Source organism: Rhinatrema bivittatum, chromosome 3 (genome assembly GCF_901001135.1).
Source record: "Rhinatrema bivittatum chromosome 3, aRhiBiv1.1, whole genome shotgun sequence".
NCBI classification, from domain to species: Eukaryota; Metazoa; Chordata; class Amphibia; order Gymnophiona; family Rhinatrematidae; genus Rhinatrema; species Rhinatrema bivittatum.
In genome coordinates, this window is record NC_042617.1 from 184,014,416 (window position 1) to 184,086,504 (window position 72,089).

Consider the following 72,089-nt stretch of genomic DNA (forward strand, 5'->3'; position numbering starts at 1 on the left):
GGTAGGCTGATTGACAAACTGAAGAGTAGTAAATCACCTGGACCAGATGGTATACACCCCAGGGTTCTGAAGGAACTAAAAAGTGAAATTTCAGATCTATTAGTAAAAATTTGTAATCTATCATTAAAATCATCCATTGTACCTGAAGACTGGAGGGTAGCTAATGTAACTCCAATATTTAAAAAGGGCTCCAGGGGTGATCTGGGAAACTACAGACCAGTTATTTCTGACTTCAGTGCCAGGAAAAATAGTGGAAAGTGTTCTAAAGATCAAAATCACAGAACATATAGAAAGGCATGATTTAATGGAACAAAGTCAGCATGGCTTTACCCAAGGCAAGTCTTGCCTCACAAATCTGCTTCACTTTTTTGAAGAGGTTAATAAACATATAGATAAAGGTGAACCGGTAGATGTAGTGTATTTTGATTTTCAGGCGGCATTTGACAAAGTAGAAAGGCTTCTAGGAAAAGTCAAAAGTCATGGGATAGGTGGTGATGTCCTTTCGTCGATTACAAACTGGTTAAAAGACAGGAAACAGAGAGTAGGATAAAATGGACAATTCTCTCAGTGGAGGGGGTGAGGAGGGCCGAGGAGGGCTGTGGAGTAGGGATGTGAATCGTTTTTCAACGATTAAAATTATCGTCCGATAATGTTTATATCGTCTTAAATCGTTATAGAACACGATACAATAGAAATTCTAACGATTTATCGTTAAAAAATCGTTAAATCGTGTTAGTGCGCACTAACTCGAGTTAGTGCGCACTAACTCCCCGTTAGTGCGCACTAACTCGATTTAGTGCGCACTAACTGAAAATGATACAAATAAACACTTTCCAGGTCACTGAAGGTCAGTTAGGAATGAATATGTGTTCCTATTGGCTGGCTGCCCTCTTATCTATTGATGTTACCAAGGTTACCACTGAGGTGATGGTTGGGGGGATGGGAAATGGAACTGGAAACTAACGAACACCAACAGAAAATGAAACAAAGTGTTCACACTTCCCAGGTCAGTAAAGGTCACTTAGGAATGAATATGTATGTATGTATTCCTATTGGCTGGCTGTGCTCTTATCTAATGATGTTACCAATATGGTTGGGGGGATGTGAAATGGAAACAGTTGGAAGCTTGACAAAAAAAGTAATGTAATGATCAGCACTCACCTGACTAGAACTTGTTTGTTTATTATTTTTGTTAGCAGGCACCTGAAATGCTAGTGCATGTTGAATTTGCCAATCACTGTGCATTTTAGAAAGGTGGTCCTGGCTGGAACTGTACACAGTTCAAATATATGTAATTGATTGTTGGTAAGTGTATTTTTTAAGTAGCCACACTGGCACCAGTATGTTTACTTTTCCTCCTACTTAACTCACTAGCTCAGCTTTGTAAGAAGGGCTTCTCTGCTTGTGTGTTGTTTTTGTTTGGTGTGAGGAGAGCAGAAACATCAGATCTTTATTCAATCTACTACAGTCATCTCTTACAGTGCCCTATCCCTATTAATACCAGGAGTGTTGTGATCTTCCTGCACACAGTGCCCTAACCCTGATACCAGTCTGAGACAGCTCCCTCCCTGCATTACTAGTGAGAGGCTGGCTTCACAGACAGGGGGGAGCTGCCTGACCCTCACTCCTGACTTCCCCCATGTCCCAGCTAGTGAATGGTGTGTGGGTGAGGGGGGGGGGGAGGATGGTGAAGTCTGAGACAGCTCCCTCCCTGCATTACTAGTGAGAGGCTGGCTTCACAGACAGGGGGGGAGCTGCCTGACCCTCACTCCTGACTTCCCCCATGTCCCAGCTAGTGAATGGTGTGTGGGGGAGGGGGGGGGGGGGAGGATGGTGAAGTCTGAGACAGCTCCCTCCCTGCATTACTAGTGAGAGGCTGGCTTCACAGACAGGGGGGAGCTGCCTGACCCTCACTCCTGACTTCCCCCATGTCCCAGCTAGTGAATGGTGTGTGGGTGAGGGGGGGGGGGAGGATGGTGAAGTCTGAGACAGCTCCCTCCCTGCATTACTAGTGAGAGGCTGGCTTCGCAGACAGGGGGGAGCTGCCTGACCCTCACTCCTGACTTCCCCCATGTCCCAGCTAGTGAATGGTGTGTGGGTGAGGGGGGGGGGGGGGGAGGATGGTGAAGTCTGAGACAGCTCCCTCCCTGCATTACTAGTGAGAGGCTGGCTTCGCAGACAGGGGGGAGCTGCCTGACCCTCACTCCTGACTTCCCCCATGTCCCAGCTAGTGAATGGTGTGTGGGTGAGGGGGGGGGGAGGATGGTGAAGTCTGAGACAGCTCCCTCCCTGCATTACTAGTGAGAGGCTGGCTTCACAGACAGGGGGGAGCTGCCTGACCCTCACTCCTCCGGGGTATTGTGATCTTCCTGCATGCAATGCCCTATCCCTGATACCGGGATGTGTGCAAGAAGATCACAACACCCCCGGTATCAGGAATAGGGCACTGTGTGCAGGAAGATCACAACACCCCCAGTATCAGGAATAGGGCACTGTCTGCAGGAAGATCACAACACCCCTGGTATTAGGGATAGGGCACTGTGTGCAGGAAGATCACAACACTCCTGGTATTAATAGGGATAGGGCACTGTGTGCAGGAAGATCACAATACCCCTGGTATCAGGGTTAGGGCACAAGTTCTAGTCACATTGACTGATCACATTACTTGTTTTGTCAAGCTACCAACTGTTTCCATTTCCCATCCCCCATATACTGTCAGTAGGAAACTTGGTAACATGAATAAATAAGAGGGCAGCCAATAGGAATACATATTCATTCCTAAACTGACCTTAACTGACCTGAAAAGTGTCAAATTGTATCATTTTCAGTTAGTGCGCACTAACTCCCAGGTAGTGCGCACTAACTCCCGTTAGTGCGCACTAACTCGAGTTAGTGCGCACTAATCGGAAAAAACGATTTTTAACGATTTTTTAACTAAAAAATCGTGCCTAAGACGATTTTCTTGCCCTGCCACACGATTTCTATCGTTAAGACGATATGGAAAACGATTCACATCCCTACCGTGGAGTGCCTCAGGGATCTGTACTGGGACCAGTGCTTTTCAATATATTTATAAATAATCTGGAAAGGAATAAGACGAGTGAGGTAATCAAATTTGCAGATGATACAAAATTATTCAGAGTAGTTAAATCACAAGCGGATTGTGATAAATTGCAGGAGGACCTTGTAAGACTGGACAATTGGACATCCAAATGGCAGTTGAAATTTAATTTGGATAAGTGCAAGGTGATGCATATAGGGAAAATAACCCATGCTATTGTTATATGATGTTAGGTTCCATATTAGGAGCTACCACCCAGGAAAGAGATCTAGGCATCATAGTGGATAATACATTGAAATTATTTGCTCAGTGTGCTGCGGCAGTCAAAAAAAGCAAACAGAATGTTAGGAATTATTAGGAAGGGAATGGTGAATAAAACAGAAAATGTCATAATGCCTCTGTATCGCTCATTGGTGAGACCACACCTTGAATACTGTGTACAATTTTGGTCGCTGCATCTCAAAAAAGATATAGTTGTGATGGAGAAGGTACGGAGAAGGGCGACCAAAATGATAAATGGGATAGAACAGCTCCCCTATGAGGAAAGACTAAAGAGGTTAGGACTGTTCAGCTTGGAGAAGAGACGGCTGAGGGGGGATATGATAGAGGTATTTAAAATCATGAGAGGTCTAGAATGGGTAAATGTGAATTGGTTATTTACTCTTTATGATAATGGAAGGACTTAGGGGGCACTCCATGAAGTTAGCATGTAGCACTTTTAAAATGAATCGGAGAAGGTTCTTTTTCACTCAACGCACAATTAAACTTTGGAATTTGTTGCCAGGGTATATCGTTAGTGCAGTTCGTGCAACTGGGTTTAAAAAAAGGTTTGGATAAGTTCTTGGAGGAGAAGTCCATTACCTGATATTAATCAAGTTGACTTAGAAAATAGCCAGTGCCACTGCTATTACTAAGATCAGTAGTATGGGATAGACTTAGTTTTTGGGTACTTGCCAGATACTTGTAGACTGAATTGGCCACTGTTGGAAACAGGATGCTGGGTTTGATGGACCCTTGGTCTGACCCAGTATGGCAAGTTCTTATGTTCTTAGGGATATGCATTCATTAGAAACAAAATAGGAAATGACAACAACATTTCCTATTTCATGTAATTCTCAAAACAAAATGATTGAAAATCTGATTAAATTTAGTTGTTTTTCTATTCAAAACAAAAAAAGTCTCCCGTGGAGCCTAGGCGCAGGCCCAAGGCCTCGTCTAAGGAATAGGCTGAGGCCCAAAGCAGGAGCCATGGCCTATGCCCGAGCATGACTCCAGTACCTTGGCCTAGTCCTAGACCCAAGGCCAGGTTCTTGCCTAGGCATAGGATGCTGCTTGATGCAAAGATCATGCTCTATACCCAAGCATGATGCTGAGATCTCGACCTAGGCCCAGGCCCAAAGCCTGGGCCTTGGCTGAGTCATGTGTAGAGGTCCAGGCCAGAAAACTTTTGCCAGGGACAGGAAACTTTCCAGCCTTCACTTACCTTATGCATCAGGAATACAACACCATAGCCCAGGCCCAGGCTTGATTCTGGGGCCAGGTCTTGACATCTAGGCTGAAGCCAGGGCCCAGTCCAGAGTCCAGGTCCTGATATTTGGGTCTCAGCCCAGGCCCAATGCTGGTGCCTGGCCTAGAAGCTGAGGCCTGATACATCAGCCTAGGCCTAGGCCAAGGCCCAATATTGGATCCAGGCCTGATAGTGGGGCAAAGCCCAAGCTTGATTCCAGGGTAAGGCTTGGAAGCAGAGTCCCGATGCTTGGGCTTCAGTCCAGACCCAGGCTCAGACCAGAGCCCAGGCCTCATTCATCAATGTCCTCTTCTTTCTTCTTCAAAATGACAGCATCCACTAGAGATGCACTGGAGTAAATTAACTCTGGTGTCTCCCTCCTCAGAGGAGGGTCCCTTTTGGTGAACAGCAGTTTAAATGAACTGTCATATACCAAAATGGTGTTTTCCACTGAGGAGGACGGTACTACAGTTAATCAATCCAGTGTATCCTCAATGGATGCTGTCATTTTGAAGAAGAAAGAAGAGGATATCGACGTATGAGGCCTGGACCCTGGCCTTGGCTTGACCCTAGACTGAGGCATAGGCATTGGGACCCAGCCTCTGGGCCAAGCCCCAGGGTTAGGCATGGGCCGAGGCCCTGGCATTGGGACCCGGCCTCTGTGCCTAGCTTGGCTAACTTAGCCTTGGCTAAGTTCCAGGCCTCAGACTCTAACCTCCAGACTATGCCCCAGCAACAGGCCTGGGCCTTGGCTAAAGCCTAGGCATTGGGACTCGGCCTTCAAGTCTGACCTTTGCTTAGGGCTTAGGCAGAGATCACAGCGACCTACCATTGCCTAGGAATACACATGGGTGAGGCTTCAGCCCGGGCCTAGGCCTCATCAGTGGATCTCATCCAGACCAGTTAAGTGGGAGACGGAGATGATCCTTGGCTCTGCGATTTTTCTAGGTGGAAGGGATGGGTGGTGGGGATAGGAGGCCTCGGGAGGCCCCATTTCATTTTTTAATTCATTTTGATGTTTATATTGTTTTTGTAGAGAAAACAAAATAAACATTAAATGAAATGAAATTCATGGAAATAAATTAGCTCAATAATGAAATTAAAAAAAGAAAATTATTTTTTCCTGCATATCCCTTCTGTCAGTACAAAAGGAAAATAACCATAGAGAGAGCCCATAGGGCTAGATTTTAAAAGCCTAGGCCGCCGGCATGCGCAAAGCCCCGGGATGCGCGCAAGTCCCGGGGTTTCGTAAAGGGGCGGGAGGGGGTGTGTCCGGGGGCGTGTCCAGGGTCAGGGGCGGTCCGGGGTGTGTCTGGGGGCGTGGTGACGATTCGGGGGCAGGCCGGGAAGGCGGTCCTGAGTCTCCCAGCACTGCGGCCTGTGCTGGGGGATGCGAGGCGGTACGCGCAAGTTACGCCTGCTTCAAGCAGGTGTAACTTGCCCAACAAAGGTGCGGGGGGGGGGGGGGGGATTTAGGTAAGGCCAGGGGGTGGGTTAGGTAGGGGAAGGGAGGGGAAGGTGAGGGGACGCAGAAGGAAAGTTCCCTCCGAGGCAGGCTGCGTGGCTCGGCGCGCGCAGGCTGCTGATTTTGCGCAGCCTTGCGTGCGCGTATCTTATAAAATCTGGTGTACTTTTGCTCGCGCCAGTTGCGCGAACAAAAGTACATGTGTGCGTACTTTTTAAAGATCTACCTTACTATTTGTAAGCATCTGTAAGTTCAATTGCTCTGTGAGAGGGAGCTCAATATCACAATCCACAGGAAAACAAAATATATATATATGTAATGCAATTCTGAGGAAAAAATAAAGACAGAAAACCACACACCCAAAGTGCCATGTGGCATGATAAAGACCCACCCTGCATTTCCATCCCCTTCTCCCTATGGCACCATGCCCCCTCTCCATCATGAGCCCTTTCTCCTGCAAGATCTAGTCATCAACATACCATATCACATACTAGATCTCCCCCTCTTAATATCACTCAAACCCCCATCCAGATAAGATGTATGTATGTATGGGTATGTGTGTGCACAAAAGCTCTGAACCCCACGCACACACAATTAAACAGAGCATGCACAAGCTCTCCCGTGTTGCGCATTGGTGCAGACAAACGATGTGCTGGTGAGGTGTTCACTCACCACCAGCATTAGAAAGGAAGGCCATGCAGCGGAACAAACAAAAAACATGCTGGTGAGGTGCCCATTCCCCACCAGCATGAAGAATGATGGCCCTGCAATGGCTCAGATAAAAGAAGTGCTGGTAGAGTGCTGACTCCCTGCCAGGATTAGAAGGGCCCCGTGGCGGTTCACCTAAAAGACATGCTCATGGGGTACAGACTCCCCAAGAGCATTAGGGAAAGGACAATGCCAGAGGAAGAGGCCCTGCTGGGTCATTAGTGGCATTTCCCCTGCAGCCCAAGAAGATGACCTGTTGAGCCACCAGCATTTCCCAGAACCCTAAGCGGAAGGAGTTGAGAGAGGTTCAGACTCTGTGTGTGTGTACAATGTGTATGTGAGTGAGTGTGCCTCTCTGTATGTATGTGTGAATGACAGTGCTTCTGTTTGAGAGTATGCCTGTATGTGTGAAAGAGTGCTGGTGTATATGTTTATGTGAGAGTGCCTGTGTTTGTGGGAGTGTGTCTGAGAGTGCCTGTGTGTATGTGAAAGAGTGAGAGAGAGTGTGTGTGTGAGTGCCTGAGTGATAGTGTGCTTGTGTGTGTGCGTGAGAGAGAGAATGCCTGTATGTGTGTGAGAGAAAGAGTGCCTGTATATGTGTGAGAGAAAGTGAGAGACTATTTAAGCTGTTGGATACTGCCCTTAAGAGATTGCTTGTGTGTCTGTGTGTTTATGTCTGTGTGGGTGCTTGTCTGCCTGTGTGTGCGTGAGACTGTATGAGAGAGAAAGGTTAAAGTCTGGGTGCCTTTCTCCAATTTATGACACTCTCAGGGTGATTGGATAATTAAAATTCCCAGGTATAGATAACTGGGGATATTGTTTTTTATCCTTATTAGTTTTAATTATTGGATATGATGTGTCTGTAGTTTTGAAATTTTATTGATAATTTCTTAAACATTTTTGTATATATTTTTAATTATTGGATGTTCTATTCATCTAGTGATTTGACATTTTTTTTGTTATGGTTGATGTTTTATATTTCATGATTGTATTTGATGTTTGTACTGCATACAGAGTCTGGCTTCTTGTGATTTCCAGTTCAGTTTTTGCCTGCACGTTTCTATTTATATTTTATGGTATTTTTATTCTGTATTTGGTGAAAGTCTATCTGTGTTCTGCATTGTGTGATTGAGGTGAGGTATTCTGCTGGCATATAGTTTCTGTATAGGGCTCTTTAGCAGACTGGTTTATTCTGTTTTCCTAATAGGCAGGCTGATGCAATAAGATGTGAGCAAAAAACAAACACTGATATTGAGCACCTGTTTTCTTAATGCGTGCACATCCATATTCACTGTGCACCCGATGCACTATTTAAATGAGAAAGAAAGAAGAACGGTGTACAAAAAGGATGCACTAAGGAGAAATATTTATTGCATCGGGTACACGGACGTCTAAATTGTGTGTCCCTAACAAAAGTGCATTGATTACATGAAATGACAGAAATCTGCAATGCGTGTTGTTTACTAAAAGGAGAACAATCACCCACCATTTTTTAAGGTGTCTTTTAGCTAATCATCATGCTCCACTCCACAACTCCCTATATACATTTTTTAATTTTTGTTTTAACCCCAAATAACTAATTCTTATACTAATGTCGCTAATTTACTCTACTCCACAAGGGGCACATTTATCGCAACACAGAGGACCAAATGTTTAATATTTATCATAAGCCCCTGACTATGAGTAAACTTTACTCCACCTCCAGAGCTGGAGTTAAATTTCCAGGGTAAAAAAATGTGTGTTGGGTGCCGAGCCTTTGGGTGCACTTTCCCGCATTGGGCAGTAATACCTAATATCTTCATTTACATAGAATTTAAATGCCATAGGTGCTATCCAGTACACTTTTGTTACGGCGCTCATTTTAGACGCACTAATCTCTTTGCTGCATTGGACTCTATTATTGCGTGCCCAAAACGTACACCCGACAGCGAGTAAAACCTTGTACTAGGCTGGGCACACCTTATTTCATCAGCCTGAGGATGCGTATTGGTGCCTAGGGCCTGGTGTATTATTGGCAGTGTTGTATTTTCATAGGGAGGGTTCTTACTGTTTGAGTGCTGGCAGTTACAGTATGGAAGATTTACTCTATTGTAATTGTAGTTCATTCTATTCCTGGCTTTCTGTGGGCCAAGCCCACACCCAGTGCAGTTTATGATAGGTCTAATGCTATATGGGATCCAGGTGTCTTTTTTGCAGGGCATGTTAATATAATATACATACATGCTGTTGTAGATGATATTTTTACTTCAGAAGATTGTATTTTGGATATTCCTTTTCCATATAAAATCTCCTATTTAAAGTTGAGGAAGCAGTTAATAGGAAATTTTTAAAATAGAAAAAAACATGCATAATTTTTAATTGTGTGAGGAGGAAAGGGGAGACGGAAAGCTGTAAAGTTCATCTGAGAGTGCCCAATACCATTGTCCTGGCCCTAAGAGAGTGTGCCACATGCAAATTCCCACAATTCACCAGTCTCCCACAGTCCTGGAGTCAGAAGCTGGGGAAGTGTGAGAGGCAGGAGACAGGGTTTCCCAGGAGAATGGCAGGGTTGCCAGCTTCCTAGAAATATTATCACTGACACTGTATCTGCCACTTCTCTAGGATCCCTGACTTCTGACCCCCACTCGCCCTTCCGCAGCATTACAAATCATGAAAAGTGCCTCCCTCCCCCACCCCCAGCCTGTTAAATAAAGTATTTGTAATCTGATATGATTTGCACTATTCTTGCTCGGGCACACTTGGCTCGTGATACACAAATTTTAGCTCAGCTTATAAAATGTTGCACCAGGGAAAATGTTTGTGCACAAAGCCTGTCAAAAATTAGAGGAAACATTGGTTCCCATGCTCCTGTCAGTTCTCTTTAAAATCTGCATGCAAGCCCAGAGGTACATGCGACTACAAGCACTGTGGACAGTCTGACATTATCCTCTTAACTGAGCAAAGGTTCAGAAACAGAAATACCTGCCTTCATCATTTAGGGAACTGTATATAAGAAAAGAAGAAATTTTGGGTGACTGAATTTGAGAATAAGATAAGTGAGGCTATAAACCAAAAAGGAGCCAAGTAAGAACTTGCTGTTTTATTCTCTTATTGAAACAATCTTTAATTGTTAGGTCTCCAACTAGGAAGCTAGCACAGAGGAATAAAAGATTTACCTAGCACCTTACTTCCAGCTACCAGTCCCAGAGCCAACATTAAGCACACAGGGGCTCGGGGCAGAAAATACTGGGCTCAGACAGTTCTAGGAGCCCTGAAGATCTGCCTGGATTTCAACTTCAAATGAAGACGTAACTTTACTTCTGCTCTGGAGGATGTGTAAATAATAAAAGATAAATAATTACATCAGCGGGGTTTTAAGAGTCAGGGTTTACAGGGGAGAAGGGAGGTTATCAAACTAGGGGGGATTTGGAAGTCCTATCACTTACCTCGGAGAACTGAGAACAAACTGGAAAAACTGATAATGGCATTGGCTCGCGTGTCTATTACAATCCCCCCATTTACACGGTAGAAGCGGCATTTGCATGCATAGGCATGCATCCACTTAAAATTGTGTGCACATGTGTGTGCGTTCAGGCTATCTTTTAACATGTGCACATGTACATGCGTATGTTATAAAATGGCTGCATTCCTGGGCCGACGAATGCACGCAATGTGCATCCACACACCTGTTTAAAAGTTATCATCCCTACCTGGCACATGCAGAGAATCACACCAAAAAATAATAATAAATAAATAAAGGGTGGAACTTTTTTAAAATTCTTCTCCCTTTTCCTGGGGCCTTGCTACAGAGATGGTCAAGCATTTTTCATCCCAAACCTCTACCCTTTCACACACTGTATTCCAGCGTACCTTATATGTGAACCCACAAAACCAAAAACAATTGTTACACTGGTAATTAATTCATATGAATTAATCTCGCCAAATATATGTAGGCCCCTCACTCTAAGGGTCTGTCAAAGTCATACAGACTCCTAATTAGGTATAGGGCCACCTTGCTTTAATTGTAAACTATTTAAATTTTTGAACTTTTTTGCAGTTTTTTCTTTTTTTAAAATGTCAAGCAAAATGATCACTACTGGGCATTAAATCACCGCTGTTCATAGCACAAAAGTATCAAAAGATACGAGAGGAACCGCAATACTCATCTGTTGCCAATTTTGGCTGGTCTCCCTCTCCCCGACACGCGCGTGTTTCGAACCCGAAGTTCTGCCTCAGGGGGATGTCCTTCTGTATCTGGTACTCAAAGAATTACCCGGCTTTCAAATCGTGATTTGCCTCCTTCACTCAATTTCTTGGCTTCTTTAGAGCTATCTTCATTTTCCAGCGGCCGCATCTCGCCGCTCTTGTATTTTAAATGGCGTCCCATTGAAGTGAAACTTTTATACCCTGGACCGGAACTAACGTCACCGTGCACGGTTTTCCTTCACGTCGGAAGTCCCTGGTACGTCCCTATCATCTCCAGACAATGATGTCGTTTAAACCACGATTTCACAATACTCAGAGGTTTCACAGTGTTCAAAGAAGCATATGCTTATATATCCAAACGGGCATTTCTAGGCTTCACAGTCCGCGTCTGCCATAACTCAACAATAGGTCTACCCAGAACGGGGGAGTCCTCTATCACGTCCGCTTTTGACGTCACCGGGGGTGTGAGAGTCCAAGACAATCAATGTCAGTAACTGATCAGAGATTTCTGCAAACAATTGAATCTTATATTGTAGTATACTATTGATAGTCATCTCGCATTCGGGAGCTTGATACCAAGGCTCTCTTTATGCAAAATTCTTGAGGAAGAACGCAAGCATAAGATTCACTATATTTTATCGGTAGCAAGCATACCAGTAGAAAAGAGAACAGCGGGAACTAGATCAAAGAGTACCAGTTTATCTTTTCATTCAGACCCGCCGGGTCTATTGTATTGAGCCAATAGATCCAGAACTGTTCCCGCATGTTTAGACGGGCTTGGATATCTCCACCCCGTGGGCCACAATACACCTGTTCCACAACTAGCCACTTCAAATCAACAAACTTGTGTTGGGCATTGATACAGTGTTGTACCAATGGTGCCGTAATCTTTCCCGTCTTAATACGGGAAGGATATGTCACTTCCAGAGAAGCCCGGGCACTGAGGGTCCAACAACCGGTGATGCCGGTATTATATACCCTCCCAAAAATCCATAAGGACGTTAGATCTCCGCCCGGACGCCCTATAGTCTCTAGTAAAGGTTCTATATTAGAACCCCTATCGATGTACCTTGATTTCTTTTTGAAGCCTTATGTGAAAGAGGCTCGGTCATTTCTACAAGATACATCCCATATGCTTCGAATTTTGGAAGAAGTCTCAGATCTACCTGAAGAATATTGGTTGGTTACCCTTGACGTGACCGCTTTATATACCAACATCCCACAACGGGAAGCTTTGAATTGTTGGAAAAAATTTTCCATTCTCGCCCCCGCCCTCACTCGGTCCCGTCGGGCTTCCTGCTTAGACTCTTGGAGTTAGTAGTATTTAAAAACTTTTTCAAATTTGATGATACCATGTACCTCCAAACAAAAGGGGTAGCAATGGGGGCTACAGTAGCCCCTGACATTGCCAATCTATACATGGTGGAGTTTGAGGTCGAGAAATTGTACACATCACATTGGTTCGCAGATATTGTAATTTACAAAAGATACATAGATGATATATTCTTCATCTGGGGGGCATCTGAAGCTAAACTGCAATCGTTCCTTTCATGGATTAATACAATTGATAACAATTTACAATTTACTGCACATATAGACCGACAATCCATTGCATTTTTGGATATTTTGATCCAACGTGATAAGGATCGTATAAAAACCACCCTATATAGGAAGACAATTGATCGTAACAATTATCTTAGATACTCGAGTGATCACCCCTTGGGCTTGAAGAAGGGACTTCCCATTTCGCAATTCTTACGTTTAAGACGCATTTGCTCTACAGTAGCTGAATTCAAGGTACAAGCTCCAGAACTAACAGCGAGATTTGTTCAGCGTGGATACCCGAATATAGTTGTGAAGAAAGCTTACAAGAGGGCGCTATATGCAAATAGATCCCTATTGCTACAATACCAGCAGCGTCCCTTCTCACAGAAGACCACATGCACTCTGCAATATTGCAAACAAGCCAATATAGTAATGAGCATTATCAAGTCACACTGGAACATTTTGTCTCTACATTCTATCTTTCACAAGGGACCAAGATTCGCATTTTTCAGGGGTCAGAATATAAGAGACATGGTAGTTAAATCCACCTTTACATCCACTAATATACCCCCGTCAACTGGTGGCCACCGGGAGTGTGGCCACTGCGATATGTGCAGTCTGGCTTGGAAAGGTAGTCAGTGGAAAGTACCAAATTCAGACAGGGTTCTGAAATTGAACACACTTACAGATTGTGATTCTGAGAAAGTCATATATGCTATTCAGTGTCCATGCAATTTGCTATATATTGGCCGCACAAAACGGAAGATCAGAACCAGGCTCATCGAGCATAGAAGCTGTATTAAGACGGGAAAGATTACGGCACCATTGGTACAACACTGTATCAATGCCCAACACAAGTTTGTTGATTTGAAGTGGCTAGTTGTGGAACAGGTGTATTGTGGCCCACGGGGTGGAGATATCCAAGCCCGTCTAAACATGCGGGAACAGTTCTGGATCTATTGGCTCAATACAATAGACCCGGCGGGTCTGAATGAAAAGATAAACTGGTACTCTTTGATCTAGTTCCCGCTGTTCTCTTTTCTACTGGTATGCTTGCTACCGATAAAATATAGTGAATCTTATGCTTGCGTTCTTCCTCAAGAATTTTGCATAAAGAGAGCCTTGGTATCAAGCTCCCGAATGCGAGATGACTATCAATAGTATACTACAATATAAGATTCAATTGTTTGCAGAAATCTCTGATCAGTTACTGACATTGATTGTCTTGGACTCTCACACCCCCGGTGATGTCAAAAGCGGACGTGATAGAGGACTCCCCCGTTCTGGGTAGACCTATTGTTGAGTTATGGCAGACGCGGACTGTGAAGCCTAGAAATGCCCGTTTGGATATATAAGCATATGCTTCTTTGAACACTGTGAAACCTCTGAGTATTGTGAAATCGTGGTTTAAACGACATCATTGTCTGGAGATGATAGTCCCTATCATCTCCAGACAATGATGTCGTTTAAACCACGGAAGTACCAGGGACTACCGACGGAAGTACCACGTCGGAAGTACCAGGGACTTCCGACGTGAAGGAAAACCGTGCACGGTGACGTTAGTTCCGGTCCAGGGTATAAAAGTTTCACTTCAATGGGACGCCATTTAAAATACAAGAGCGGCGAGATGCGGCCGCTGGAAAATGAAGATAGCTCTAAAGAAGCCAAGAAATTGAGTGAAGGAGGCAAATCGCGATTTGAAAGCCGGGTAATTCTTTGAGTACCAGATACAGAAGGACATCCCCCTGAGGCAGAACTTCGGGTTCGAAACACGCGCGTGTCGGGGAGAGGGAGACCAGCCAAAATTTGGCAACAGATGAGTATTGCGGTTCCTCTCGTATCTTTTGATACTTTTGTGCTATGAACAGCGGTGATTTAATGCCCAGTAGTGATCATTTTGCTTGACATTTTAAAAAAAAGAAAAAACTGCAAAAAAGTTCAAAAATTTAAATAGTTTACAATTAAAGCAAGGTGGCCCTATACCTAATTAGGAGTCTGTATGACTTTGACAGACCCTTAGAGTGAGGGGCCTACATATATTTGGCGAGATTAATTCATATGAATTAATTACCAGTGTAACAATTGTTTTTGGTTTTGTGGGCAAGCATTTTTCATAACAGGCTAAGGGGGGTAGTTCTTTCTGGAGTAAGGGATATATATATATATAAATATATATATAGAGAGAGTGAGTCACAGCCGAACAGGCAGAGTATTTTTGTGTTTTTTGGTTGCACCTAAGGAAAGGTTTGATTTCTGGGTGGTCCAAAACAAGCCAGAGCTTCCCAAGAAAACCCTATGTTGTTGGAGTCCAATAAGTTAACATGAAGTGGTTAGTACAGACCCTCGTAGAAGCGCAGCAGAAGATTCTAAGATGGGTTCAAATCCTACATGAATAGTGTACTCAGCAGCTAGGAGTGATGAACCAGCAGTGATACAGATGGCCCAAGCAATACAAACTGCCACAACATGGACAATCCCAGTACCTCCAGTATTGTTTAAAATGAAGGCCAGTAAAGACCCAGATGCATTCTTAAAAAATGTTGCAAGAAACGCCCACAAGACTGGTTGGCCAGAAGCTGCTTGGACCATGTACCTGGCAAATTTACTTAAAGGAAAAAACCAAGCTGCCTTTCAAGCTACCAATCTGGATAGGAGATCCAATTATTCTGATGTCAAAATCACATTCCTGGAAAGAGCGGGTTATAAGTTGGAAATCTATCAGCAACATTTATAAAGGAGAGCCATACATCCTAGGAAAACTTCACACAGCCTTTTCCATCAACTAAAAGAAGATGGATGGAAGTAGCTACAGCCAGAGGCAAAGACAGGCCTCAAGGAGGTCAACCAGGTCCTTCTGGAGCAGTTCTTGGAAGAGCTGTACTGGTCCATGCAGAATTGGGTGTGTTGGCACTCAGGTCTTACCCTGGAGAAAGTGGACATGGAGGATGCCTTTCATCAGGCTTAATTGATGCCAGAATTGGTGCAGAGGCTGGAAAGTCAACTTGTACAGCTTCCCTATTATGGCAGTGAGAGTACAGAACCACAGCAACAGTTCCTAGAGGAGGACAGTTCTGTTTCTGTATTCAGGGCACAGCCACCAGGCTCCTCAGCTTGCTTCAATTGCGGGAGGAGAGGGCATTTAGCCAGAGGTTGCCAATATGCCAAGGAAATGAGGCCTTGGACATCAACCTGTTAACTCAGCCAGCACTAAAATGTATAGCATACACTTACAAGGGAGGACTTTCAAAACAGGGATGACCACAGATGAAAAAAAGTCCCTGAGGTACCTGCCCACCTGATTAGCAAGGATCTGAATACTTTTTCCTTTTATTCACTATGGAGGTAATTTCGAAAGGAGTTATGCACGTAAATGTAACATACTATTGTAGACATTTTCAAAAGCTTGAGTAAAGTGCACTTCCATGAGTAAATCCTATGGACAATTCAATAGCACATATTGTAGTAATTTTCATAAGCCTACTTACTCGAGTAATGTGCATTTACACATGTAAAACCCAATTTTAAACATGTAAATGCTTTTTAAAATCAGGCCCTTTGTGCTAGGAATAGACATGATGAAGTATGTTGCCCCTATGACAGAGAAGAAAACGAAGAACCCTTTGTAAGAAGAGGTAAAGTTAAAGCAGAGCAAGCCCCACGGTTATGCTCCTATGGTAAGACAGAAGACCATGCTGATGAGGACTGCATATAGCTTGAGGATCTAGAAAATGAGTGCAAGCTGATGAAGCAGCACAAGGAAAAGCGCAGTCAAATGAAGGAAGGGAATGACAAATCCTTTGTAGGACCTGTTGAAATGAAAGCAGAGCAAGACTCACAGGCGTGCTCTCCTATTGTGGAGCGAAAGAGCATATTATCAAGGACTATCTTCAATGTGAGAATGAAGAGTGGGACTGCAAGCGGGAACTTTCAAATTTTGTGATCCCAGTTGAATTGGATGACTGTCCTACGTGAGCCTTGATAGATTCAGGATGTGGCAAGACACTCATTAGGAAGGAGTTAGCTCAGAGACTATATGTCAACTATGAGAAGAGGGAGACACCCGCTTGTATTGGGATCAGCAGAAATTCCCTACCTGCCAATTCGTACTGACAACAAGCCAGGGTAGATGTGGGAGTGCTTCCCAAACTTCTCTACACAGTGGTTTTAGGGCACAATTATCCCCACTTGAAGACTCTGTGGACCCGGTTTATCGTGGGGTTAACCAATGCTAAAGAAGACAAAGTAGAAGAACTTACTGAGGCAAGTGGGGGAACAGTGGACAATCTATGAACCCTTAATGGACTCCCCAGTTTGGGTTGGGAAGGGGAAACTCAGGATATTTACTGTTCCAGCATAGGATGGGGAAGGAATATAGGAAGATCTGTTTTCTCAGGAGTATACCTTTAGTAAAGGCAAGCGCTCAACCTGACAGGTTTGAGTTGAGGGGGAGGTTATATGAAGGGATATATGGGAGAACCCCCAGAATACCTTAAAAGACCCAGCTCCGAAGATTTGGCCTGGTCTACCTTATTCTTAATACAGCAGGGAATGCTGGTCCTGAGTGGAGGCCCCTAAGAAAGGAATAAAACCAGCCAGGCCAAGGAGGGCCCAGGCGAGAGTCGGAGAAGGTTGGCACTTTACTAAACGACTTGTGTGCGAACTGCTGATTTTCTATATCTAGCACTACTGAAATAAGCAGGCTTATGTTTTGTTTTATTTGCTTATAATAAATAAAGAATTGCAAAAGGATAGCCAAAAGTCCAGACTGATTCTGTCCTCTGGCAAAACCAAAGACTGCTCACAGTAAGAAAATTAGCAGCTTGGATTGGTCACAGAAATATTTTCAGGAAGAGAGACTGACTTTTTAGACCTCTGCAGTTATAACCAGCTTGCTTTGGAAATGGCTGCAGGAAGGAGAGTGAGTAAATTTGTCATAGTGTTTGAAAGGAAAGTCTATATTCTCCTCTGGCTGCTGTCAAGCATTCCTTCCAAGAATGCACGCCAGTGACACAGACTGCATTAGAAGTTTAATTTTTCCTATTTCCTATGCTCTTGTACAAGCCTTGTTTAACTTTTCACCTAAAATAGTTTCATTTGAAAACCAATGCTCTTCAAGTAGTTTGTAATTTATTTAAAATGCTGGGACATCAAACTCATGGCAAAAGCCCTATCGGCAGAAGATGGGAAACCACAGAAACTGTTGTTTATTTTCTAAAGCAGTCTCCTTTTAAAACTAAATGTGCTCAAAATTGATAATAAAGAACAAATAAAGGAGTGGATGGTCCCTCATTCCCCTTCTTCCTCCTCTCCTTTTTATCAGCCAAAAAATGATAAGAAGGACAGAGTAGACTGGTACCTCCATTTCATCTTTGGATATATACTGCAGCTAAGGATAAACAATAACCTAGCTGCCACTATAAGCATGACTGTCTGTGGGACATCATTCCTTATCCAAGACAGTTTTTGTTAGATTTATCCGATGTATATTTTTATTTATTTAGCCACTTTTATATATCGAACATTTGTGTTAGCTTCATGTCGGTTTACAATACAATACAACTTTATCATAAAATAATTCTTCAAGAAACAATAAAATAAAATAAAACAAAATAAAACAGATATAAAAGCATTACCCTCCTGGGTAGCTGAGCACGGAAGATCCCCTTTTTAGTTTATCTCTAGCACCTCTCTACTCCCATGTCCAACCACAAGGCCCACAGTAATCCAAACAGCTACCAACACCAACTTGGCTGTTACTCAGGCACCCAGGCTCCTAGGTCATACATAGTAACATAGTAAATAAACGCAGATAAAAATCAATTGGCTCATCCAGTCTGCCCAACTGAGATTCTTCCTTTGGTTTTCTAATATCCTGGACAGAGGAGCACACAAATTTCTATACATAAACAAACACCAGCTTCCACTCTGCCATAACTTCCACCTGATAACCCAACTCCCTCCCCCCCCCCCCCCCCCCCCTTTCTAAAACCACCCTCTACAGCAGACCCAAGCATGTCCACAATTTGCCAAAGGAATGGCCCCCACCACCCCCACTAGCACAGCAATTCAGGTCCTTCTTCTCTTCCTCTTTGATTCTTACAAGACCAATGCATAATCCAATACCCAGGTGGCCTTCCACACCTTCTTACCTAGTTTTGTAATAATCCACATAACTAACAAAATTAGTGATGCTGTTGTCAAAGCATCTGGCCTCTCCATGCTCCTTTGCATTCAGGTTTTAATCCTGGTCATGCCAAGCAGGTTAGGGGTGTGCACAGAAAAAATAACAACATTCATTTTGCTTCATTATTTCATTTTGTTTCACAAGTGATGTGTTGTTTTTTGATATTTTGTGTTGTTTTGTTCATTTTGTTTCACAAGTAATGCCATTTATAGCATAGGTGTTGTTTATTTCTTTTTTCTTTTTATCCTGCATGTTTATCACTTTAATTTAACATTCCAAGCAAATCTTGAAGAACATAACAGTGACTAAACAACTAAAATTAGGAAACATCATTCAAGTGAATTATTAGTCAGTACACTTATACAAGTACTATATATGGGGAGAATTATAGTGGAAAAAAGAAAAACAAGGAAGAAATAATAACCATTTTCATAGGAAGGTCACTGTATTAATTACTTGCAATTAACCAACATCAGATGATTTATCCTGCAAACATCTTTCCAATTGGGTTGGATTATAAAAGATAAAATGAGATCCTTTCCACTTCATTAGGCAATGGCATTTGCAGGGAAACTGCAATGGGAAAGAAGCCCCAAGAGTCCGTGACCTCTGTTTAAAGGAATGGAACTTCTTCTGGCGTATTTGAGTCTCCTTGACAACATCAGGGAAGATAGAAATTCTCTGTCCCAATAAAGAAGAATCTCTTATTTGAAAAAATAGCCTCAAAGTCAGTTGTACATCACTCTCACAAGCAAAATCAGCCAATAAGGTAGCTCTCTTGGTAATAGGGGTATCAGAAGTTTACAGAAATCCTATCTTGAGCATTACTTGTAGCTAACTGAACATCAGTAACAGGAAAATAGAAAGCTTTAGTCATTTCAGGTATAGACTCTCTGGAGACTCTGAGAAAGTCTAAATATAACTTCCTCAGGATCTCCAGAGGAGGCATAAGAGAACAATAAGGAAAATTAAAAAAAAACAAAAAACACAAATTAAATCTCCTCAAATAATTACCAACATCTTCAATTTTTCTAGAAATAAACTTACTCTTGAACTAAGAAAACAATATCAGAAATGGCAGAATACTGAGATTTAAGAGATTCCATCTGATTACTATGATTAGAAAGTAAAATGAAATGTTCATTAACCTGGGCAGAAGTACTTGCAATGGTTCCCAAAACAGAGTCTATCCTAGTGGACAGCATTGACTCAGAGGGGTGGATTTATCAAAATGCGGTAAGTACCGCATGCGATAGCAAAAGGGGTGTGTTTTATGCTAATATAGCATTTATCGCAATTTGTGCTAATTACCTGTGCAGGGGGAGGGAGAGAAAGAGAGAGAGAGCGAGAGAGCGCCTGGCCATAATATCATGGCCCATAGGTAGGTATTTGTATCCCTATGGTAGGCCCACCTAGTAACTCGAGGTGGGGTTTAGGTAAGAGTGTAAGGGGTTAGGGGCCACTTTGACATTCTACGTGACACCTACGAACAGAACAGTGGTCTCTTGTGAAGATTTGCTGGCCTTCAGAGTGAGGAAACTCACTCCAAGATGAGATTTGTGCAAGGTTCTCTCAACCTAGCTTAATGGACTCTCTACCTGGGTAATATCAAGCTAGGTTGAGAGAACCTTGCCCGGAGACCCGGATCGCGATGAAGCAAAACTCAAGTTCGCGAGGCTAAATTGAAGTGTAACCGAAGACACTCTGGCACATGCAAATACAGTCAGAGGAGTTCCTGAAGCAGCACAGGACGCGAAACGTGCACGTCGAACTGCACTCTGAACTGCAATGTGAATCTCCCGGAAGGGTTGTACCCTCCATGGACAGTGATCCCCGAAAGGGAAGTATCTCTGCTTAAAATTTTACTTAAAAGAAAAACAAACAAAAAGCGAAAAATTAAAAAGCATATGGGTGAAACAGTGACCAATGATTAAAGATGATCCCTAATGCGGCTTGAGAGCAGATATGCCAAAAAAGCTCGCGGGATGGTATGAGAGTCACTTAATCACTTATATGAAATTAGGGTTGGGGGCAAGATGGCGTCCTGATCGGGTGTACGGAAGAGAGCTGCTCCAACTTGTTAGAAATTTCCCAAAAAAATGCCACCAAAAAGAAAAGGAAAGGTGAGGGTTTTCCCCTCAATACCTACCCAGTTAACCGAGCAAGCTCTGATAACGTCCTTCCTCGCCCAGGGAGCTGTACAACTCGAGGTGGCGAATCCCGTTGTGGAAATGCCTGGAGGAGAGGCGATTTCACCTGGGACCAAGGTTTCCCTCAGCCCCCCCGAAATACGTCCACCGGCAGCCAGAGGAACTTCGACCCCGGACGCACAGCAACCGACGCGGACCGATGAGGTCACTGCTGTAGGAGTGCTGGGAGAAGCGACGGAGAGCTTCGAAGAATCAGGAAATGGAGAAATTTCAGCGAGGGGAGAGATTTCAACCCAAGCTGAACCTGCAATATCACCTGCAATCTCTGAATCGACCCCCACAACAACCTGGACACGACCTGAACCCCTGGTAAGGCCAACGGTCGTTACCCTTGAAAATTTGTGGGAACTCTCTGTGGGGTTAACACTGGCAGTACGTGACTGTAATGCTAAACTGGATACGTTTGCTTCTCAAATTAACAATAGAATTTTGGCTCAGGATAATACTTTGACACAGCTTCAGTCTGCGGTGGGAAAAGTAGATACCGAAATCTCAAAAATTAAAGAATTCAACTTGGCTACCATCCAAGATAGAGCTGCCCTCTCTAGAAGACTAGAACTGTTGGAAAACTGGAATCGTCTCTTAAATTTAAGACTTATTAACTTTCCTAGAGTTATGGGGGAAATGCCTATTTCTACTTTAAAAAGATATTTTGCTGAGGTTCTCTTATTACCTGAAAATCAATTTCCTTTAATAAATAAAGCACATTTCCTTTTACAGAACCGTTCAAATCAACAGGCAGTACCCCCCATGGACATACAAAATCTTACTAATTTTCTTGAATCTTCTGCCATTGAGATTATAGATTTTTCGACTTTATTAGTTTCTTTGATAATGGAACAAGATGTTAGCAGGTTAATGGTAGCATATTTTAAGAATTTAAATACATTGTTTCATGGCAAGAAGGTTCGTATGTTTCCGGACATTTCAAAGATAACCCAGGAACGACGGAAAGGCTTCTTGAGTATGAGACAGGATGTGATTTCCTTAGGGGCTACTTTTCTGCTCAGATACCCTTGTAAGTGCATCATAAAAAAAGAAGCAGATACTTTTATTTTTTTCTCTCCAGAACAGCTAAGGCTTTACTTAGATTCCCATACCCCCTTAGGGAATACTGTATTTTCAGGGGAATAAAGGAGAAACAGCCCCCTTTTCAGGTTAAGTCCTATTAAATTTATGTGGTATTATTTCCTATGTACTCCTTGTAAGTTGTCCCCCCAACCATGTATAAGATGAGATTTGGTTACTACATTAGAATTTAATTTTTGGGAATTGTTTAAACCACTGTGATATTATTTCATGCTAATGTAAAGTAACATGTTTCCTTTATACTTTATGATACATTGTATTAGAAAAGTGATAAATAAAGAATTTAAAAAAAAAAAAAAACTTATATGAAATTAGAATCCAGAATCATGATAAACTTGTGAATTGGTACTGATTATGATTATTTGAAAAATCCTAATAACCTAACGTATTATATAATATTATTGTCGAGTTTGTTGGTTTAAAAATAAGGACTGAGTCTAGTGAATATTAAAAGGGACTGCATGCCATAGTTAAGTACTCACCGGCCTTAGTGATTCAGTCAGGTGGGTGGTGCTTCCACGTTTAGCAGGCCGGTGTCTGGGCTTCTCATGGGCTCTCCTGCGCGTACTGTTGCACGCTGCAGTTAAGTAATCCCCGGCCTCAGTGATTCAGTCAGGGGGAACTCTCACTCTCAGCTGGTCATTGTCCAGGCTTCTCATGGACTCTCCTGCTGTTATTTCAATTCCATTAAAGACAAAGAGAGAAGCAATGGATCCTAATTCTGACTTTAATGTCATTGTATCTGAAGAATGAAAGGTGGCTAATATACCGCTGATCTTTAGAAAGAGTTCCAAGGGTGATCCTGGAAACTATAGAACTGAGAGTCTGACTTCAATGCCAGGAAAAATTGTAGAAACTATTCTAATGAATAAAGTCCCAGAACATATAGAAAGATATGGTTTATTGGGACGCAGCCAGTATAGTTTTACACAAGGGAAGTTTTGTATCACTAAGATGCTACATATTTTTGAAAGGTTAATAAAAATACGCATAATGGTGAGCCAGTGGATACAGTGAATTTGAATTTTCAGAAGGCGTTTGACGAAGTCCCCCATGAGAGACTCCTGAGAAAATCAGAAAGTCACAGAATAGAAGGCAATGCCCTGTTGTGGATTGCAAACTGGTTAAAAGACAGGAAACACAGAGTAGGACGAAGTGGTCAGTTTTCTTAGTGGAGGAAAATAAACAATGGTGTGTCTCAGGGATCTGTACTGGGACCAGTACTTTTAAATACATTTATAAATGATTTGGAAAAGGGAATGACAAGTAAGGTGATCAAATTTGCAGACAACAAAAAATTATTCCAATTTGTTAAATTACAAGCATATTGTAAGGAGTACTTTGCAAGACTGGGAGACTGGGCTTCCAAATGCCAGATGAAATTTAATGTGGACAAATGCAAAGTGATGCACATAGGGAAACATAACTCATACTGAACTTACATGATGTTAGGCATTTCCACCCAGAAAAGGATCTGAGTGCCATCATGAAGAATGCTTTGAAATCCTTGGCTCAATGTGCAGCAGCTGTCAAAAAAGAAAACAGACTGTTAGGAATTATTAGGAAAGGAATGGAGAATAAAGCAGAGTATGTCAAAAAAGCTTTGTATCACTCCATTGTGAGATCTCACCTAGAGTACTGTGTGCAAGTCTGGCCACCGCACAGGTACAGGTAGAGAAGGGTGACCAAAATGATAAAGGGGATGGAATAACTCCCTATGAGGAAAAGCTAAAGAGATTAGGGCTCTTCAGCTTGGGGAAGATGCGGCTGAACGGGAATATGATAGAGGTCAATAAAATCACGAGTGGAATAGAACGTGTAAATGTGAACTGGTTATTTACTTGCTCAAAAATAGGGAGATCAATGTTCAAAGCCATTTAGCCAGATAATATATGAGTTATCTGTCTAAATTACTAGTTTTTAATATTCCTCTTTCTTCTTATCTGGCTAAAAGTTAGGCAGATAAGTCTTTATCCAGCTGAGATTTAGCCGAATAAGAAAGGGGCAGGGAAGACTTAGGCAAGAAAATGATCTGGCTAACTTCGATATTAGGAGTTAGCTGGATATATTTTTTGCTTAACTCTTGATGTGCCCTAAAACAGGTTCTCGGATAACTTTAGTCTTAATTATTCCCAATCTCAACCCCTTCCCCCACCTGCTCCTGGGCCCAGTCGAAACAATAAAAATGTGCAAGTTTTAGGCTCCTCCACCTCCCCCCCACCTGACCCGTATTCTCCTATCCTTTCATTACCCGAATCGCCTTCAATCCTCAGCCCAGATCATGGTAGTAGACTACTGCGACCCAGGCCCAGCGCTTCTGGCCTCACTAAAGGGTAGATTTTAAAACGTGCACGCGCACATGGACATGTCAATTTTATAACATGCGAGCACCAGCACACGTAATAAAATACATGGGGCGCGCGCACATACGACCCGGATTTTTTATAATCCTCGCGCGTATGTGCGGGCAGTGCATGCAAGGGGGGGAGGGGTAAAATTTAGCAAATTTGTGTGGCGATGAGATCGGGGCTTCCCCAGGTCCCTCCCAGTCTGCTCCAGCAGACTGGCTATATTCCAGAGAGACCAAGGTTCAAATCCCACTGTTGTTCCTTGTGACCTTGTGCAAGTCACTTTACCCTCCATTACCTCAGGTACAAACTTAGATTACATACAGGTAATGGGCCCTGGGTTCAATTTCCATTCAGGGATTGCTAAAGGCAAATTCCCTCTCCCTCTGGCAAAAATAAATGTAGTGAATAACTTTTGGAAAGAGGATAGAGGATAGAAGCTGCCCACCCTATACGCTTCAATGAAAATGGCCTGCTATTTTCCTGTATAGCTCTATCAGGACCTTCAGGACTAAAATACCATCCGTGGTCCTTGGGCCCCAGCCCCAGGCCATCCCTCACTGCTAAATGTGTCAAGTATGCAAAGTAACAGATCCCCCGAAAACTCCCATCTTCTATTGTCCTTATTAGTTTTGCACTACATTCTGTCACAAAAAACCTTGCTTGAAGACAACTGCCTCTCCAGTCTAGCTGCAAATAATCTAGCATCTGTCTTATAGCTGACAAGATATTGCATGAGTTATAAAGTCTATCCATCACCCAAGTGTGCTACAGTCCACCTGCACCCTGATGATTGGTCCTTGGTAGAGCTGCTATCAGTCCCTGCCTTGGCCAGCTCTTACCGGTTGTTGCGCCAGAGGTGGACCCTTGGACCGCGGTGGGGTTGACATAACCTGTAGGTAGGGACCTACGGGTCCCCACCGTCAGCAGGCAGAGTGGGCTGATGAACAGAGGCCAGCTGGAGCTTCACCAATACCAGCCCTCGTTCCCCGTGGGTTGAGCCTTTGGGTGCCGGGGCCGGCTGGACTTAGGTGGGCCTCTGTATGTGGTCGATGAGAAGATCATGATCAGCCCAGAGACAGCAGAAGGAAGATGGTACAGTCTTACACTGGACAAGGTAGTGTCCTGGAGGCTCAGGCGCCAAAGGAACGTAGGCAGAAAGGGGGCGCCCGAGCCAGAGCAGACTGAAGCCTGAATAGACCAAGTCCAGGAAGTAGGCTGAAGAGGCATTGATGTACAGGCTTGAATCAGGGCTGGCAGCAATCTGGAAGCAGTAGCAAGCAAGGCTGAGGTCTGATCATGGAGTTAGTCAAGTGTAGTCAAACGATGCAGAGGTCTGGGTCTGGAGAGAGGCAACGGCATGGTCAGGCAAAGCAGAGGTCTGGGCTTGGAAAGAGTAAACGGTATGGTCAGGCAAAGCAGAGGTCTGGGCTTGGAGAGAGTCAATGGCGTGGTCAGGCGAAGCAGAGGTCCGGGCTTGGAGAGAGTCGATGGCGTGGTCAGGCGAAGCAGAGGTCCGGGCTTGGAGAGAGTCGATGGCGTAGTCAGGCAAAGCAAAATCAAAGTCCATGTAGGAAATCCGAGGAAGGGTGAAGAGCAGGAATGTAGGAGCAAGGAGTCAGGAACCAGGATCAGCAAAGAACAGGAACACAGGAGTGAGACGAACCACTCAGGAGGCAAAGAGTACTCTAACACGAGGAGACCTGTTGCAAAGGCAAAGCTAGAGAGCGGAGCCTGGGCTTAAGTACCGGTGCTCTGCTGATGTCATCATCCGGGGCCGTGGCTCAGTTCCCGCCACTGGCCCTACTTAAGCATTAGTGATGCGCGTGCGCCTAAGGAGGGGCATGGCGCCGAGTAGCAGCGTCTCTCTGCGGGCCACGTGGAGAGTCCCAACATGAAGCAATGGAAGTGGTGGCTGTACCGGAGTGCCAGGGACTGTAGCTGAGTCAGAGGCACCAGGGGAGGCCCAAGGACGGAGCTGGCAGCCCACTGCCACCAGGGACGAGGAACCAGGAGCTGGAGTTACTGCAGAGAGGTGAGAGGGCTGTGCCGTGGGTCTGCCGCGGATGGCACATTTAACAGTAACCCCCTCCCTTGGAGGTTGAGGTTTGCCCGGATGGGTACAATGAAAATGCAGGAAGAGGGTTTTGTCCAGGATGTTTCGAGCTGGTTCCCACAACTTTTCTTTGGGACCTTATCCCTCCCAGGAAAGGAGGTATTCCCACCGGTGGCCCCTACGGCCGACATCGAGGACTTCATGTACCTTGTAGGTCGTATCAGTCTCAGCCACCAATGGAAATGGCTTAGGAGCCTTTCGGGAAGGCCAGGACAAGACCATTGGTTTTAGAAGAGATACGTGGAACGTATTGTGTATTCCCAGCGTAGGTGGCAGCTGAAGCTGGTATGTAACTGGTCCAATGCATTGGGTGCCCGAAAAAGGTCCAATGTACCTTGGAGCAAACCTTGAGAAGGTATCCCAAGTCGGATATACTGAGTGCTCAACCAGACTTTCTGGCTGGAAAGGAATTCAGGGGCCAAGCGTCTGTGACTGTCAGCAGATCTCTTGGCTTGGGAAGTGGCTTGACGTAGGCGAAGGTTCGTCTGTTCCCATAAAGCCTTGAGGGCATCAGCTGTAGCCTGCACATAGGGGAAGGTACTGATAATGGTATGGGTAACGGTGGTCGTGGTTGATTCCCATAGACGATGGAAAATGGTGACATGCCTGTAGCAGTAGCGATGTGGGAGTTGTGAGAAAACTCTGCCCAAGGAAGGAGTTCAGACCAATTTTCTTGGAGATCATTTATGCAAGTGCGTAGAAAAGCCTTTAAAGAGTGGTTCATACGCTCAGCTTGTCCATTGGCTTGAGGGTGGTAAGTGGTTGTTAGACTGATGTTAATGCTGAATTTTCGGCAAAGGGCGCGCCAATATCTAGCAACAAATTGTGGACCTCTATCAGAGACAATGTCTTTGGGTAGGCCATGTAAACTGAAGATGTGACAAAAGAATAGATGTGCCAACTCAGGAGCAGATGGTAGGCCCAGTAGATGGACAAAATGGGCCATCTTTGAAAATCGATCTATGGTTACCCATATAACGGTATGGCCCTTAGATGGAGGCAAGTCCATGATGAAATCCATAGACAGGTGGGTCCACGGTTCCTCGGGAACTGAAAGTGCTTGAAACAAACCCCAGGGTCGACTGACCGGGGGTTTTTCTTGCGCACAAATGTTACAGGATTCAACGTATGCTTTAGCATCAGAGACCATAATGGGCCACCAGAAGAACCGCTGGAGCAATGCTAAGGTTCGTGCTCACCCTGGGTGACCAGCAAAGTTTGAGTCATGTGCCCACTGGAGGACTCTTTCACGGAGTTGTTGGGGCACAACAATCTTCTCAGTAGGGACTGGGTGAGTAGTGGATAAGCAAATAGAAGTTGGATCTATTATATGGCCAGGTTCTTCCGGAGTATCTTCAGGCTCGAAAGAGCGCGATAGGGCATCTGCCTGGAGGTTTTTCTCAGCTGGACAGTAACGAAGTTCATAGTTGAACCTGGAAAAGAATAATGCCCATCAGCCTGACAAGCATTGAGACGTTGGGCATGGCTCAAATGTTCCAGGTTCTTGTGGTCAGTGAATAAAATGAATTTGTGTTGAGCACCCTCTAACCATGGGCGCTATGCTTTGAGGGCCAGTTTGATGGCAAGTAACTCGCAATCTCTGATACTTTAATTTTGTTCCGCAGACAAGAACTTGCAAGAGTAGAACTTGCAAGAGTAGACAAGAACTTGCAAGAGTAGAATGAGCATGGGACTATGGATCCAGAAGCTGTGCATTGGCTCGGGGCTGCCCCAGCCCCAATCGCGGATGCATCCACTTCTACCTGAAAGGAGCGGTTCGGGTCAGGGTGAAGAAGACAAGACCCAGCCTGGAAAGCTTCTTTAAGGTGGTGGAAGGCTGTGATGTCTTCCGGTGTCCAATTTCAAGTGCCTTGGCCCTTGCAAGTCAATGCAGTCAGAGGGGCAGCCAAGGCTGAATAGTGTGGAATAAAAAGGCAATAATAATTTGAGAATCCTAAGAACCACTGGAGAGCCTTAAGACCCATGGGCTGCAGCCAGTCTCTGATTCCTTTTAACTTGGCAGGGTCCACAGAGAATCCTCGTTGGGAAATAATATACCCGAGGAAAGGCAGACTGGAAATCTCAAATAAACACTTATTCAACTTTGCAAATAAGTGATTCTCATAAAGGCATTGGAGGATAGTTCGAACATCAGTGTGGTGTGTGGCCAGGTCTTTAGAAAAGACAAGGATGTTATCCAGGTATGCCACAACCTTGGTATACAGCAGATCTCTGAAAATTTCATTCATCATTCATTGGAAAATTGCGGGCACATTAAAGAGACCGAAGGGCATCACCAGGTATTCTCGTAATGCCCATCTCTGGTGTTAAAAGCTGTCTTCCAAATATTGTCAGGACAGATTCGTACCACATTGTACACCCCTCTTAGGTCCAACTTGGTGAATATGGATTCTCCATGCAAGTGATCAATAGTATTTTATTGTTGTTTTTATTATTATGTTTTATTTTTAGTCTAACTTGATTCCTATCTCCTAAGAATCATTTTTAGTTTATTTATTGGTTTATAGATTATCTTTTATTAACAGCTAATTTATTTCCTTTATCTTGTGTAGTTTTTAGCTGTTACTATTTTATTAATCATTGTATTTCCGAATATGTTTTAATTTTGTAAACCGCTGTGAAGGTATGTCTGATACAACAGTATATAAATGTCAATAAGCTAAGCTAAACTAAACTAAACTAGTTCCGAGATCAGCGGCAGAGGGTACTTGTCTTTATGGGTAATGGAATTCAGTCTTTGGTAGTCGATACACGGCCTGCGAGAACCACCCTTCTTGGTCACAAAAAAGAATCCTGCTCCAGCAGGAGACGTAGAGGGATGGATGAATCCCTTCACAAACTTTTCTTGAATGTGGTCCATCATGGCCTTTGTCTCGGGAAGAGACAGAGGGTAGGTACACCCTCGGAGAGGTGTGGTCCCAGGTAGGAGGTTTATGGGACAATCAAACCTCCAATGAGGTGGGAGAATGTCTGCTTTTTGCTTGGAGAATACTTCGAAATCCACATGAGCGGGCATACCTGAAGAAGTGGCAGCCAGAGGAACCACAGGTGGCGGTACCACTTTACTTAGACAGGACTGGTGGCAGGTGGATCCCCATTCCACCAGTTGAAGTGAACCCGCAATCAAATTGGGGAGAGTGACATTGGAGCCAGGGTAGTCCTAAGAACACCGGATGAATGAATTTCTCCAGTACTAGTAATTCAATTTCTTCTGTGTAGAGAGCGCCAGTGCATAATTGAACTGGCTCAGTAGTGAGGAATATTCGACTGGGTAACAGTTCCTCATAAATGGAAGCTATGCACAAGGAGATCTCCAGAAGACTGGTCTTTTTACCCAGGAATTGAACTAGATCCTTGAGGATAACATTACCTGCTGCTCTGGAATCCACCAGAGCAAGGACTGGAAAGGACCGGGAGTCCCAGATCAGGGTGACCGGTACAGATAATTGGGGGGCCGGAGATGTTGCGCCCAAGTTCAGGACCCCTACTGAACTTAGGCCGGGAAGTTTCCCGGACAGACAGGGCAGGCCTGAAGATGGTGGCCAGGTACTCCGCAATACAGACACAGACCAGTTTGTCTCTGCCAGAGGTGCTCTTCCGGGGTCATCCGCCCATGGCCCAGCTGAATGGGCACTTCCGTCTTACCCACAATAGGGACCCTACCAAAGGCAGGGCTGGTGGTCGGTGTGAACGGGATTGAACCCGAGAGGGCTTCTTGGGCTTGCAACTCTCCCGGTAATGCTCTTGGAGACGATGATCAATTCGGCCCGTTAAGTCTATAAGGTCCTCAAAAGAGGAAGGGAGCTCCCATGCAGCCTGCTCATCCTTTAGCTGTGGGGAAAGTCCATCCCGGTAGGTAGCTTGTAGGCAGTCTTCTTGCCAAGCGAGTTCAGAAGCCAAAGTCCAAAATGCAATAGTATAGTCGAAAAGACTTCTTTGACCTTGACGAAGATGTAACAAACTAGTGCTTGCCACGGCATGCCACCCTGGATCATCAAAGGTCTGTCGAAACATAGCCACAAACTGAGAGAACTCCCTTAGGAGGGAGTCTGATTGTTCCCACAAGGGAGAAGCCCAAGCCAGCGCTTTCCCTTCAAGACGAGACAAGATAAAGGTAACCTTGGTTAATTTGTCCTGGAAGACGGAGGGCTGCAGAGCGAACTGGATATAACATTGGTTGATGAACCCTCTGCTGAGCTTGGAGTCACCATTGAAGCACTGGGGTGCTGGTAGAGCCAACATGGCTCAAGGCATAGAAGATGATGGCTGTGGATGAGAAGGAGCCGGTACTGGAACCGGATTGCTGGTGAGGGTGTCAAGCTGGGCGTGGAGACGCTCAATGGAGGAGGCCAGTGCCTCGAGAAACTGCTGCTGTTTTTGTACTTTGGATGCCAGGCCAGGAATGGCCTGGAGGGCACACCATGGGCTCCACCGAGTCCATGGCTTTTCCAACCTGTTGCACCGGAGGTGGACCCGTAGGTAGGGACCTAAGGGTCCCCACCGTTGGCAGGCGGAGTGGGCTGATGAACAGAGGCCAGCTGGAGCATCACCAACAACAGCCCTCGTTCCCCGCGGGTTGAGCCTTTGGGTGCCGGGGCCTGCTGGACTTAGGTGGGCCTCTGTATGTGGTTAATGATAAGATCATGATCAGCCCAGAGCCAGCAGAAGGAAGATGGTACAGTCTTACACTGGACAAGGTAGTGTCATGGAGACTCAGGCGCCAAAAGAACATAGGCAGACAGGGGGCGGATGAGCAAGAGCAGGCCGAAGCCTGAATAGACTGTCCAGGAAGTAGGCTGAAGAGGCGTCGAGGAACAGGCTTGAGTCAGGGCTGCCAGCAATCTGTAAGCAGTAGCAAGCAAGGCTGAGGTCTGATCACGGAGATAGTCAAGCGTAGTCAAATGATGCTGAGGTCTGGATCTGGAGAGAAGCAACGATGTAGTCAAGCAATGCAGAGGTCTGGGTCTGGAGAGAGGCAACGACATAGTCAGGCAATGCAGAGGTCTGGGTCTGGAGAGAGTCAACTGCATAGTCAGGCAATGCAGAGGTCTGGGTCTGGAGAGAGGCAACAGCGTAGTCTGGGTCTGGAGAGAGGCAATGGCTGGTCTGGGTCTGGAGAGAGGTAACGGCGTAGTCAGGCAATGCAGAGGTCCAGGCTTGGAGAGAGGCAACGGTGTAGTAAGGCAATGCAGAGGTCCGGGCTTGGAGAGAGTCAATGGCGAGGTCAGGTGAAGCAGAGCTTGGAGAGAGTCGATGGCGTGGTCAGGCAAAGCAAAGTCAATGTAGGCAATCAGAGAAAGGGTGAAGAGCAGGAATGTAGGAGCAAGGAGTCAAGAACCAGGATCAGCGAAGAACAGGAACACGAGAGTGAGACAAATCTCTCAGGAGGCAACGAGTACTCGACCAGCAAGGAGACCTGTTGAAAGGCAAAGCTAGGGAGCAGAGCCCAGGCTTAAGTACCGGTGCTCTGCCAATATCATCATCCAGGGCCATGGCTCGGTTCCCACCGTGAGCCCTACTTAAGCATTGGTGATGCGGGCCTGGTGCCAAGTAGCATTGTCTCTCTGCGGGCCACGCAGAGAGGCCTGACTTGGAGCAATGGAAGTGGTGGCTGGACCGGGAATACCAGGGACTGTAGCTGAGCTGGAGGCACCAGGGGAGGCCCGAAGACAGAGCTGGCAGCCCACCCACCACCGCCAGGGACGAGGAACCAGGAGCTGGAGTTACTGCAGAGAGGTGAGAGGGCCATGCTGTGGGTCTGCTGCGGAAGGCACGTGTAAATCCGGTGTGAAGTCATGGAGAGGTAAGCATGCATAGCTTTCATGTTGGTCCAGATATTACAATTGAAATGCATGCTACTCCCCTCTGCCTTAGCCTGCTTCATCTACATGAGACTACTGTACAGGGTGGGGATAACCTACCTAACTAGATGCAGTTCTGGAAAGTGCTTTGTATTTGGGGGCTATCAAGTGCAGTAGATGCTTAAAGCCCAGATTCTCCACTATCTGCAGGAGTTGGTGATCCAGGGAAATCATTTCCCTGATGTACTTTGATGGGGGGTGAAGGGCTGATGTGCACGGAGCAGGAGAGAGACCGTGGGGTGATAGAGTCTAACGATCTGAAGTCTGAGAAACAATATGAGGCGATAGCTACATAGAGAGAGGAATATCTAGTAAGAGAAAAGAAGTGATGATCCCCTTGTACAGGGCCTTGGTAAGGCCTCACCTGGTATACTGAGTTCAGTTCTGGAGTCTGTATCTCCAAAGGGACAGAGACAGGATGGAGGCGGTCCAGAGAATGGTGACCAAAAAGATGGATGGTCTTCATAAAATGACTTATGAGGAGAGACTGAAGAACCTAAATATGTATACCATGAAGGAGAGGAGGAGCAGGGGTGATATGATACAGACTTTCAGATACTTGAAAGGTTTTAATGATCCATGGTCAACAGCAAACCTTTTACATTGGAAAAAAATCAGTAGAAATAGGGGTCACGATTTGAAACTCCAGGGAAGAAGACTCAAAACCAATGTCAGGAAGTATTTCTTCACGCAGAGGGTGGTGGATGCCTGGAATGCCCTTCTGGAAGAAGTGACAAAAACTAAAACTGTGAAGGATTTCAAAGGGCCATGGGATAAACACTGTGGATCCATAAAGGCTAGAAGATGAGAATGAAGAGAAGAGCCATGGGGGTGGCTTGCTGGAATGGAGGCTACTATCTGGTAATTACTACCCTTACTCAAAAAGCCTTCACATGGTTAATGCAACTCCAACATTGCTCTCTGCTTCAATGGCAAGGGGAAATGTGGAAAAGAGGATATGCATTCAGACAACAACCAACAAGGAAAGGACTGAACTACACAGTCTGAGTAAACAAATAAGCGTGGGGGTAGCTTGCTTATTGTGGCAGTTACTACCCTAAACTAATTAAGCCTGATACATCACTTTGAATTCATATACAGCATTGCTCTCTGCTTCAACGACAGGGGGAAATGTGGAAAAGAAGATTTGCATTCAGACAACAACCAACAAGGACTGAACTACACAGTCTGGGTAAAAAATAAATGTGGGGGTAGCTTGCTTATTGCGGCAGTTACTACCCTAAACCAATTAAGCCTGATACATCACTTTGAATGCATATACAGCATTGCTCTCTGCTTCAACGACAGGGGGAAATGTGGAAAAGAGGATTTGCATTCAGACAACAACCAATAAGGACTGAACTACACAGTCTGGGTAAACAAATAAGCGTGAGGGTAGCTTGCTTATTGCGGCGGTTACTACCCTAAACCAGTTAAGCCTAATACATCACTTTGAATGCATATACAGTGCTACTCTCTGCTTCAACATTAGGGAGAAATGTGGAAAAGAGGATTTACATTTAGACAACATCCAACAAGGCATGGATCTGTGCAGTCTGGATAAACAAGCATCGGGGTATTTGAATTAAACAGTTACCAACAAGGACCCTGAACTTGGTGGTCATGAAACAGATAAGTATGGGAAAACAAGTGTGGGAGCTTGCTGGGCAGACTGGATGGGCCAATTGGTCTTTTTCTGCCGTCATTTCTATGTTTATATGTTTACTTTACTACTACTTTCAATGCTACCTGACTCTTGCCCTGGCACAGTGATACAGATCATCACCCATTTCCTCTAAGAAGGGCTGCAGCTGCAGGATGGAAGGGATCTTGGGATTAGCTTGGGGAAAAGTCTTTCCCCTTTTCAACCCATTTCTTATGTTTTTTTTTTCCTTTGAGTGGCAGTGGAGGACTCTAGGCTATTATTGCCACCTCCTCTGATGCCAATTCTAGCAGGTGCTGTTTCTTCAGGTGATGCTGTATATCTGCTTTTGTCATATGTTCCAGTACCTTCCCTTGACTGATGTTGATACTGCAGTGAATACATTGAGCAAAATGTGGGTCCTCCCTCACTTTAAAGTGATTCCAGATCAGATATGTCTTTCACAATCTTTTCTCTACATTCTTGGGGGCTTCTGCTGGCAGTGGCATTGAGGTTAAGGGTGGACCATGAGGAAAACTGCTAGGGGTATTGCTCACGCTCTCTTTCTGTACTGCCTGCTTTTCCTGGGTTTTTTTTTCAACACTATCTATATCATCTCTATCCTCCATCACCTCACTGGAACTAAGATGCTGCTGATTAGACCTCCCAAATTTTCTTCAGCCATTAGCACTTCGATAGCTTCTTAGTCAGGAAATCCCAGACAAGATTCTTCCTCCGAATCAGTTGGTCAAAATACTGCCTCCATTACTTCAGAAGCCATAATCATGGAAGCAAGTGTTGCTGGATTTGGATATTGCACTTCTGCATTTGCCCTTGCACCTGCCCTGCTTATACCAGCTTACAATGGTTTTCTTGCCTTTTGCATCTTTTTCAAAACAAGAGAGAGAGAGAAACAGGTGGTGGCAACATATTCTCTCCCAATTTCAATTTGTTCTGGCTTGAACTGACTTATACTTTTGGCTTTCTTTGGCTAAAACATCTCTTAAATTTAGGGCAGGACTGCCTTTTTCTCACTGACACTAGTACTGCTTGTACTGGAGGTTTTAATATTACAATAGAATTTATTAATACTGTATCAGCACTCATAGTGCCATTCTAGTACTGAATGAGTGTATCTGTCACATACACTTAATCTAGTTTACAGACTGAAATCACATCAGTGCTTATCAATCACAGACCTAACTTGCCAAGCAAAGTCAGCAGCAGCAGCTTACAGTGTGTGCAAAAATGTCTCTATCACACACTAACACACACATATACAGTATATGTGTGTATACTGCTGCCTCACTCTTTACTCATAAAAATACTGTTAGAAACAAAGTTAAGAAGGCTGTTAAGGTTGTATTTCCTTGCAGTCTATCTGCAGCTAAACAAAAATCCCTCTTTACTAGCACTGGCACTGCTTCAATCTCTACTCCACTCCTACCCTGTTCCCTGTGAACACAGCAGGTAATACCACTACCTTTCTCTTTCTGTCACAGTGATTGAAAGTCCACTGACTGGAACAAAGAAGATCAGAAGAAGCTCTTTGCCAATGCTAATACCTACTTTTTTAAAAGTTTTTCTTTAACTCTCAGAAAGCTTCTGAAAAGAGGTCCTTCTTTGCTTAATTCAATAAAGCAAATGGAATATCTTTGCAACAGATCTTTCATTGGGAGTACAACAGTGTTTCTTGATACAGATGGCAGCTTTAGGCTAGTTAAAAAGATGCTTCACTGTGATTTGTCCTTTGTCCTGTCTCCTTCACAACTATCCTGCCTCAGCTCCCAGAAAGCTATTATGTCACAAAGAAAGGAATTGGTTACTGTAGTTACTAGTTAGTCCTTGCCTGCATCTGCTCTTTGCTCAGTACAGCCAGAGACTTGAATGAGCTATAGACTTCAATGGGAAACATAAATGAATGAGATGAAAATTTTCATTTAACTTTGTAGGAACCCTCCATTCATTTTGGATGTTAACAAATTTATTGCATTTTACCCATTAATTTCAAACAAATGCACATCCCTAACTCAGCTTGGGAATAAAACAAGGCTAGAATAACTCATAGGAGGATGTTCAGGAGATGGAAGAAGAGATGGTGCTGTGTGCAATCTGTGTGTTGCACAAAGTGAAATCCAGCTATTCATGCCCTAAATGTTGCTCATTAATTTCCATCCTTTGGGATTCTTGCTGTAGGTAGAAAGAAAAACATGCATGCCTATACATGTTCTCAGAAAGGATCTTCTACCTATTTATGAGTCACAGCTGGTGACTCTTGATGCTGCAAGGTGCTGAGAGCAGATGCTGCAAGGTGCTGAGATCCAGGTGCTGACCTGGATCTGAGTATCAGACAATAGAGACTTTTCTGTGGCACATTTGATTAGGTCTAAAGGCACACCAGTGTGCCATGGCACATTGGTTGGGAAACATTGCTTTATATCTATATGCATCTATAAACATAGCCTCAGATTATTGATAAAATGCTATATAAGAATGAATATCAAAGACGGATGACCATTGAGTTCACATCTGTTCATAAATAACCTCTAGTGCATTGCCTGAACATCTCATAACTTGATATCTGTTTAGGGTTTGGATCATAAAATCAAGTTGTTTGTTTCCTAATATATTTTTAAATCACTTTGATCCTTGGACATCTGGAATTCATCCTGGAACTCTGTTGTCTGTTACCACCTCAAGCATTACCAGGCAGAGGTTTTGGAGAGATTCTCAGTTACAGAATCATGCCAAATAATAAGAACATGCTGAAGAAATTAAAAAAATAAATCCTAAATCAGTGGATCATGCTTCTTCTACAGAAAAATAAATACAGTATCCCTAGGGTAGGAGCCATACTAAATCAAATATTCATAACAATTCTGGTAATTATTTACGATAAATGCTGTTATATTGCAAAACAAACAGGGGTAATGTTTCTAAGAGGCTTGTTCCTGAGGCTCACACATCATATCAAATAGAAACATCTTAAACCTGCCATTAATCTGCTTAATTCCTAAGATAATAACAGCCAAATGGATTTGTTGCATGCTTTTCCCTAATTATCTTTAGTTTTTGTATTTATTGCATCAACAATTCAATTTTTTCATTAATTCCCATGTAACTTTAATTTTATCTTCAGTGTCTTATTGTTTTTAACATAGTACACTTTTATTAAATGTTTATTTGCTTTACCAGAATAATTTAGGATGCATTCAAACCACCGGGGATATCTCATTTTTTTCCAATGCTGGAGGAAAGTTTCAAACTGTGTGCTTTAAGTACAAAGGCTACTTGCACTTTTTACCCTGAGGTCATGCACCATATTTTAAAGGGTAACCACACTCTGAAACTTGCTCTAGGTGCAAAGTGCCCATGGACTTTTGCATCTGCGTTTTAAAGGGGTAGATTTTTCATGAGAAATAATTCTTGTAGGTTTGATGATACAATCCATGTTCGTTGTTTGCCAATGCCGCCCAAAGCATGCTCATTGGAACAATGCACATAAAGAAAGACAAAGGAGGTTAGGGCTCTTCAGCATGGATAAGAGACATGATAGAACTTTCTAGAAGCATAAATGAGGTTGAAGAAATGTTTCTTTTGTTCTTACACTTTATCCAACAAGAGGGACGGCAAGTTCTTCTTGCATGAATGGCTTTGAAAACTTTCCTTTCCATGAATTGCCTAAAAGAGAAGGTTTTTTTTCATCTACAGCTCTGCATAAATAGCAGTTTAATCTGGTTCTAGATCACAAAGGAAAACACTCCTGAAATCCTCTTATGGGGACTTTCTTTATTATAATCTAGAATCACAAAATTATAATCTGACAATTCACCCCAGACTGGAATTTTCTTTTGACGCAATTCACCCAAAATAAATTTGGCCTCCAGAAGGCAAAAAGCAGCATATAAATCAATAGCAACTCTCATTGAGCTATATATTCTAGAGATATTTGGCAAAAATAAAATTGTCATCGCTGCCTAAAAAAAGTATACTTAATGCAGAAGAAAGAAATCACCATAATCACACCCTTTATGATCTTCCCCTCTATTCAAAGACCTGCCTACAAAAATCAATTAACCAAAATCCACATGAGCATTCAATCCTCAGAACTGAATATAAGAAGGCCAATATTGAAACATTACTTAGCTGTCTTAATAGGATTTATCTGGATAAGTGGCAGCCGCTGAATATTTGGCCATGTTCAGCGGCGACCACTTAGTCAGATAAGTCCCTTTATCCAACTAAGTAGATAACTGGATAGTCAATGGGTGCAGAATGGGTGGATTGGGGTGGCACTGCTTATCCTGTTAACTTAACTGAATAAGTGCAGATATTCAACTTTAACCAGGTAAGTTTATCGGATAAGTTAGACTTACCATAGATCTGTTCTAACTTAGCTGGATTTAACTTATCTGGCTAAGTAGAGACTTATACACAGTATAACCGTGCTGCTGAATATTACATTTAAGTTAACTGGGTAACATTTATTTTTTAATATTTATTTGTTTGTTTTTATATACCGATGTTTGATTTTACATATCACAATGGTTTACAGACAACTGAGAGGAGCAGGAAACCAGGCGTTTCCTTATATCAAATACAGGGAACATTTATATCAGTTAACAGATAAAAGTTAAACTAAATGTCACTTGTCACAAGCGTTTACGATCAACTGAGTAGTGCGGGGAGCCAGGCGTTCCCTTTTTTCTAATACATCGAACATTTATTACAGCTTAAAGATAAAAAGTTAAACAATTGGTCAAGGTGTAATTATTATAAGTTACAAGTAAACATATATCATTGAACGATGGTTAAACAATCCCTTTTGTTCGATACAGTTAACATTTATAACCGCTTAAAAATTAAAGATAAAAGTTAAACAAAAGGTCAAGGTGCGATTGTTATATATTACAAGTTAACATGTATGATTGCATGACAGTTGAACAAAGCAAGGTATGTATAATCTGTTTCAATTCAGTATACATGGAGTAGAGGTGGGGGTAGGCTGGGGGAATTTTCTTGTATGTTGCAACGTAATAGCTCTGGTAGATTGGCAGAAGGCACATATCAATGGGGTAGATGTTGCAGGAAGGCAGGAGTTGGTGAATTGGGGGGTGGAATATGGAGGTGGAAGTTAATGAGTGGATTAACGATAATATTAATTATAGATGTTTGAGGAAGGGATCCGGTTTGGGATTACGTCATGTTATTGCTGCAAAGGCTTTGTGAAATAGCCAGGTTTTAAGATTTTTCTTGAAAGATTGAGTTGACGAATCTGCTCTTAGTCCGATGGGGAGTTTGTTCCTTAGGGTGGGGCCGGAGAATGATAGTGCTCATTCCCTTGTTGATAATCTGTGTGTGGTTTTCGGGGATGATGTTTGTAGGAGTCCGGTGTTTGAGGAGCGAAGGTTCCTTGGTGGAGTGTGGGGGTGCAGTGGTGTAGTCAGCCAGTTGTGTTTGTCATTGTGGAGAGTTTTGTGTATAACGGATAAAGCCTGGGCCCACAGTATTTAATCCTGCTCAAGGCAACAGCAACTTGGGCCAGAGTGCTGCTACAGTTTTAAGAATTGCAATACTGGGTCAAACCAATGATTTATCAAGTCCGGCATCCTCTCTACAACACTAGCCAATCACGCTCACTTGGAAAATACCCAGCAGATACTAATGGGGAATCAAGTACAGTCTATCACCTCCTATGAGAGTAATGTTTACATTTTGAAAAAAAGAGAAAATCTATGTAAAGGTTAACAGGAACTCTGCCAGATTTGAATTAGTCACTGCCCTTCCTGAAGGATGGGGTCGGGTAGCAGGTTGGAGCTCTGACTCTTAGCCATGATGTGACCATTTTTAGCAAGGGCTGAACCACCTAGAAACGGTTTGCTTACTCTCCCAATTCTAGACTAGCAACCATGATCCTGAAGATCTGGAGTGATCCTCGGGGATTTATAAGGAGTTGCTGGGAGTAAGTCAGTGTTCCTGGCAGTTGAAAGGCTGAGGGCCAAGCCATAAGGATGAGAAGGAAACCTGTATTTCTGTTGACAGGGGCATCTGTGCCTGCAGTCTGAAGCTCTGAATTCCTGTGTAACCTGACCTGGATCAGTTTGCTTTCTGACTCTTCTTGTTATTGAACCTGACTCCCCTTGTCCCTGAAGAGAAAGGACCTGTAATCTGATACATAACTCTGCAAGGGTCAGACAGTGCACATTTACATTCTGGGTAAGCTCAGTGGCAGAATCCTGGATTGGAGCAGTTCAGGTGCAGGTGGCCCCAATAACCTGACACTTTGCCAGGAACCCAGTATTCTGGCCTCCTGCTTTTGCAGCCAGCTGGCTAGCGTAAGCTGCAACACTGCATAAAATAGCCAGCCAGAGAAAAAAAAAAAAAGCCCTCATGGTTTTTGCCATCCTAGCCACAATCTTTATTTTTCTTTTACAAACTCAAACAGCTCCGTGCTTAGCCTGGGGTGAGGTTAGGAAATTAAATTAAATATAGCAAGCGCCTGGTGAGAGCTAGACCTCTGTTAGGAATTTTGTTTTTGATATGATGCTGTAGTGAGAAAACTTCCACAGGTGCGATACCCATCCCAATCATTAGGCTGCAACCAGGAACTCGAATCTGTAGCTCTCTGCATAAGCAGTGAACTGTGCTCCGTGGTCATGGTCTGAGTGCTCTTAAAATGCTAGATTGAATCTGGTATTCTCAAGATATTTCCTGCACCCTGCCATGCTTAAATTCCAGAGTGTTATATCCTCACCTGGACTGAATAATGCTTGTGGTATCTGTGTTTTTGCATTGTGGTTGTCTAATAATATCTCAGTAAAAAGGAAGCCTCTGTATTTCTAGCACAGCCTTCCATCAGGGCAACCACAGAGGAAGCGCAAGAGCAGATTCAGGAGCTACAGAACTATTCCCAGGGATTGAATGAACTTGCAAGAAATTGCCAGAGGAGACCCAGCAACTCAAATCCTCCAGACAGTCTAATCCTCTGTTTCCCAGGCTTTCATCTCCTGAACAATGCAATGGAAGTAAGGGGCACCACCAGAGGTTTACTCAAAAAATGTGAATTGCATTTCTAGTTGCACCAGGACTATTTTAGCAATCATAACACTTGTCAATACTGGGTGATTAACCTGTTTACAGGAGATGCCTTAAAATGGGCCACTGCTTTAACGAGATGATGCTCAAACCAGCAATTAACCTGGGTATCATATTAACAAAGAATTTAATCGGATATTTTCAGATGCGCATCTGAAACATACTAATAGAGCAGAGTCTACTCCGACTAAAGCAGGGAGCAGGCTCTCTCTCATATGAGGCCTATTTCCATCAATTAGTAGCAGATCTTGTTTGGGAGGTCTGGGCTTTTCGGAATCCTTCCATGTGGGGCTTACAAGAAGAAATCAAAGATGACCTGACCTGAATAGAACCACTAGCTGATCTGGAAACCCTCCTATATACCACCATCTGGAAAGATGACAGATTGGGGGGGGGGGGGGGGAGAGGCATTGGTCAGGTTGGCCATTCACCCTCGCCACCCACTGCAGACCCACTGCAGAGGACACACTGGTCCCCAAGCAAATTAATGCCTCCTGTAGGGGGAGCCAGGATCAGAGAGTGAATACAGAATGCTGCCACTGCGCTGCCTGTGCTGTGGCATTGCAGGCTCTTTATAGTGACGTGCCTTCATTGAGGTGGAAGTGTCTAGGAACAATAGACCAGCCCAGAATGTCTATGAGAAGTGGTCCTGATCATCCCAAAGGGGAAATAGGGAAAGGTCAGAGAGGACTGCTGCCCTGTGCAGGCCAACGTGAGCGGAGTATGGGAAGTAGATTGTAGGACCATTAAAGAGAATGCATCATACATGCCATCACCTCTGAGATCGTCTACATGGTTAAACCACTCATGGTTAAAGTGGATGTGGTAATAACAAATGTCCAGAAAGACTTGAAGTGAGGAGAGAACAGTGAAAATCACTTCTGGATCACACTTTAAGGGATGTGAAGAAGCTGTAAGAAGAGGCTGACTCCAGCACACAGATGGGAAATTCACACAAGACCTAATGCATTCATGGCACAGTAGCGTGAAAACAAGTGAGAAAGAGCCAGCACGGCGGGAAGCCATCACCCGGGCAATTGACACCACCTAGGCTAGAGCCTGTGAAGAAAATACAGCGACTTCATCTGCATTGGCTGACTCAGAGTGTGGCAACCCATCACGGAGGAAACAAAATAAGCACCTGGAGCACCAAGCAGCTCCCATTCCAGCTCCATTGTTAGGCCCTGTTGGAACCAAAATAACTGGAGAAAGCAACAATGGCTATGAAATCCTTTCAAGGTTATACTGACAAAACGTTTCTTGATACTAGTGAACAAGAAGTAGATTTTAAGGGCTACAAAGAGCCAAAGAAAAACTGGGCTATGCCATAAGGCCATCAGGGCCATTAAAGCCATTGATGGTGTAGGCTTCGGGGATGGGGGGGGGGGGGTGGGGGTGGGTGATTAAATCCCTAAAGTAACTTTTCTTTCTGTTTGTAATGGACTCTTTGTAATCAGTGATTGAGATTAAATGACTGTGTTTGTTTACCCTTGAACCTAGCACCAAGAGAGGGTGCCTTTTCAGGTGCATTAATGACTAAGGATCCTGCTTTTATTTTCAGGTAGTCCTGAGTTTGTATCCAAGAGACTATAGGTGGGAATGTGGCCACAGGACGCACTATGGCACAGATCTCTCTACTAACCTGTTTATTTTACTTTAGGAAGAACCCGTGGGAATATGCTAGGATGCTATTTTTAAAGGCAGCACCTTGTGTGGCTAGTCCTGAACTTAGAGGAAATGTAGGTGTGCTGCCGAGATCACCCCTGGGAAGGGGGGTAACGTAAGGGTAAACATAATCTCTGCCTGGGTCTGCCCTGCTTGGGGGGCTAGAGCTCTGTCTCTGAGCCATGTTGTGATTCCTTTTGAGCAGGGGGCTGAGTTACATAGCAAAGGCTTCCTTAGCCTCTCAAGTCCAGACCTGTAACCATGCTCCTGAGGATCCAGAATGGTCCTCAAAGATTTATGAGACTGTTGGGAGCAAGACAGTGACCATGGCAATTCTAGGGCCAACAAAAAATACAAAGAGCAGCGCTGCGAACCTGTATGCTCAAAAGAACCACTCGCAACAAAAGGTATCGCCAAAAGTATATCTCCAAAGAAAACTCTTCACCATCAACTGTAAAATTTTTTATGTAAAATTATGTATGAGTCATCGGCTTTGAAATCTATAAGAGTCGCTTAGATTGAATATTTACCAATACCCTAAGTGTCATTCACAGGGCTATATAAATAAGATTTTCGGATAACACCGGATGGTGAACTTTATGAAACAAAACTAAACAATTTGGTCACGGGCCACAAGTGATCGAGAAGACCAGACAGCTTGGTTGCACCGAGCACGTCATCTAAGGCTTGCTGATGCGGTCTCGTTTCACATACATAATTTTACATAAAAACTTCTGCAGTTCATGGTGAAGAGTTTTCTTTGGAGATATACTTTTGGCGCTACCTTTTGTTGCGAGTAATTCTAGGGCCAAGCCATGGGGATGTGGAGTAGACCTGTATTTCTGCTGATAGGGGGTATTTGTGCCTTCAAGGTGCAGAGCTAAATTCCTGTGTAACCTGACCTGGATTAGACTGAATTCTTTCTGACTTTGTTTGAGTTACTATTGAATCTGAATCTCCTTGACCCTGAAGAAAAGAGACCTGTAACCTTGCAAGTATAAGCAGGATACTTTTATATTCTATTTAAGGATATAGTAAAACAAAGCTCAGGAGTAGAATCCTGGATCGGAGTGCCAAACTTGCAGATGGCCCTAATAACTTAACAATCTATCACTAACAACCTATTTTTTATATCCTGATCTAAAAATAAAAAAGAAAGGATTATGTATGCAACCCCCAGCTGAGGTACATAAAATAAACAGGTCTAATACTGGGTTTCAGAGCCTGATACCAGTCTCTGTGGGTTCAATAATTACAAAAATGATTCAGCAGCTGGTGCAGTGGACCTGGCCCAGAGGCAAGGGTTATATTTATTAGAGATGTGCTTCAGGTAAAAATTTCATGTTGGGCTTCGTTTCGGGGCCCCTCCCCCACGGGAATTTCATTTTTCCCATGGTTCGGTGGTTTTTTTTTCGGGGTCCCCGATTATCGGGTTAGTGCGCACTAACTCTGCTAGGTTAGTGCACACTATCGGGAGTTAGCGCACGCTAACTCAAAAATAAATTTTTTTCGAAATTTCAGAAAAAATTCAATTGTTTTTCGGTTCTCCCAAACCATTCCAAATTAGGCAATTTTGTTGACATTGCTTAATTCGAGAAAAATGATTGCACATCCCTAATATTTATTCATGTTGGATATGTAAAAGTACCATCTACCACCTTCTCCCTCTGTAAGCATCTGATTACATCCCTACGGTAACAAATCCATCATGCTTCTCTTCTTTTGAATTTGGAATGCCTCACAAGTATCTGATTCAGTATGTTGGCATCCACTGGAATTCCACCCAAATTAGGCTGCAAAGCACACACCCTTTTCATGATGAAACAGAGATAGGTATGGATTGCATCCTAGGGCATCATGATTGGTTAGTGATGAGACTGTTCATACAAATCCTGACCTTCAAGAATGCCACGGATGATCTGAGTTCCAGAAGTGCCACCTTGAGCAAGGGCATCCCTATAGTAAATATTCTAGAAGAAAAGTTAGATGGCTTCTGTGAGAAAGAGGGAATGGAATTAGAGGTGTTGCAGTTTGTGGACGTATTGCAGCAGTGTTAGGCGCCCTGACCCTCGGGGAGTCAGACTGGGTCCCCTTACCTGTGTGGGCAGAAAGCCTGCTCCAACATTCCCCTCCACGGCATCGTCCCAGCGCGGTTTGACGCCATTGCGGTCTGCTCACGGCACTCTCGATGTTGCCGACGCTGGAGTGATCCCTGGGCCCCCTAGGTGCATGTGCGCACACCTGGGCTAGATTTAAAATGCCAATGGTGAGAAAGTTCCCTGCGGCCTGGGATGATGATACCCTGCCTTGCCACTTCCTCTTCACCTCGGCAACAGGTCCAGCTCCTGGTGAGTGCGTGTTGTCTGTGTCCTGATCCCGCTTTCCTGTGATTCTCTTGCCTCCTGCTCCGGATCCTGCTCCCGTTCCAGTCCCAGTTCCTGCCTCCATCCAGCTCTTCCTCGTGCCTGCTTCCTTGGATTGATCCTCTGGCTCTGACCCTGCTGCCTCCTGGTTTCTGCTTGTCCGCCGCCTGCCCTGACCTCAGCCTGGCCTCCACCTTGTTTAGTCTGCTGCCTGCCTTGACCCTTGGTACGTCCGACCTATCTCCTGCCTGCCATCTGACAGACCTGTGCCTAAGTCCTACCAGCCCTGGCACCCAAAGGCTCAACTGCGAGGAATGTGGGCTGGTATAGGGTTCTGTTGGGTTCTGTTGGGTCCTGTTGGGTTCTCTCTCCCGGAACTGCCTCCTGACGACGAGGACCACAAGGGGCCTCCCCTTGGTGGTAGCAACAACCTTGTCTTGGCTCAAGGGTCCACCTCCCTTACAAGCAGCAGGTGCAAAACAGACTTAAAAATCTCACGGAAAATAATATACACATGCTTGCTACACTTTGAGGTCAATGGGTGAAAGGGATTCTCACCCTCCTGTCCCGGCATTTCACATTCATGAAGGAGATGCTAGTAGCTAGGGTGTGTACAGGGGAGCACCAGAGTCAGAGGCACAGTGAGGGGTGTAGTACAGGAAAGAGTGGCCACCTCAGAAAGTCATGCAAGCAAGAGCATCACCCTGTCAGATACCACTTACTCCCTCAACCTGATACACCAAAGCCACACTGCTCACCATTTCTCCTGAAACAGGAAATAACTAAAGCAGCTGGCAAGCGAGACCCTTGGCCTGCCCCAGCAAAGGAGGCCCCAGCAGAAATTTCTGTGGCTGTGGGATGCTCTCTCACACAGCCCAACAAGGACATGGAAGCAGATGCACTGGCATATTGGGCACACTTGTTCATGGTCTGGCCCAACCTAGCCAGGTGGTTCAGTAATATATTTCCTGTCCACTGACCAAGTGAACGTGTTTTCTCAATGGCGGGTGACATTGTGAACCCTCATTGCTCAAGGCTGGTGCTAGAGCTGATGGAAAATCTGGTCTTTTTGAAAATCACTTTGTCTTTGCTTGGGGTTCCAAAATTTCTATGCGAGTGGTAAGATGATAGAAAGTACCTTGAAGGTCTTGCTGTCACACTGCCTTCCTGCCATGCCTCAGACATACCACCTTAGAGGTCTTACTGCTACTCTGCCTCCCTGCCATGCCCCACAGATACCATCTTAGGGGGGGTCCTCTTGCTACTATACCTACTTGCCATGCCCCTACTCTGCAATCAGTTTAAAGAGGTACATTTTTTATTAGAGGACTCTAGTATTCTTGTCAGTAGCAGCAAGGAGGAAGCCCCGCAGTTGAAATCTGATTCCTTCTTGGCTTTAATTAAAACACTTCTGCAGGACCCTCGCTATTGCGCAAGAAGTGATCCTCAGTATCAAGCATTAGTAAAGGAAATGCAGTTTCACTCTGCTCCTAAAATATCTGCTCTGACTTTTCCTGCAAATAACCCTGTGCTGAAAGCTGAGGAAAAACACAACACAGAGCAGCCTGTTTCAAAGGTACCTGTTTTATTAACTGTTCCTTGTATTCCAGCTTTTTCTACCACCCATTTAACCTTTGATTCCACCAGGTTAAATGGCACTATTCCTTCCCCAGCTTTGGCTGTATTGTCTGCTGAATCCGCATACCTGGGAACTCTCCGGATTTGTTCTGGAGACTCCGGAATTCTAAAGGAATTGCCGGGCCTCCGGGCCAACAGCAGAATCTTCCAGCTCCGGCTGCAGAAGCAGACCCTGGTAAAAGAAGTCACTGGGCGTGCGGCTGAAGGGAGATCTAGCGGGGCTGCACAACCTGGAAGGAGGAGGCATGTGGGCCCCGCGCCGGAAGGAAGAGACCCGTCGAGCCATATGCTCGAGGAGGAGGAGGAGCATGGGCTCCACGCCAGAATGAAGACGGGCTGCAAGTGCACACATGCAGAAGAACAAGGAGCATCTTCCCTCCCCCATCCCCCTCCCCTGAAAAAGGAAGAGATCCATTGCCCGGGCAGCTGCAAGGAGGAGGCTTGTAGGAAGGAGGAGGAGCTATAATGGGCCCATGCAAGGATAGTTGCTTGAAGGAGATCTGTCCACCCTGAAAGAGGAGGCTGCTATCATTGGTAGGTTTGGGGTGAGGACTATGTGTGGAAGAAGGACAGAAGTGAATGTGCATGTGTGTGTGACAGTGCATGTATGCGTATGATAGAGGGAGAGAGGTGTGTGTGTGTGTGTGTGTGTGTGTGTGAAAGGGATAGGAGTGAATGCATGTGTGTGTGAGCACATGTATGTGTGTGGAAAAAGGATAGAAGTTAGTATGCATGTGTGTGTGTAAAAGGAAGAGGAGTGAGTATGCATGTGTGTGTGTAAAAGGAAGAGGAGTGTATGCATGTGTATGATAGACAGAAGTGTGTGCATATGTGAGAAAGTGCATGTATGTGTGGGAGTGAACATGTGAGTGTGCTATTGTGACAAACTTTGTGTGCATGCTGCTACCCCCCCCCCCCCCCCCCCCGGACAATCTCAGGGTGACAGGAAATCAAAATTTCCCAGTTATGTGAATAATCAATACCTGCTCTCCTCCCTCCCTGCTCTCCCACCACTCCCTCCGCATTATCCCCCCCCCCCCCCTGCTAATCTTGAGAAATCTCAGGGTGAGCAAAACTCAAAAGTTCCCAGGTATGTCAATCAGTGTCTGAGCAAGAGGTGTTAAGATTCCCATGCTTCAGCCTCTGTGGTTTCTACACTGTTGACAAATGCTGAAAGCTGTGCTCTGAAGCCTGAATCTCGGCTCTGCCCAATCTGAAACTAATCAGTGCTCAAGCTCCACAGCAAGCTGCCTGCACACTCTCCTCTCTAGGATCTAATCCAGTATTGCTCTCCATACCAGATTTCCTGCTTTTCCCTTCAGGAAAAAAACTCTGTGCCTGAAAAGGATTTGGTACTCTGCACTCAGACCCTGTCCTTACTCTGAAGGAGAACCTTAATTCTGTCCCAGCGTCTGTTCTGATTTCAGATTCTGCCTTGAGCAGTTTCCTGCAGCCCCAGGAGGGGCCCAGGGCCAGGTCCCAGCCTACTCCAGTGTTCCAGGTCCCAGCCTGCTCCAGTGTTCCAGGTCCCAGCCTGCTTCAGTGTTCCAGGTCCCAGCCTGCTCCAGTGTTCCAGGTCCCAGCCTACTCCAGTGTTCCAGGTCCCAGCCTGCTTCAATGTTCCAGGTCCCAGCCTGCTCCAGTGTTCCAGGTCCCAGCCTACTCCAGTGTTCCAGGTCCCAGCCTGCTCCAGTGTTCCAGGTCCCAGCCTACTCCAGTGTTCCAGGTCCCAGCCTGCTTCAGTGTTCCATGTCCCAGCCTGCTCCAGTGTTCCAGGTCCCAGCCTACTCCAGTGTTCCAGGTCCCAGCCTGCTTCAGTGTTCCAGGTCCCAGCCTACTCCAGTGTTCCAGGTCCCAGCCTGCTTCAGTGTTCCAGGTCCCAGCCTGCTCCAGTGTTCCAGGTCCCAGCCTACTCCAGTGTTCCAGGTCCCAGCCTGCTTCAGTGTTCCATGTCCCAGCCTACTCCAGTGTTCCAGGTCCCAGCCTGCTTCAGAGTTCCAGGTCCCAGCCTGCTTCAATGTTCCAGGTCCCAGCCTGCTCCAGTGTTCCAGGTCCCAGCCTGCTTCATTGTGCCACCTCTCCCTGCATCTGGTTCCAGACTCCAGCTCCATGTTTGCCTTTGGTTCTAGCCTTGCCTCGGCTCCAGGCTCCAGTCCAGTTCTAGCCTCAGTCCAAGCCCCCCTGTCTACGTCCTGCCGGCCGCAAGATCCCACGGGCTCAACTTGCGAGGGAGGTGGCTGGTATAGGCCGAAGATTCCCTAGCTTAGTTCTGTCTTGCCCTGTAGCCCTGGACTGTCCCCCGTGGGGATTCTGCAGCCTAGCTGGGTCCTCAGCATGAACAGGAACACCATTTTATAACATATGCGCGTATATGTGCACACGTTATAAAACAGCCTGACCCTGCGCACACGTGCATGCAGTTTTAAGTTGACACATTCCTATATGCACAAATGCCACTTCTACCGCATAAGTGAAAGAATTTTAATAGACACGAACACCGACGCCATTAGCAGTTTTCCCAGTTCACCCAGGTAAGGAATAGAACTTGCAACCCGTCCTAGATTAATAGACTCCCTTCTCCCATGTTAGCCCCAACCTTTAAAATACTGATGATCTACCTGGAATTTGTTGTTTCACAACGTACACATCAGCCATAGCAGAAGTAAAGTTACGACCCCGGTGCGCACCTGTGCGCATCAGTATTTATGTGCTAATTTCAATGTGAAATTCAGGACTGCTCGTGCTCCGTCCAGACCATGCCCACGTCCTGCCCCTCTTTTGGAAGTTTTCATTTGTGTGCATAGTGGCAAGTATGTGTGTACTCGGGCGGCCTTTAAAATCCGCACAACGTGCACCGGCCTGACTTGTGTGCGTGTATCTCCCAGTTTTTCGGCACGCCGGGCTTTTAAAATTCACCTTTCAGATCATAAGCCCTCTGGGGACAGGGAAATACATTAAATCCCTGAATGCAATCCACATTAAAGTAACTGAAAGGAGGAATACAAATCAAATAAATAAACTGCAAAAGAAATTGGATACTTCAGTAAAACAATGATCCAAATTGTCCCTGAAAATCAGCACTGAAGCACTTACAAGAAAGAAACCTGAAGGTTCTAGACTGGCCTTCACAGTCCCCAGACTTGAATATTCTTGAGCATCTGTGGGGAGTGCATGCAAGGAGAACCAAGAATATTTCTGAACTACAGGAATTCTGCAAAGAAGAGCGGGAAACATTTCCAAAAGCAATAATAGAAAGACTCTTATCTAGCTGCATAAAACATTTGGAAGCTGTTATTTCTGTCAAAGTACTGACTGAAAGGATGTCCAAACTGTTGCACGTCGTACTATATTCATCTTTCAACAAATCAACAAATAGTCATTTTGCATTAAAAATCGCAGAAAGCTGTCATGTTTAACTTTATACTATGTGTAAGTTTCTGTTCACTTAGAAATGCATTGAAACATACAATTTGACTAACTCAGGATCAGATTGCTGTGGGCAAAAATGTTTGTTTGTGAGAAAAAAATGTGAGCTCTTCGGGCCGCAACGGGATGGGGTCCACTGCCACCCCCATCAGGCCTCCCTCTCTTTTCAGGTCAGGCCATCCTGTGTGAAAATTGTTGATGGTGCCCCTCTCCCAACCAATGCCTAACACCCCCTCCCTTCAGATAGACATGGAAGACTATCTTTCCCCGTGAATGCAGCACTCTTGCCAATTCCCCCCTATCACTCCAGTGCTGGCCTTAGAAATATAGAAATACACATTCTCTAGATATAGAAATGCTGCATCTACAGAATTAAAAAAAAGACATTTTTTCATTTTCTTTCAATCATGTATTCCTGGATCATGTATCACCAGCAAAACTGACCCAAAAAAATCTCCAACACAAATTTCAAATTTTGTCTAAATACTGTAAAGAAGAAATAGAACACATCCCAAGACTATGCATAACTTGGCCTGTCAACAACTGTTAGGGGTGTGCATTCGGATTGACCGCATTAGTAAAACGCAACTCATATTTTTTTTTTACTTAAAAAATTGATTCGACATAAACGATCGGATTTCCCACATATCGAACATAGATATGTTCGATATATGGGAAATCGCGATTGTTGAGCCAAAATAAAAATATAAACCCCCTCACCCTCCTTAATCCCCCCCCCCCCGACTTACCACAACTCCCTGGTGATGGAGCGAGGAGTGAGGACGCCATTTCTGCAATCCTTGGCGAGAAGCATGTGACGTCGGCACGTCGAGTGACGCCGGCGTCACGTGATTCCCGGCTCGTTCGCGCCGGACGGCTCGTTCGGCCCAAAAAGAACTTTTGGCCAGCTTGGGGGGGCCTCCTGACCCCCCCCCAAGCTGGCCAAAAGTTCTTTTTGGGCCGAACGAGCCGTCCGGCGCGAACAAGCCGGGAATCACGTGACGCCGCGTCACTCGACGTGCCACCGACGTCACATGCTTCTCGCCAAGGATTGCAGAAATGACGTCCTCACTCCTCGCTCGATCACCAGGGAGTTGTGGTAAGTCTGGGGGGGGGGATTAAGGAGGGTGAGGGGGTTTAATTTTTTTTTTGCACATATGTACATATACCCAACTCATTGGATTTTTTTTATGTCCATATTGGCCGCAAGTGGGACCCCCTTTCGGACATAAAAAATATGAACATAAAATTTTGCTCTGCACATCCCTAACAACTGTATCTGGCAACTTAGCTATAAAGCATTACAAGAAAACTCTAAAGGGCCATATATGCAATAAAGAAAGCTCTGGCCAGTTTTAATCACCCAGCAAAACTATTTTTTCAATCATTTGACAGCATTGCATCAACAATTTAAGAAAATGGATACAAGATCTTACTCAGATGATATTTAATACCTCATAGATTACACAAAATATACCCACAGGTATCAGTTAACTATTGGAGACAAATACAGAATAAATAGACCATAAAGCATAGAAATGTGCAGACAAAAACTGAACTGAAAATTGCAACAAAGCAGATGCTGTATGCAGTGCAACTTGACCATTCCTCATAAAATATCAAACAGTAAAATCAAGAAATATAAATCATGACTCATAATAGTAAAACCATACTAATAAATAAATATTTCAAAACATCTGATGAATAAAACATGCAATAATTAAAAAGTTACAAATTTTCCAAAACAGCAATAAAATATTTTAAAACAGCAGAAACATCTAATAATACCCAATAATTAAAACTAATAAGGATTTAAAAATTCTCCTGCTCTCCATACCTGGGATCTTTTAATTTATAGTCACCCTGAGATTGGCATGGATTGGGGGAGGTGGGGCTTCACAAATGTTATCTTCTCTCTCTTTCACACACAAACTAACACGTTCATTCTCCCACACACTCCCTGTCTCATATACATTCCCATGCTCTCACACACACTCTATCCTTTACACAAACACAGGCTCTCATTGTCTCTCATACACATACACTGATGCATGTTCATGCTCTTACAACCTCTCTTATATACATGCCCAAGCTCTCACACTCACTCCCTATATCACATACACAGGCTCTCTCTCCCTCACACACACATTATGGGGTAGATTTTAAAAGGGTATGCGCGGGCATACATGTGCACATGCTACCTGGCGCGCACACATGTACACCCGATTTTATAACTTGTGTGCACAGGGGTCGGCGTGCACAAGGGGGTGCACTGCCGCGCTGCCTTCCCCTGTTCCCTCCCAGGCCGCTCCGAAATCTGACTAAATTCCAACTTATCTGGCTGAGTAGCGCTTTTGCCACTACATAGATGAACAAATTTGAGCTTATCTGGATTATATAGTGGAATTTATCTGGCTATATTCTGATTTATCCGGCTATGTAGCAGTAGGTGCTACATAGCCGGTTAAGTCTAAAAAGTGTTACTTGTCCATCTAAGTAGTATTTTATGGACTTATCCAAGCATGTAAGACTGCTGGATAAGTCTAATAAAATTGCTACTTAGCCAGATAAGTCGTAAAATGCTACTTAACCAGCAAAGTCAGATAGCTGAATAAGTCTAAAAGCTTTACTTATTCAGCTATCAGATTTAGCCGGATATGTAGTACTTTTTAGTCTTCTCTGACTATCCAACTTTCGGATCGATACTGTAAAACCGCGGGAGAGCGGACGAACGCCCGCTCTCCCGGCGCACGCACCGGCCCTTCGCCGGTGCGAGCGATCCAGTATTCAAATGAGGTGACGCGGTGCAAACGAGGGAAAGGAGGCGCTAGGGACACTAGCGCGTCCCTAGCGCCTCCTTTTGGCCTGGAGCAGCGGCTGTCAGCGGGTTTGACAGCCGACGCTCAATTTTGCCGGCGTCGGTTCTCGAGCCCGCTGACAGCCACGGGCTCGGAAACCGGACACCGGCAAAATTGAGCGTCCGGTTTTCGGCCCGACAGCCGCGGGCCGAATTCAAATTTTATTTATTTTTTTTTTTTACTTTTTTTTACTTTTGGGGACCTCCGACTTAATATCGCTATGATATTAAGTCGGAGGGTGCACAGAAAAGCAGTTTTTACTGCTTTTCTGTGCACTTTCCTGGCGCCGGAAGAAATTAGCGCCGACCTTTGGGTCGGCGCTAATTTCTTAGAGTAAAATGTGCGGCTTAGCTGCACATTTTACTTACTGGATCCCGCGCGCATACCTAATAGGGCCATCAACATGCATTTGCATGTTGAGGGCGCTATTAGGTGCCGCGGGTGGGCCGCGTGTTTTCCTCCCCTTACTGAATAAGGGGTAAGGGAAAACACGCGTCCAGAGCAGGCTGACAGTGCGCTCTGACGGAGCACACTTTACTGTATCGACCTGTTTTGCCAGATAAGTTGCATTTTAATACTTATTCGGCTAAGCAGTGCCTTTTTTTTAGACTTATCCAGCTGCCTTACATACCTGGAAAAGTTTGAAAAGGGCTACTTAGAAATGAACTACTTGTCTGTCTAATATAACTGGCTAGGTTCCACTACTTAGCCAGATAAATCAGAATTTATTCAGATAAATGCCGTTACTTATCTGGATAAGTCTAAAATTATGCAGCTCACAGTTTTACATATGTGAACAGATGTAAAATACATTTCGTGTGCATGCAGATTTTAAAATACAGTTGTATATTTGCATGTGCCGATATACACACTTATATAGGTGCACATGAGCAGTTTTGAAAGTTAGCTTTTTAGAGTGTGTGTGTATGTTTCTATGTGACACTTATAAGTTCTCATACACACACACACACACACACACACACACAAATACTCAGGCCTCCTCCTCTCTTTAGGCCATGGCGGGATGGGCTCCACCTCAGCCCCAGTAGCCTTCCCTTTATCTTTGGCCAGGGCGGGATGAATTCTACCATGGCCCCACCAGCCTTCTCATCTTTGGATCTTGGCAGAATGAAGTCCACCATAGCCCTGCCGGCCTTCCTGTCATCTTCAGGCTATGACAGGATGAGCTCCATTGATACCTCACTAGCCTTCCCATCATATTTGGGCCACAGCAGGATGAGCTTCACTGCAACCTTGCTGGCCTTCCTGCACTGGGGAGAAGTTGTACAAGCCAGCAGGAAAGGTTTTGCATGGGCACACACAGAAAGAACCCAACTCCAACCATTTGTGAGTGTTCTGATAATTTATTTTAATATTTTTCCAGTTCATTTCATTTTTCCATTTAACTTTTGTCCCTTCTACTATGTCTCCACTCCTACCTTTCTACCAGATGTTTCTCCTCCTCCCTCCCCAGTTTCTCCTGTATTTCCGACTCCCACCATGTCTTCTCTCTTACATTCTTCAGAATTCTCCTTTACACTTTTTTCCCCTGAGACCAAGTTGTCTCCTTGTAGCTCTCACCTTCTTGCAGAATCTACCTCTACCTCTCCTTCTGTCAATCCACCACACCACTATGTAGCTCTGCTCAGTAACTCAGAGCTGTACAGCACTGAGAGTATTTCTGAGAACAGAGGTATTGCCAGTGCTAGGCTGCATGACTATGAGTGAGAAAACAGAGATCAAAGTGTTGGCATGTGGAGGGTGTTGCTAAAATGACTGTCACAGCATAGGGAAGATTAGTGACAGCTCTAGTGGCAGGAGAAGACCTTCACAGAAACTGTGAACAATGTGGGAGTCAATTGTCACGGTTGTTCAACAAAAGATTCTGAATAGCTTGCCATGATCCATGAACTGCAGCAACTTGTTCCCCTGAGTGTAGTAAATAAACGTATAACACAGCATTATTCATTTTTTCAAAGGCACATTTTAAGGCAGACAGTTTTTGACTTGGCTACAATGAAGTGCTCCTTTAAACGTTACTCTATCAAAGAGACTCTGTGTTAACAAGCCGAGGCCTTTAATGATGATCTTCTAGGTTGTCCAAATTAAGGCCTGTATGAAGCTTTGTTATAGGTTACATGAAGTCTAGCTGGATCGGATATCTTATTATGTGTCTGAGGTTTTTTAGCTTAATGATGTAGGCTCCTGCAGGGCAAAAATGGTCAGTTTACCGAAATCAACACACCCACAGGCAGTAAGCAGTTTGTATAAAATTAGCCATGGCACAGTGCATCCCATTTAAAGCTATTTTGTTTTGACATTCTTTTCCTTCTAGTGCTGCAAATGACAGAGCATTTTGCTCCCGCGCTTTCTTACAAGGGAACAAAGTTTCTCTTCTTTTCTTGACCGAGTAAACAACCCACATCATTTAAATAGTATTCCTATCCTCTAACCTCGCTCTTTGGTTAAGCAGAAAGCACTGAATATAGTAACTGCATTTTCCTCTAAAACACACTGAGATGGCACTCAGTTCAGCAGTGTCTGGAGCCCAAAATATTTTGATGATTTTAAAATAATTTGTTTCTTACATGGAGTAGAATCTCCTTTTGCAAAGGCTGACTTTTGTCTAGAAGTCAACACTGTTTTCCCTTCAGCAAAAAATCATAAATCATTGTTTAAAACCCAGATTAAATTAATACTATAATTTCCATATATTAAGGAGTCCCTGCACTGAACTGTGTTAAACTTGGTCTCAAGTGCCAATTTTAATGCACACATTTAACATGCCTTACCAGTGGCTATACAAAGTCATCACTTCTCTGGCTTTCCTATACATAACCAGTTTTCAAACCACTCTTGGTGATACCTTAGGGATTATCCAGTTAGTCACTTCTCACTGTATTGACTAGCTTCTTGATGCTCTTCTCGGAAAAGCCAATCAATATTTTATTTCCCTGAGAAACAGAGCACCAACAGCAAACAATGCCAGATTCATGGGGACAATTTTGGAACCTCACAGGGTGATTGCATGTTCATGCATACTTTGTACCCAACAGCCTATAAGCACATTTTCAATGGGAAGTGACTTGTGGAGTTTTCGTTTGAAAATATACAGGCCAAACACATGGTGGGTATGTTTGTCCCTGTGGACTTTGCATCTGCTTTGCAGCAGAGACAAAGTTCATGGCTTAAACCATCCACAGGCATTTCAAAATGAACTCCTCATGCATGGTGGGTGGCTTTTCCCTCCCCTCCCTATTTGATAGTGCTGGTCCTTTTAACCACTGAAGAGGAGGGCAATATTCAGCATGGCTTTTCTCATGGGTAAAAAGGTTGTATACCCACAGAAAAGGCTTTGAAAATTGATCTGTTTTTTAAACAATCATCCCTTAATCACAAAGCAGCTTTCAAAAATATTCTGCACGCTTACAGACAAATCACCCACCAAGCCAAACGAGACTTCTACTCTTCCAGAATTCACGACTATCAATTCAATGCTAATGCCCTATTCTCATACGTCGCGGAGCTTACAAACTCCACTCACCACACTAACACTGAAGAGAATGCCAGTGGTAAATGCGAAGAATTAGCTTTGTATTTCAAAAACAAAATTGCCAATATCCTACTACGCTTCCCCTCCAAGCTTACCCCCATCACCCCACTCACTAATGACAACAAGGTCACCCTCGGGTCCTTCGACCTTACGACCACCAAGGAGATTGAATCCATTTTAAAAAAAGATTAAACCAGCTACTCACATCTCTGACACTATACCTACGAAAGCACTTGTCTATCCCCGCTGCCATCGCCAAACCGCTAACCAACTTAATTAACTGCTCACTCACATTCGAAAAAGTCCCAGACCCCCTCAAACTTGCTGTCATCAAACCCCTCCTTAAAAAACCCACCCTTGACCCCACCGACCCAGCAAATAACCGACCAATCTCCAACCTGCCCTTCATATTCAAAATATTAGAAAAGGTAGTTAACACACAACTTACTGACTTTCTAGAAGACCATAGTATCCTACACTCATCACAATTCGGTTTCCGTAAAGCTCGTAACACCGAAAATCTCCTACTAGCAATCCCTGACACCATCATCAAAGACATGGACCATGGTAAATCGTATCTACTCACCCTCTTAGACATCTCGGCAGCCTTTGATACTGTCAACCACGAAATTCTAATTTCCCGCTTAGCAGAGATAGGTATCTCTGACACAGCCCTGTTATGGTTTGCTTCCTATCTCAACCACAGAGAGTACATAGTAAAAATTGATAACTGTGAATCCTCACATATTCCCCTTACTCAAGGTGTCCCCCAAGGATCCTCACTATCCTCCACCCTATTCGATATTTATCTTTTGCCACTCTGCCGCCTCCTCTCTGACCTAGGCCTACAGTTTTTCCTATATGCAGATGACATGCAAATTCTCATCCCCATTTAAAAATCCCTCAGCGAATCCCTGCATTTCTGGGAACCTTGTCTTGCGTCTAGCAACTCCCTACTATCCAACCTCCATCTCGCGCTAAATGCATCGAAAACAGAAATCCTCAATTTCAAATCAACCTGACCTTATATCCCAATCTACCTCTCTTAACACTTCTCTTACCCACGCCCCCCTGCACTCCATTAGAGACTTAGGTGTCTCACTAGACCAACATTTAAATTTCAAACCCCACATCAATACCCTTCTAAAAGGGTTCTTTAAACTCAACATCCTGAAAAAACTCAAACCCCTCCTACATGCTCAAGATTTCCATTTAGTACTTCAGACGACCATTCTATCTAAACTAGACTACTGCAACTCCCTACTCCTGGGCCTTCCCTTTTCCACCATCAAACCCCTACAAATCCTGCAGAACGCCATGGCCAGGATCATAACTAATACAATTAAAAGGGACCACATCACCCCCATTCTAAAGGACCTGCACTGGCTGCCCATTCCTTTCCATATTCAATACAAAACTCTCACCATCCTACACAACACACTGTACAAACACAACCACTCCTGGCTCAACCGCCCTTCCAGAGCCACCCTGGTAGGTACCCTTCATTCCCCATCACTCAAATCCGCTCACCATGCCCTCACCAGACAAAGAGCCTTCTCCATCGCTGGTCCATCCCTCTGGAATTCCCTACCTGCTAATCTCCGCCTAAAGCCTTCTTTACGTAACTTCAAAAAAGGAATCAAGACATGGCTTTTCAAACAGGCCTACCCCGATTCAAACCAAACCTAACACCCAACCTTTACACCTTTATGCCTGCCATTAATTCCCTTCGCCTTTCCCGCATCCCACTGTACAGCCCCCCGCCCCCTCCCTCCTTTTAGAACTCAGCATTGTTACTTTGTAAGATTGTATATTGTTACTAGTGTTTTATATTTTCATATCATATGATGTTATTGTAGTCACATAATAAGGTTATGCTCCGTCTCTCTCCATATAATTGTTCCTTTCAATTTTTCTTCGCTAGCTCTCTATCTTCCCTCTGCCTCTCCCTCCTTCTCTTTCTAGCCTTCTCCCTTTCCCCTCACCCTGTTCATTGTAATTTTCCAACCTTAATAGTTAATTGTAAACCAGCGTGATGTTTCTTACGAATGTCGGTGTATAAAATCTTATAAATAAATAAATAGCTGGTTTCTCAATAGTCTTGGGACAATTTTTTGCACTCACATAGTTGGTTACTGAGGAATTTCAGGAATAGAAAGATATTCCACTCATGGTGCAACTGCACCTTGAGTATTGCATTCACTCAACATGCAAGTAATTTGCATCATCAAAAGTCTCATTACTGATGTGGTCAAAAAATATTCTGGCTTTTGTTATGATGCCTTTATTCTCACACAGTATGGACTGCGTCAAGCCTTAATACATGCAATGCTGGGTCAGATCTTGGGATCTATGAGTCCAACATTTTCTCTCCAACAATGGCCAACCCAGATCACTAGGAAGTATCTAGCTGGTCCCAAAGAGTAGATCTATTTCTTGTTGCCCAATCTCAGGGATAAGCAATGGATTTTCATAAGTTTACCTGTTTAATAATTGTTTAACAACTTTTCTTCCAGAAAGTTGTCTAAAATCCTATAAATCTAGCTATGCGAAATGCCTTGACCACATCTTCCAGTCTCAAATGTTACAGCTTAATTGTGTGTTGAGTAAAAAAGAACTTTCTCTCCAAATTGCTTTAAATCTGTTACCAGTTAATTTCACATACAGCCTAGTCTTATTACAATTTACTCTTGGACAGGGTAACTAACCTATATATCTGTATCAGTCTAGTCATGATTTTATAAACTCATGCCCCCTTTCTCAGTCATCTCCGCTTCAAGCTTATGAGCCATACCCTGTTTAACATTTCTTCATAAGGAAGTTGTTCCATCCTCTTTATCAGTTTGTTGTGGTTCTCTTTCACTTTTCACTATATCTTATTTGAGATGGGGAAATCAGCATTGCATACAATAATCAAGATACAATTACATCATGCATAGAATCTGAGTTATTAAGACATTCTCTGTTTTGTTCTCCATTCTTTTTCAAGTGTAATCTTTTTTGCTGGGGGGGTTGGGGGTGGGGGATTGCTATTTTCCCTAGGACCATAAAATTATTTATTATCTGGGGCTGTCTTTTCTAGCATATTTCCCCCTCACTGCAGATCCTAAGGGATGAATTCTTTCTACGTGGTTGAAAGCAGTCCTTCTTGGTCCAGGCAGTGGAGTGCTTTTCCTTTTGTGTGAGTGTATCTTTATCCTTTCTCTTTCGGTAGTAAAGAGCTGGGACAAACAGGCTGGACGCAGATGGGGTATTTAAATAAAATTTACTGATTATCTAAAAAACTTCCATCAAGGTCCATTAGAGCCTCCAGAAATGAAATTGTACAATGAGAATATTGACACTCTGTTCCTTGGTTTGGGGCTCATGTCCTTATCTTCGATTCTGGGGTGGCACATCACTTTTTCCTCTCAGTGAAAAAACTGTCCCAGTGGGTTAGGGAAATCCTATTGGGGGGATCCCCTGAATCCCAGAAAAATCTTACCTTAGTCCAAAGTACTGTCTCTTGCCCACAGCCTATGTCTTGGTCCCTTAGGGTGGAGAACCTGTTAAGGGTCTGCTGAGCATCTTCCTTCTTCCCAAACTTCATATAATGTGACTTCTCTGAGGGAGAAGTCTGATGCACACAGGACACCAGCTATACTGACCCTTGCGAGGAGGGGTGGATTAAAATCCTCCTCACAACAAAAAGGGAAAAACCTTCTGCAGTCCAAAATTCTTTCTCTCTCTCTCTGGCTGGGGTAGTACTGTCCCTGATCTTGCCTCTTCTCTGATCTAGAAAGAGGATTCACAGGTCTTCAGAGCTTGTCCTCTGGATCCAGGAACTATCTTTACCATAAAGGTTCAAGGTTTCAGTCCAGATACTACATAGCCAAAAAATCTTAATTAAGCCTCTCTTTCAAAAATAAGGCAGGCCCTCTCAGGTAGGGGGTGCACTGCAGGGGAGTCTCCTCTAAATGTAAATACACCAAGTTGGGGCAGTAGGTCCAATCCGGCAGGGAAAAGAAAAATCAGCTCCTCACTTTCCAAAAACTAACTCAAAATGACCACACTGCTCCTATTCCTAGGCTCCTCCAAGAAGGCTGAGACCACAGCAGGCCTCAAGAGGAGGTGCTATATAGCAATGGCGTCCCTACTAAGCTGGAAAATCTATGGGCAGGGATCATAGGCCCATCTAGTGACTGACCAGGGAGGTTGCCATATAAATAATTCTTAATCTCAGACTTTCTTTTTTATACACCACTGTACATAGAGTTGAGGATTTCAACACATTGTCCACAACGACTCCAAGATCTTTTTCCTGAATGACTCCTGTTTGGAACCCAGCATTGTGTTCCTATAGTTAGGACTTTTTCCCCCAATGTGCATCACTTTATGCTTGCTTACATTAAATCTTACCTGCTATTTAGATGCTCACGTCCCTAATCTGGCAAGTTCCTTCTGCACTTCCTCACAATCTGCTGGTGGTTCTTTTATTCTTTATTTATGCATTAATTATACTTACAAGCATAATTTGCAATGAAAATGCAGGACAACAATACTGAAAACCATACAAGAAAAGAACACAAATGCCAAAGCATATTTATACAATTAATAAGGGAGTTCCACAATAAACAAGAAAGAATAATTATGAAATAAAAAAAACGAAGACATTTCTTCGAGGACTAAATTACCTTTAAATATATATCCCAAATCAAATAACAGCCAAAGGAATGTCTCACTCTGTGGTTCCCCTAGAATCAATGAAAAAACATAATTTTGAGGGTTCAAAAAATACAAACTTCAGTAGGAAAAGTAACTAAGCATTTACGTGAATATCTCAATAGAAAACGGGCCCCTAAAGCTAAAACCTCACTACGTAACATGAGAAATGTCTTTCTTCTTTCCTGGGTAGCCCTACAAAAAGAAAAATCTGGAAAAATCCATACTTTGAACCCTGTAAAAGGCACGCTAGCACATCGAAAAATCAACCTGAGAACCATCTCGCGATCTTGCAATGATAGAAAAGTAAATAACATTGTAGCTGTATGTTTTTCGCCCACCACAGTTGATTCTAACAATGCAGAGGAGTCCATATAAGCTCCTTCCTAAAGTTCAGATTTTCTATGTAGTTCTCTGGCATCAATCCTCTCATCATTCGGAAGGTAGAAAGCTTTAAGAAGAGAGGGCATAGCCCCTTGAGAAACACCAAGGTTTTAAATAATTCCACAGAGGAAATCATAGCAACAACTGGAAAATTTTAAAATCCACAAATTCATCATTCTCACTGAATTTTCCAAATTTTCCAGCCTTTGATGAACAATGTTGAGATTACTTTCCTGATAATCTCCTTTTCCTTAGTGTAGACAGATGGACTTAGAACGAATGGGATAGCATCCGCGTGCTAGCAGTTGGAGACGGATCTGACGTCAGCACGGGGTATACATATATCCCCACAGGAAGCATAGCAACTTAGTAATCTTCCTTGCAAAAGCTGTTATGGATGTGTGTACTGACGCTCAGTGAAAAGTGAAACAGGATTCCCCTGACCGATTGACAGTGGCTGGAGACCGCCAGCATTCACAACCGGAAGGCGTTGACACCTGGTAGAGTGTATGCTCTTATGTAAACAAATGCCATGGCTTACCTTGAATCGGTGAAATCCATGTACACAGGCAGCTGGGCGGGATGCTGAGTCCATCTGTCTACACTAAGGAAAAGGAGATTATCAGGTAAGTAATCTCAACATTTCCTGGCGTATAGCCAGATGGACTCAGAACGAATGGGATATACAAAAGCTTTACTCCCAGCCTGAGCGGGAGGCTGCCTGAGGACCATGTAGGACCGCCCTCGCAAATGCTGAGTCCTCCCTGGCCTGGAAATCCAGACGGTAGAACCTGGAGAAGGTATGGAGGGAGGACCACGTCGCCGCTTTACAGATTTCAGCAGGCGACAGCATCCTGGATTCTGCCCAAGATGCTGCTTGTGCTCTGGTAGAATGAGCCTTGACTTGTAGAGGCGGAGACTTCCCGGCCTCCACGTAAGCTGCTCTGATAACTTCTTTAATCCAGCGGGCGATGGTGGGCCGCGAGGCCGCTTCACCTTGCTTCCTCCCGCTGTGCAGGACGAACAGATGGTCCGTCTTTCGTAGTTCTTGTGTCACTTCCAGTTGGCAGGCGTAACATCTGAAACAAAGATGGGGGGGATCTAGTTAGGGTTGGGGGTAGATTAGATAGGGGAAGGGAGGGGAAGGTGGGGGGATGTAGTAGAAAAGTTCCCTCGGAGGCCGCTCCGATTTCAGAGTGGCCTCGAAAGGAACGGAGGCAGCCTATGCGGCTTGGTGCGCGCAAGTTGCAGAATTGTGCACCCCCTTGCGCGCGCCTACCCTGGATTTTATAACATACGCGCGCATGTTATAAAATCGGCCGTAGATTTTAAAATCTGCCCCTAAATGTGGAACAATGTGCATAATGTGAGTTGTTTTGAGTGAGGGCAATCTTCAGAAGTCAATTTAAGCAGGTAAATTGCTATTTACTTGTGCAAATGGCTTTGAAAATTCTCTTCCCCAAGACCAAATGTATGCAACTACATCATAAATATACATTGTATTTATCCTGAAGTTCAGATCCTGTTGTGAACTTATGAGAATGGCATTTGAAAATTTCTTCCCTTTTTGGGGTGAATCACCTATATTTGGAATGGCTTAGTTAATGACCCATCTCTAAATCTTAATTGCAGTCTTATACAAAACCACTTTCTGGCATTTCAAATTCTCACAGAACTCAGAAAAAAAAGATCTATTTGTTTCTAATTAAAATGCATGCACCAAGGAAAGGCAACTCTGGTCCTGGAGTACCATAAACAGATCTGGTTTTCAGGAAATCCATAACAAATATGCATGAGATATATTTGAATGAGGTGCCTTTATTGTATGAAAATATATCGCAAGCATTTTCATTGATGATGTCTTGAAAACAAGACTTGTTTGTTCTACCTACCATGTTCCTTATAACCTTGATATTGATTTTGATGAATTGATATTCAATACTTTTATGACAAATCTCTCTCCTCACCCTGAAAATTTATTTGTCTCATTTATGTTTTATTTTTTCCTTTATGCTTCCTTCTGATAACTATCTTTCCTCCACAGACAGAGTGCCTGGATGGTTGTATAGACATTGCATAGCAGTGGATATCATCTTTATTCCCTTCTTAGGACTCAGCATAACATCTCCACATCGAGTCCAAGCCTGAATGCTCCTGCCATGCTGATTCAAACTTGGATGCCCTGTGCCCCAGTTTGTGGCACTATAGTCTGAGCCATAGGGCTGACTCATCTGGATTTTAAGTGAGTATACATTAAGAGGTATATATTTTGACATAGCCAGCTAAGCAAGTTAGCTGTGTTACTGAATATACCTGGAAAACTTTAAAGTTAGCCATATAAGACAATCAACTAACTTTAGACCTGCTCGTCTAAAGTTAGCCGGCTACCTTAGCTGGATAAGTTTAAATACCACTACTTATCTGGCTAATTCCTGCATTCACTAATGCCACAAAGCATAGTGAATCCCGGTGGTAATGGTGGGGCGAAGCGGGGGGCGGTCCTGTGCTAGCAGGCAGCGATCGCACCTCTGTGGTGCGATCGCTGCCAGCGTCGCGCTGAATAACTACACCTTACCTTACTGTTTCGCTGTCTGCACCGTCTTCGCAGAGTCGGCCCCGGTGATGCCCTGACCCCGCCTCTTCCGGGGCTGACTCCGCCCCAATGTAGCTAGCGCACACATGCGCTAAGCTTTCTAGCTATCGCACGCTTGCGCTGGTAGCGCATGCGTGCGATAGCTTTAGAAAATAACCCCCTAAGTTAGCTGGATAAGTTACTTCTTCCAGTTATACCCCTGGAATGCCTCTTTTTTATCTGGCTAGATTTTAACCAAATAAGCTGCTGAAAATACCTTTTTGCCATTTAGCTGGATAACTTTTGAGTTATGCATTTAAATGACTTTTGAATATGGCTTCTAATATTTTAATGCAAGCATGAACGTGTGCTTTTGAGGTAAAAGATAATGAGTTTGTAAAACATTAGATAGACAGTGAGGGCATTAGATCATGGATTCCATATTTTTTTGGCCTTGCTCCATCTAGTGGTTACTGACAGTAGAAATGAACTTCTCTAAAACTGACAGCTGTGAGATAGGACCAAATGGATGTTAAAATTTGATATACTTGGCATACTTATTCATAGGTTCTGTCTGTTGCTCCCTGACTCAAAATATGGAGGATATCTTTAAAAGATCTCTGTGTGGCCCCGTATATGCACATATAATCTGAATATATCTGGTCTGTGCCGATTATAAAATATGCATATATCCATCCTCCAAGATATGTGTGTATATTTCAGAATATGTGAATATTTGCAATGCATTAAAGGCAGATTTTAAAAGCCCGGAAACACGCACAAGTCCCAGGATGTGCGTATGTCCCGAGGCTTGGAAAAAGGGGCGTGGGCGGTCCGGGGCAGGGTGAGGGGTGTGGCCAGAAGCCTCCGCAGGGCCTCTAGGCTGGGGGATCGCGCGCCGGCCACTGGCAGAGGCTGGCATAACTTGCAAAACAAAGGTTAGGGGGGGTTTAGGTTGTGCTGGGGGGCAGGTTAGGTAGGAAAGAGAGGGGAAGGTGGGGGGGGGGGGGCGGAAGGAAAGTTTCCTCTGAGCATGCGCTGATTTCGGAACAGGGAAAGCCATCGGGGCTCCCCTAGGGCTCGGCGCGCGCAAGGTGCACAAGTGTGCTCCCCCTTGCGTGCGCCGATCCCGGATTTTATAACGCGCGACTGTGCGCATGTTATAAAATCAGGCATAGATTTGTGCGCGCCGGGTTGCGCACACAGATCTACGCCTGAGCGTGGGTATTAAAATCTGCCCCTAAAAGTGCGAGCTTTCTCTACCTATTTTATAAACATGCACCCATGTATATTTGGTGTGAAAAAAAATATAACTTGTACGTGTAAAATTCTGATTTATACAAGTATGTATATTTTAAACTATTCACATGTACCTAAAATCACCAGTTTGCCGATATTATTTTTTTTATTATTTTTTTTTTTTAGTTTATTCTATACCGGCATTCGTGAGAGTATCACATCATGCCGGTTTACAATAAACAGGGGGAGTGATAAAAGTTACAGTGAACGAAATAAATAACATGTGCTGAACGAAAACAATTACAGTTACAATAAAACAGGGAAAAGTACAACTGGGAGCAGAGAAAAGTGATAGTAAATTTAACAGAATGTATTAACCGAAATTTGACGGGGTACATTTACAGAGTTTATGGTATTTACTAAAACATGGACTAGGACGATATCTCAGCCAGTTCACCTAGTCTAGCCTCCAGTTCACTGAGACCCTCCAAGTATTTCACTCTGAACTGCCCCCCCCCCCCCCCCCAAATATAGCAGGCAACAAATGAGTCTATCAATTGAGCCACATAATTAGCAGGTGTAAAATTGTTCAAATAAGTTGCCTAATGTATTCGCGTAAATCTCTTACACAATGTGTACTTCTCAGCCCCATCCCAGGACACCCCTGGACAACCACCTTTTTTGAGCAGGTAAATGTGCGCGCAAAACCAAAAATATGCACGTACTTTTGATATTTACAAAATAGCATGTATACGAATATGAGCTCCCTTCGTGCAAAAATGCTTATTTTCCACAAGTAACCCCCTTTGAAAATGTACTCATTAGCCAGCAATTTGTGCTTCAATACATTTTAGTGCTTACAATTACATTTCTTATAATACCTTACTTGACAATTCATCATTGAAAATGTTAGAAAAAGTTCATATAAATCTGTTTAAGTGACAATATATGACAAATTATTATAGTACAGAACATTTTACAAATGAAAGCAGTCATGGCTACAATTCTAAATCAATTAAAAAATAAACTGATTGGTTCTAGAGAACAGACAATTCAGTGGGTATGATGATGATATAGCTGGATGCTAGGAAAAAAAGTGCTAATTAATTGATTTTAAGTTGACCACCATATTTGGGGTCAGGAGAGATTTTTTGTCACGGTTGCCCAGTGGACTTTTTTTTTTATTGTTTTTTTATTTCTCCTACATTAGGCATTTAGAGGAAGGTTGTATTCAAAGGACAATGATCTCCTTTCATGTGAGGTATTTCAAATACCTCACATTATTTGCATCCAAAAATATGCTTATTTAAGTAAGCTCATCAGCATGCTAAATCATGCTAATGAGCATATCCATATCCTAATTGATGCAAATCAAATAATGTGGCTTGCTGAAGAATTCGAAAGCCACGTTATCTGAAGCGTATTGAGGTACAATTGAACAGTTATAGGGGCAAAGTCAGGTTGACACCATTTTCCAAAATGGCATTGACCAGGCCCGGAGCTTGAGGGTACGCCGGCCCCCACTGAACACCAATGATGATACCTTGAAGTATGGGGGTGGGGTTCTGAGGGTTCACATTAGACTTCTAGGGTTTTCTTTTTTGTTTGAGGGGAGGGAGTGGCCATTAGACCCCAAGGGAAGTTCATTTTTGGCAAGGGAGACAGGGGGGGTGGAGTGTTATTGAAAATGGGGGTTGTTTGGGTGGGGGGATAATTTTGTTAAAAGGGAAGGGGTTAAGTTAGGGGTTGGGGTGAGGGTATGGCATGAATAATTAAAAAGAAAAAACTTTTGGGAATCACCGCCACCTCAGGAAGGCAGTTGGGGGGGACGGGACAAGTAGTAATCTCAAAAGACCCCCAGAGGGATTTACATATGCTTCAGAGGGGCTCGAGGCTCTTTAAGAAAGGGCATGGGGGCATCCTGTATGTACATTAGTGTCCTGATGCTCCTGCATTGTTTTATATACAGCTCCTCAAAATCCGATACAATGACCTTTTTTTTAAGTCAGCGGTGTTATTGTATTCACATGGGATTGGTTATTCATGAGCTGCTGTGCATGCATTCAGTTAATTTATGGATGCAAATGCATGCAAACTGGCTTGTTTCAATAGAGGAAACGTGGCAAAATAACTCATGATAAAGTGCAATAGTGTCCTGAAATATTGTGTATTAAATAGCATTTAACATGCATTAAACACTGTTTAATGTGTGATAGCTTATTTGCAGCTTGGCAAATTTACCTGTAAGTTTGTACTTGAGGCAATGGAGGGTAAAGGGACTTGCCTAATCTCTCAAGGAGCTGCAGTGGGATTTGAACCCTGGCTTCCCTGGGTTTGCAGCTCACTGCTCTAACCAGTCCAAAAATGTGGTGTAATTTCTTCAGTGATAATTCTTGGTGATATATTTGTTTGGAAAAAGCAGGTTCAACATTTGAACAAATGCTAGGATATTGTCATAGATATTACCAGTCATAACCAAATGTAAAAATTGCCAAATGAGCACTTACAGAAGTAGAAAGTGTTTCTAATGCAACAGTAGGTGGTCACATAAGATCTATTGATCACCAAGCAGTAAGGCTTACTATCAGAAAAAAAAGCAGAGAGGGGTCAAACAAAAGTCAGAGTTCTGGACTTCAAGAGTATCATGTTTGTCAAGATCTAGGATACGTTAGAGAAACACTGGCAGAATGGAACTACCTAAGTAAAGGAGAAAAACAATGAAAGGAGCATTGTAAGGACAAATTAAGAAAGTGAATAAAAGGAAAATAAACCAGTATAGTTTTCAAAATAGATGGCTGAATAAGTAAGGTCAGAAAGATTAATATTCAATATCTGTAAGGGATCTCTAAAAGAGGAGGACAGGGTAATCTATCTGGGAAGGCTGAAGGAAGAAATGAAAATAGTCAGGACAGCAAAGGTTTAAACAGAGATAAAAATAACTAAAGCAGTAGAGCAAGGTGTCAAGACTTTTTTCAGATGTGTATGCCCTTTTCGCTTGCTTTTCTTTATGGCTTGTGACTGTGTGGCGTGGCTCCAGCTGCAAGAGTGTACTGTAGTCCATCTGTTGGGCTGTTCAGGAGTCTTGGCTCAGGTAGAGGGTAGCCCATGCCAGCACAAAGTAGTCAACTGCCATCAAAGCCTCAAGTCAAGGCTCACTACCTCTCTTTGTCCGTAAGTCTCTATCTTAGCCCTTCATAATTCTGTGTAAGACACTCTGTCATAAGTACAGAGCTGGTGCAAGGGTGTTAGGCACCCTAGGCGAGCCACACCCGATCCCCATCCCCCCCCCCCCCCGTCTCGCCTCCAGCTTCTGCTGCATTTGCGCTTCTGAGTGTATGCTTCTCTGAGCTGTGAGCAGGATGGGTACTGTTCGCGGACCACCAAATCTCTATTCCTCTGCTGCAAACGGGATAGGATCCGCACACGGTCCCACATGGCTGTTCTTCAGTGCCACCTAAGGGTCGGCATCCGAGGCAACTGCTTAGTTCACCTAGTAGGATGCGCCGACCCTGCATAAGTAGTTCTGTTACGCAGGAGGTGGATCCTTGGGCCGAGGTGGGGTTGACGCTACCTGCAGGGTGAGCTCTACGGGTCCCCACCATTGGCAGGCAGAGCTGGCTGACTGACGGAGGCCGGCTGGAGCTTCGCCAGTACCAGTCCTCGTTCCCCACAGGTTGAGCCCTTGGGTACCGGGGCCGGCTGGTCTTAGGTGAGCCTCCGTCCGAGGTCTTCCCTGAAGCGATGCGAGAATCAGCCAGGGGCCAGCAGCGGTGACTGAGACTGGAGAACAAGTCCGGATGAGGCAGAGTCCCGGAGACTCGGACGCCAAGGAGAACTGTGAGCAAGACAGAGGGCACCCGAGTAAGGGCAGGCCGAAGCATGAGAGGCCAAGTCCAGAATAGAAACAATAGGAGCGTCTAGAGCAGGCTGAAGTCAGGGCAGGCGGCAGGCAAGGAGGAGTGGCAAAACAGGCACAGATCAAACCAGGAGTCAAGCCAGGCATCAAGCAGTAGCGTGGTCAGACGAAGCAGGAGTCAAGCCAGGTATCAAGCAGTAGTAAGACAAGCAGGGTAGACACGGAACACAGGAGCAGGAACAGATACCAGGATCAGGAACAGGAACACAGATAAAGCAGGAGCACGAAGGAACGCAGGAACAAGCAACCAGCACACGACAAGCATGAAGACCTGTTGCCAAGGCAGGGAACAAGTGGCTGGGCCCTGCCTTTTATACAGAGGCCCAGTGACATTACTGAAAAGGGCCGGCAGCCTTAGTGTGCCATGGGCCCTTTAAATAATCTAGAGAAGTGATCGCGCGCCTGGGGAGCCAGATACAAGGAGAGGATGGCGGAGGCATCTCCGCCGCGCTTTGAAGATGTCAGCGGCAGGCAGGGCTGCAGAGAGGAGGGCAGTGCCGGAGGCGCTCCCTCCACGTCGCAGAGGAGCTGGAGCTCGTCCCCAGCAGGGTGGCGAAAAGGGGTGAGGAAAGCCAGTCATGGGTTCTGTGGCCGGCCGACGCAACAAACTCATCTAGTGCTAACAGTTGCCTCTACTCATTCTCATTTAAGATCCTGTGTTTTAAGCCTGCAGTTCCCCTCTATCCATTCAGTGAAACAGGTGGACCTAGTCTAGGACTGCTATTAAACTACTTCAGTGTCATAAGTCTGGTCTTTCTACCTTTCATAATCATGATTTCTTTTAGATATGTGCTAGTTGCAAATGAAGATAAAGGAAACTCTTCAAAACAACTCTTCTTCAGTTTCTCTTAAATGTATTTGTAGTTTCTTCCTAGTCACCAGTGCAGCTGAAATGCAATCCATAGCAAATTTTATTGTTCATAATCCAAACCATCTAGTTAACACTAGTTCAATACCCCATACATTTTCTCTATCCCTTTTCAATAGTTTTAGGCTTGGAAAATACAACAAAATAACTATTTGAACAGCTTCAAGTTTCCTTAGTACATTTTCTCTGTCACTTTTTCCTTTGCTCATCAGACAGGATCATTGCCTTTTAACCAAGAGGCAGCATACAAAACCCCACTACTTTTAGGAGAACACATAGAAGGAAAATGGATGGTTACTGCAGCTTCCTCTTTCAATTTAAGACAGTAGTGACTTAAAAAAAAAAGCAATAAATCTCCCCAAATCAGGTAGCCCGCTCTACTTTCTGAATTACGCTCATTTACAGCGCTCGCCCTCACCCTTGCAGCAGTGCTTCAGTAGAACCAAATCCACAAACACAAAATGCAGCGACACTTCAGCCCTTACCATTTCTCCTCTTCCTGCATACACTGTAGCTCTCTCACAGGGCCCTAAGACATCTGAAGCACTTCCCTGGCTCATGCTTAATTTTCTAAGCTCCCCAATAATTAACTAATAGGTTCTAATCACTAGCTGCTTCTCATAGGAAAAGGACGTAACTTTAGAGCTGAAGTTGTTATAAAGCTGGCTCTGGCTCCTTAGACTTTAAAAACAACGAGGTAGATTTTCAAAGGCTTGCACGTGACTTGGATGCCTGCAGGATGGGTGGATGGGCGGATATTATTCCTGCGACCGTTCGCGTATCCCCCGGCATACAGATAGAAAATGTTTTGCGAAAAAGGGGCGAGGCGTGGTTGTGGCCTGTGCGGGACAAGGGCATTCCTGATTTTCTCAATGACATCTGCAAGTAACTATTACACGCACAAGCACATGCCAGGGTGCCTATCCGCGTATCTTTACTTCAGCTGTGAATGGCGTATAAGTAGAAAAGTTAAAAAAGTCTTGCCTAGTCAGCAGGGTTTTAACAGTCAGAGCAAGTAGAGGAAAAGAAAGGCAGGCTAGCTAGGGGAATATAAGAACATAAGAACATGCCATCCTGGGTCAGACCAAGGGTCCATCAAGCCCAGCATCCTGTTTCCAACAGTGGCCAATCCAGGCCATAAGAACCTGGCAAGTACCCAAAAACTAAGTCTATTCCATGTTACCGTTGCTAGTAATAGCGGTGGCTATTTTCTGAGTCAACTTAATTAACAGCAAGTTATGGACTTCTCCTCCAAGAACTTATCCAATCCTTTTTTAAACACAGCTATACTAACTGCACTAACCACATCCTCTGGCAACAAATTCCAGAGTTTAATTGTGCATTGAGTAAAAAACAACTTTCTCCAATTAGTTTTAAATGTGCCCCATGCTAACTTCATGGAGTGCCCCCTAGTCTTTCTATTATCTGAAAGAGTAAATAACTGATTCACATCTACCCATTCTAGACGTCTCATGATTTTAAACACCTCTATCATATCCCCCTCAGCTGTCTCTTCTCCAAGCTGAAAAGTCCTAACCTCTTTAGTCTTTCCTCATAGGGGAGCAGTTCCATTCCCCTTATCATTTTGGTAGCCCTTCTCTGTACCTTCTCCATCGCAATTATATCTTTTTTGAGATGCGGTGACCAGAATTGTACACAGTATTCAAGGTGCAGTTTCATCATGGAGTGATACAGAGGCATTATGACATTTTTCATTTTATTCACCATTCCCTTTCTAATAATTCCCAACATTCTGTTTGCTTTTTTGACTGCCGCAGCACACTGAACCGACGATTTCAATGTGTTATCCACTATGATGCCTAGATCTCTTTCTTGGGTTGTAGCACCTAATATGGACCCTAACATTGT

At 44.1% G+C, this 72,089-nt stretch overlaps 1 long non-coding RNA gene across 1 annotated transcript; it reads right to left on the minus strand.

The window, feature by feature from the left end:
* Positions 1-23,396: 23,396 nt before the first annotated feature.
* LOC115088877 lies at positions 23,397-46,786 on the minus strand. The gene is made up of 3 exons (XR_003855954.1): positions 46,725-46,786; positions 34,798-34,800; positions 23,397-23,480 (listed from the first exon to the last, which is right to left on the minus strand). It is a non-coding gene; the product is annotated as an uncharacterized LOC115088877 (long non-coding RNA).
* Positions 46,787-72,089: the final 25,303 nt, after the last annotated feature.